The sequence below is a fragment of the Juglans microcarpa x Juglans regia genome, chromosome 3D (genome assembly GCF_004785595.1).
Source record: "Juglans microcarpa x Juglans regia isolate MS1-56 chromosome 3D, Jm3101_v1.0, whole genome shotgun sequence".
In the NCBI taxonomy this organism is placed as follows: Eukaryota; Viridiplantae; Streptophyta; class Magnoliopsida; order Fagales; family Juglandaceae; genus Juglans; species Juglans microcarpa x Juglans regia.
Window position 1 is genome coordinate 12,159,414 of NC_054598.1, and position 72,089 is coordinate 12,231,502.

The 72,089-nt window shown below is 36.1% G+C and overlaps 4 protein-coding genes and 2 long non-coding RNA genes across 9 annotated transcripts in view; 3 read left to right on the top strand and 3 right to left on the bottom strand.

Annotated features, from left to right (window-relative positions):
- Positions 1-2,491: 2,491 nt before the first annotated feature.
- On the bottom strand, positions 2,492-5,533 carry LOC121254807 (F-box/kelch-repeat protein SKIP11-like). Of its 4 annotated transcripts, none has more exons than XM_041154969.1 (3): positions 5,280-5,533; positions 4,624-4,684; positions 2,492-4,548 (listed from the first exon to the last, which is right to left on the bottom strand). In XM_041154969.1, exon 3 carries the CDS (start codon positions 4,523-4,525, stop codon positions 3,086-3,088), a length of 1,440 nt encoding a protein of 479 aa, XP_041010903.1. In that variant the 5' UTR covers positions 4,526-4,548; positions 4,624-4,684; positions 5,280-5,533; the 3' UTR covers positions 2,492-3,085. The 4 variants fall into 4 exon arrangements, with proteins under 4 accessions (XP_041010903.1, XP_041010901.1, XP_041010904.1 ...); XM_041154967.1 differs by lacking the exon at positions 5,280-5,533 and adding an exon at positions 4,902-5,232; XM_041154970.1 differs by lacking the exon at positions 5,280-5,533 and adding an exon at positions 4,913-5,231.
- An 11,115-nt stretch (positions 5,534-16,648) lies between these two features.
- On the top strand, positions 16,649-17,434 carry LOC121255037. The gene has a single exon (XM_041155333.1). It carries the CDS (start codon positions 16,649-16,651, stop codon positions 17,432-17,434), a length of 786 nt encoding a protein of 261 aa, XP_041011267.1.
- A 27-nt stretch (positions 17,435-17,461) lies between these two features.
- LOC121255038 lies at positions 17,462-20,627 on the top strand. Its single transcript, XM_041155334.1, has 4 exons — positions 17,462-19,370; positions 19,801-19,955; positions 20,172-20,442; positions 20,527-20,627. Exons 1-4 carry the CDS (start codon positions 17,462-17,464, stop codon positions 20,625-20,627), a joined length of 2,436 nt encoding a protein of 811 aa, XP_041011268.1.
- Positions 20,628-29,382: 8,755 nt separating this feature from the next.
- On the bottom strand, positions 29,383-44,325 carry LOC121255828. Its single transcript, XR_005938858.1, has 3 exons — positions 44,313-44,325; positions 40,223-40,229; positions 29,383-30,119 (listed from the first exon to the last, which is right to left on the bottom strand). It is a non-coding gene; the product is annotated as an uncharacterized LOC121255828 (long non-coding RNA).
- Positions 44,326-50,593: 6,268 nt separating this feature from the next.
- On the bottom strand, positions 50,594-63,725 carry LOC121255947. The gene is made up of 3 exons (XR_005938890.1): positions 63,713-63,725; positions 59,704-59,705; positions 50,594-50,900 (listed from the first exon to the last, which is right to left on the bottom strand). It is a non-coding gene; the product is annotated as an uncharacterized LOC121255947 (long non-coding RNA).
- A 7,267-nt stretch (positions 63,726-70,992) lies between these two features.
- Positions 70,993-72,089, top strand: part of LOC121254012 (transcription factor PRE6-like) — a 1,277-nt gene continuing 180 nt past the window's right edge. The window contains exons 1-2 of the mRNA XM_041153971.1: positions 70,993-71,587; positions 71,853-72,089. The exon at positions 71,853-72,089 is cut by the window's right edge and continues 180 nt beyond it. Coding sequence (XP_041009905.1) covers positions 71,456-71,587; positions 71,853-72,005 — 285 coding nt within the window. The 5' untranslated portion in view covers positions 70,993-71,455 and the 3' untranslated portion in view covers positions 72,006-72,089. The remainder of the gene's footprint in view (positions 71,588-71,852) is intronic.

Below are 72,089 nucleotides of genomic sequence, written 5' to 3' on the forward strand. Positions count from 1 at the left end.
AATATGAATGTATAACCATTTCCTCTGATTCAAATCCAAGTGTCTTGCTTTTATGACCATGGCGGCGGAAGTGAGACCGCTTATATATGGAGAGAGATAGACACCCATAAAATTCTTAATATCTATCAAACATTTGACATTCACACAAATTACAATAAATATTTCTAGACGACACACACTATATATATCTTTCTCTCTCCTTTTTAACTTTAAGCTTGAAAAGTTGGATAGAAACTCAAGGGACCGAGTTGTTGTCATTCTGGTTCACTAGGAAGGAGAGAAGCTTGCTTGCCCATAAATACAAGAGCCACATAGTCTAATGATACAGGCCACAAAGACTGCTTGATAGTGCTAACCAAAGCAAGGCAATTAAATGTTTCTACGACTAGGCTTTAGGTCTTAGCCTTGCAAGTACCAGCAACAAAACTGGTAGATGGGTCATTCTTGAGCAGGATAACATCTCTCAAAGTTTCAAGTTTTTCAGGACATAACAATAATTTCGAACCACCAATTTCTGCTAAAGTACTATTTCTGTTGTCAGAGCTGAATTACAAAGCCAGCATTTTAAGGAAGAAACGTTTCAAAGCTAGTAATGGGGACTCGAAACAAACAAAAACAGAATAGTTACGGAATAGGGGTGGGTGCTGCTTTATTGACCTAAACCACATAGCCGAATTCAATTATTCACGGACACAGAACACGAAAAAATTAGTGTTCCACTTTACCATCTAATGTTGGTCAAATGTAACAACTAACCGCCGTCCTAACTCAACAACCCAATTTCTCAGTCAACAGGAAATGCCACAAGAGGAAAAAAGGGACATTCTACAGTAACTTCTAACATGAGCAACACTCTCCTTTTCATCTCTATCTACACAATCGCCAAGTAAAAACACCTTGTGTTTGAAGGAAACACCCCCCCCCCCCCCCCGGCGGGGGGAAGTTGCTCAGAAGTTCCAGCATACGACTTTACATAGTAATTTTGGCTTTTATAAAGAGAATTAAGTACTGACCAGTTAATGCATTTAGTACCATGCTGGGAGAGCAGCATGTTAACAAACTCATATATAATGAAAAAAAATCATGCTTGCCCCTCCAAAAAGAACGTGGAGGAAAACATAACAAAACAAGAAAGAAAGTCAAGGCAAGAAGCCCCATTTCAAAACTAACAATAATGTAAGCAAATGGGAGAAGAATAAATAAAAGAAAACTCTGCTTCACTATTTAATTTCAATCAAGAAGGGTGGATATAGAGACCATATCACAAACGACAGGCACATACAAGTAATAAATTCCGCGAAAGTTCCCGCCGGCAAAAACTCATTGCAATCAGGCGTGCACCTATCAGGTTCAGTTCTTCCAACCTAATTCTCAAGCAACAACCCTCATAAGGTCTATGCATACCAACAAGTAAGGAAGTATATGCATACTAATACCATATAATGTGGTTTTCCACTTTCTTGAACTAAAAGTCTACATAATAGCCATCTCCATACCAAGAAAGCTAACCTTGTTGAAGTCATGGTCCACGTATGAGATCATAATGGCCCCTTCATTCTCATGCCATGTGTGATTCCAAAAATAAAACTTGAACTTTGCAGTCACCAATAACACCAAATCAACAAGAGATGCATTTCATACCGCATTTCAGCCCACAAAACCCTACGTTTATTTACTAGATATGAAACTCAACTCTTTGACTTATGATTTTTAAAGCTTTTCTTTCATATTGGCAGTGAATTTGAGGTTAGATGGTACAAACGTATTATTTTGCATGCCATCATTATAGTTAACCAAAAAGTATGCCATGTTTTTCTTATTTTCTATGTCTAGAAATATGGATTCTCTAACGTTTTGGAAAAAGATTTATATGATTCCTCTTTTATGAAATGCCATCTTCATAACTAACAAAAAAAGCACCCCATAACCATATTTCTTATTTTCTATGACTAGCAATATGGATCCTAAATTTTTTTTTTTTGTCTGTAATAAGTGGATCATCAAGAAGTTTGAAGAAAGACTCAAATAATTCCTACAACCCAAGCCTCAAGATACCCCACCTTAAAAGACACTGATAGAATCAAATTGCATCTAAAGATAAAAAGTTTCCTACAAACCCTAATTCACAAATTGGAATATTCTCCTCTTTGAACTCTACGTGCACCATGCAGTGTGGCCTTCATAACAAATAAAGAGAAAGAAAGCAATAAAAAAGACGAGAATTAGCAAATCTAACATGATAGCCCCTTGATTGCGACAATAATTGATCCCAGCCCATTTCCATGCCTTGGTAGAAAATGGAAAAGACTATAAGGTTCTAGTAAATTTTTTTTATTTGATCAAACCAGAAATAAACAGTCCATGTTGATTCTTTGTTTGTGTGGGGGTTGAGAGAGAGAGAGAGAGCATATGCTATTTCCGAACCATAAATGAAAATATAACCACTTATCAAAAATGAAAATATGACTAATCTAAAGAAGATACAAAATAATTTCAACAGAGAGCTGAAAAGATGATAGCCCCTTGATTGCAAGGATAATTGGGATTAAGTACTACATATGCCACGTACAAGATGAGAACCTTTCAGATTTTTTTTCTTTTGAGAGAAGTGACCTTTCAGAACTTACTTCCTCCCTTGAAGAAAACAAAGGATCATGAAAACCCACATACTACTTCTGTGTTCTTTAAAAAGCTTCAGCAAAAACACTGATGACAACCTACCAAAGTGTTGGTATGTTTAATTATTGAATCTATTCCTGTGCTACATGATGCCAACCTTTGAGATTTCTCATGCCACTAAAAATGGGGAAAGATATAAATTCAATGGAACAAAACATTAAAAAAGATTGAAAGAAAAAAATTGAAAACTCAAGACCTCCTTCAAAGGAAACATTCTATTGAATCTTGAGTTAAATCAAAGATTCTTCCCGTCCTCCCTCAGCCAAAAAGGTAAAAGATCTGAACAAGAAAGGAGGGAAAATTACCAATTAGCGAGATTCCAGTGTCGAAGAGCAAACCAATTGTTGCACTTCCATGCGAGCAAGGCACAATCACAGCAAACATGGCACTGCAGAAATCCAACTCTTCAGCATCCCATCACAGCACAGTTATAGACAAAGTTACCCAATTGCTTTCTCGCAAGCAAGTCCCACTGTGGAGGGCCTTCACTGGGAACCCACGAGTTGAGCTCTATATAACCTTCACCCAAAGTCCTAGGTCCGCCAATTACTACAAGCTTATCTCCACAAGCCCTGAACGCGAGACCCCAACCGTTCATCGAGACTGCTCGTTCAGGCAATCTCCCCACTGTATACCACTCTTTTCTCTCTTTGTCATACTTCCTCACTTCCATGTCCGAGTAATCGGCCGCATACAATTCATCATTCACTACTGCAACCAAAGGCGGTGCCTCAGCAGTAGCAGGCATCTCGTTCTCCCTTGCTGCACCAATCCGTCCAGGAGACATGTTAGGAATTTCTCTCCAAGTCTTCGTCTCTAAATTATATTCCTCTCCACAAGTTAGAACCTTTGAATCGCTTCCCGCTATTCCCCCAATAACATAAAACTTCCCATCCATGAACACCCCGGAGCACATCTTCCTGGGTTTATTCATGCTCGGGAGTGTTAACCACGTTTGAGTCTCGGAATTATATAGCTCCGCAGAGCTCAAGATGTTTCCACCTGAATCGCACCCACCTGCTAAAATTGCGATCTCCCCAAGACTGGCAGACCCAAATAAGCATCTCGGAGCATTCATTCTCATTCCAGAAGACCATGAGTTTGTCAAAATACTATATCTATAGATGACATGGGACGTCACCTCCTTACCAAATACAAGAAGCTCGGTGCCCACAGCCAAAGATTCCTTATCCGAACACATGAAGCATTCATTGGAGGTCATTCTAGGCAAACGCATCCACCTGCGACGAATCGGATCAAATGCTTCCCATTCGAGGAGGTGGCACGAAAAATAAATCCAGTGTTCGATCACATTGTTCTGGCGGCGCTCCTTATACAGGTCGCCGCTCCGAATCAAGGAACGGAAACTCCGGTTCAAAGAGGCAATGGAACCATAATCAGACCTGGAGCAAAGAATGAGGCATTTGATCGAAATGTCTCGGCCAATGGGATCGATAAGGGAATCCGAATCCGAAGAGTCCCCTCTTTCTTCTTCTTCTCCGTTAAGGGAATCCGAATCCGAAGAATCTCCTCCTCCTGCTCCATTAAGCGAACCCGAAACTGAAGAATCCCCTCCTCCTCCATTCCGGTCATCGGATCCTCCTCCCTCTACTCCTCGCCCTTCACTGCGATGATTGGATTGCTGTAGCTCACTCGGCGTTCCAGCTCTCATCTCGCGATAATCCAATGGGTCGCACAACTTCCTCTGTCTACATTCACGTTCATCTTCACCGTCAATTTCCCGGCGGCGCTTCTCGTTTGTGACATCGAACCGATAACTCATGTAAGACCACCGGGCTTCTGCGCTCGAAAATGCCCTCGAAAGCAGGCACCTACCCTCCAACATGTCTTCCTTCAGTTCAACCCAGGCTGGCAAATTCACAAACAGTCAATCCGATCCAAAACCTCGTTGTTTCTTCTTCAATGGAGAGAAAGAAAGTGTACCTATAATCAGAGCTCCGAAGTCCCACAAAAAAGACAAACTCGGTCCAATTGCAGAACCAACCTATCCAAAAGAATGAATGCAAATCTTATTGAAGAAAAAAAAAAATACTTTTCGAAACTAAAAGGTAAGTCTAAAAAAGAAGCCGAATTGCATAGAACCTAACGCTATTCTTCCCATCCAAAAAAAAAAAAAAATCACTGATCCGAAACCAATGAACCAAAGATGTCTCGGAACTAAGTTCTTGTCAAAAAAAAAACAAAAAGGAGAAGGAAGAGACCAAAACAGGACCAAACATATCAGTTGCAATTGAAAAGTTTTCACTGTTCACGGCCAAGAAGAAGGAAAGTTCAGATCTCTAAAATCCACCAGGAAATCGGAAACTTATATCGATTTGCCCGATTGAAAGCCAGTAACTCAAAGTTCCAGAAACGATCGAAATCAGAGCTCAAGAACACGTTCAATTTAACCAAAAAAACAAAAATACGACCAAAAATTAGATCGGTATAAGTATGGTTTAGCGCTAACGATTAAAGATAATCATCTAAATTAGATATTCTCGTTTAGGAAAGCACGAGAATATAAAGAAACGAAAAGACAGAGAAGAGAGAGAGAGGAGAGAGGGAAGAAGGGTCTGATAATGCAGAGGGGGACTTACGGATTGGATAAGAAGGAAAAAAAAGGGACTTGATTGGAATTATGAAAATAACACATGTACTCTATATCTCTGATTCTCTCTCTCTTTCCTGTCTGGTTTCTGTTCTTGGAGAGTTCTAATTCTCTCTATCCTTCTCTGCTCTCTGCTCTGCAAATCAGATTGGGAGCTTTTTTAGTTTCTGGCTTTAGGAGCTAAATCTCTCATGAGGCCCCCCACCTCCCCTTTATCCCTCTCAGCTTCTTCTTCTTCTTCTTATTCTTCTTCTTCTCCTCCTCTCTCTCTCTCTCTCTCTCTCTCTTCCTTTGTTTTTTTTTTTTTTTTTTTTAAAAAAACATTTTAGTTTTACATTTAGATGTAATGTTTTGTTTTAAATTAATTTTTAAAAAATTATTTATAGTGCACCTCAATCCTTTTTTTTATCTTACTCAATTTCTAAATATCATAGAGAAAAACATGGTTTCAAAACCTTTTTCTTTTAGCAATCCAAGCCTCTTGTTAACACTCCCACCCCCACCGAAAAACTTATCAATTATTAAGTTAAAATTTTGAAAATAATAAATCCAAGAGAATGAGAACGATGAACTTTAAATACAGCAAGATAAAATAAATTGACCAAATTTTTATCTATTTAATTGTCTATTTTTTGAGTTTTTATGAATAAAGATTGGTTAAAAAATGATGGAAAATTTGAAAAAATAATGAAAACTGAAAATAAAGTTGAATATAAAAAATTCCATATTTTGGTACTGTATAAATTATTCTGACCTGTAAATAGAAATATGAAAATACAGTTTAACGATATCTGATTGATTAAAATTAATAGGAGTTTATATGGAAATGGGGTCCACGTAAACGAGGAGGGGGAAAGCTGGCCGACGTCGCCGTCACGGATAAAACCGGTAACCGGTAAGGACCGGTAAAGACACGTGTTGACTGGGGGGAAGAGAACAGAAGGGAACAACCGAAAAAGCCCGTCCCTCACTCACTCTCTCTCTCTCTCTCTCTCTCTCAGGCTCCACAGACCGGGAGAAGAGGACTCCGCTACCCGTGCGTTACCCGGTCAATCTTTCATCTTACTGGTGGGGGAGGGATCGGGTGCGACGATTGAGCCGAGGATTATACTACGCTTGGCTCTGCACTTTTGTTTTGTGTTGTTGTTTTGGGTGCGGGGGCACGTGGCGTGGGTTAGGATTTGCGTTCTTAATTGACTGGTCAAACCGATAATTAGCATAACAAAGTTACCGTTATTATTAGGATTATTATGGTACTTTGAAAGAAACGCGTGGTCAGCATGCAGCTAAATATTACCTGGATTTTTATTTTTTCTTTTTTTTGTTGGGGCGTGCTTCGATGCATTCAATGGTTGTTGTTGTGACTTGTAACGTCAAATGAATGAATAGTGAAATTCGATTTGGTTTTTTATGAAAACAACAACAACAAAATAGGCCATATCGGACAACTAACTTATCAATGCTTACGATTGGTTAAACCCACAGCTACTCAATCTCACGTAAATGGATCAACACAGATGATTTTTCATTTATTTTTTAATGTTCGGTATCCGAAATAACATCCCGACTAATCTTAAAAATAGCTAAAATTTAGACTATAATCTCATCTTTTTTTTTTATTATTTTTAAAAAATTTGCTACAAAAATTTCTTCTTCGATAAGTGCTAATTTTATTACTGATATTGGACATGACAACCAAAAACATTAAGAAAATCCATTAACGACAGTGTCATCAAACTTTCACTGTGTCAAGATTCTACATGATTATTTCAAATTTTGAATTGATGCATGCTATTTAAAATAGGTTTAGATGGGGGGTAGTGGTAGGCTACGAAACTTTCTTGCCTATCAATAGGAAAAATTAATAATCACATTGGCCCACCTGCTCCTCTCTTTATTAATTTCTCCGCTCTTTAATTTTGTTTCAATGCAATGTACTTTAACCATATTAGCTAAACCCTATATTAAATATACGTCCTATCATTTTAGTATCAAATTCCAAGATTACCCAAACCCCCCCCCCCCCCCCCCCCCCACAATACCGCAATCATTCTACGTGCAATCATAATAAATATAAATATTTTTTTAAAAAAATAAATAAATTTAGAATTCATATTAAAAAATTATTTTGTAAAGATGAATTTCATTTTTTTTAATAGAGTGTACAGTATTATACATATAACATTACTTATATATATATATATATATCTTATTATTGTTTATAAATTAATAAATAACTGTAGATCAAAACCTTTCCGTCCAATCTAAAACAAGTACCAAATAAAGGAAAGGAAAAGAGGAGTAGGATCCGCGTGCGTGCGTGCGTGCGTGCGTGTGTGGAGATGTAGTTTTATCCACTCACTCACTCACACATGTCTGTGGTCCAAACTCTATATACCGAATTTTTATTCCATACGACTCTCTCTCCTTGTTGATATCACACGGCCAATAAAATCAGCAACCACTTTCACGAGATTTTGACCAATCCTCTTCCCCTCTAAAATTAAACAAATAATAATAATAATAATAAAGACTTTGGACTTATTTCCAACAATCTACGTCGCTTACAATTCTCTCCCTCCCAAATTCTCCCACCACAACACCGAACCAATCGTTTCATTTAAGAAGAAACGCTTTTTTTTAAAAAAAATTAAATATAAGATCAGATATAATTTTAAGATGTATAAATTTCATATTTTGTCTTAATTAATTATCTTAAATATATATATAATTTCTCAATGTTGCATATATTATATAAATAAGAATTGTTACATACATAAAAATATTATATAAAATTAAACTTACAAACTGATGTGATTTAATATGATCCGTTGCTACTTTATAATACAAATAATTTTATAATTTAACGTATTATATCAAGTTACATTAGTTTATAAGTTTATTTTTATATAATTATTTTGTGCCTAAAATATTTTCCAATATAAATTATTGAATTGAGTCAGCTTTAAATCATATCAAAAAAATTAAGTAGGATTCGAGTTCTTTAACTTAAAATGTACATTCCCTTTTTCAAAAAAGAAATGATAATATTAAGGTTAATTATGTGCAAATATCGTACGATATATTTTTGTGTGTTTTTCTTTTATTTGAGACAAAAATTTAAAGAGATATTGATTCATTTATTCCTTTAAAGATAATAATACATCTATAATTATTTTATAATAATTATATTATAAATTTAAAAATAGTTTTTGGACCAATTAGATATTTTAAAAAGTACAGTAGCGACGGATTTTCTCTTGAGAGTTGAGACAATAACTAATGATTCAAATCCAACATTTTACAGCCGAAAAAAGCTACTATAGTCAAGTAAGATTGCTGCGTGGTCGCCCCGCCTCCGCTTTTTCTTAAGTAAAAAAAAAAAAAAAAAAACAAAAGACTTGACGGCGTCGTCGAGGACCGAAAGTAAACCAACCTCCCCCTATGGGCTTTAGCTTTGTGCGGCGCATGTGATCCTTAAAGATTCGATGTTTGAAGTAATCTAATCTGATCTAATCGCGCACACACGTGTCATTTCCATATATTTTTGGGTTAACGCGAGACCATCGAGGGGGCAAAAGACATCGTTCTAGGCTTTCGAGCCACGTGTCGGCGCACGTGGGAAGCTCTTACTGGAGGACGCTATTTGCTCCAAAAGCCCCTTTACTTTTTATATTTTACTTGACTTATTTTATACGGCCGCCTGTCCAAGTTTGTCTTTTCCAAAATAATAATAAAAAAATTATTATAATCTATTATTGGATAATAAAGCCAGAAAAACACATATAGATATATGAGCAGTACACATTAGAGAATGTCCGTCTATGCCGGCTTTTGCTTCCATTTCGTGCTCTAATTTTATATTAGTGATAATGCTGATTTGTTAATTAACTTTTTAAATAACACAATTAAAATAGTAATGTTATTATATATTAATATAAGATATAAGTATACAAATCCTTAAAAAATATTAGAAATATATTGAAGAAATCGCTTAATCTTGTATTTGTCCAAGTTAATGTTACCCGTTACAGTTGCCAAGGAATATATTATATTTATTTTGCCAAGGGTGGCAACGCTCTGAATGGTTACTTTTCATTTTGCTAAAGTGCGACTTTGGTATTATCCCACTTCTTATCTTACTTGTTTTCTTTTTTTGGCTTTTGTATTGCAGGATTGATGCACCGACTTTTTACTAATTTGAGCTATGAAGTTAGACTCTTCCTATTCCTCAATACATAATTTTATTGAAAATTAGTAGAATCTAATATTTAAATGTAATTTTTTTATATGAATTTTAAATTTATTTATTTATTTTTTAAAGAGAGTGCACGAGATTTATACATATTAAGATTTTATTTAATATTTTTTTTATACATATATATGTGTTCTATTATGTACAATCACTTTTATATATTTTTTATACACTTTACTGATATGATTAGTCAAAATAATTATTTTATATTATAAAAAAGTAATACAACCGATCACATTAGTAGAGTATGTAAAAATGATAATACATAAAGTGTATATCTTCCTAATACTTAAAAGCATGTATAAGATCTACAGTAGTGAATAGTGTTTCATCCAGTTTCTCGTTGTTCTTCCTCTGTTCTTTCTCGTTGCATTCGAAAATTCCGTTGCCTTCTTCGTTCAGTTAGCATGATCTGAACAATCAAAATATCTCAAATGATAAAATATCTAATCTACACACTTCAAATTCAGATTTACATAACAATTCTCAAACTCAACTACACAATTTACAGAACAATTCTCAAACTCAACTCGAGGAAGAAAAAAAAATTTCCGTGAGATTTCTTCTCACCGTTGGTACGCAATTCTCTTCTGATTTCACCTCTAACTTCTGCATCTTGTTTCTTTTTTTTTTTCCTGTGTTTCTCGCATGTTTTTTTTCTTTCTACACCTCAAATGGGTTTCTGGGTTTCTGTGAATCTCAGATTCACAGTGTGCGATGGAGAGGCAAACGGAACCTCGTGGTGGGTGGCTCTGCTAGAGGTTGTCGTCGGTGTCAACTGGTGGAGGTGCGGTGGCTTGGGTGGCTGCCTACGGCCGCAGAATCGGTGAACAAATGGGTGAAACCCATTTCGGTTCGGTTTCCGTGGGGGAGAGAGAGGGCTGCGCGTGGGGGACTTCGACGGTGGCTGGGATGGTCGCCGCCTTGAGGGAGACTCCTCGGTGGTGGTCGTGAGGTTCGATGGCCACGTACGGCGGCGTAACATGACACAAATGGGTGAAACCCATTTTGGTTCGGTGTCCGTGGGGGAGATCGAGGGCTGCGCGTGGGGGACTTCAACGGTGGCTGGGTTGGTCGCCGCCTTGAGGGGGACTCCTCGATGGTGGTCGTCAGCTTCCGTGGCCGTGTACGGCGGCGGTAGCTCACATAAATGGGTGAAACCCATTTTGGTTCGGTGTCCGTGTGGGAGATCGACGGTTGCGCGTGGGGGACTTCGACGGTGGCTGGGTTGGTCGCCGCCTTGAGGGGGACTCCTCGATGGTGGTCGTCAGCGTCGGTGGCCGCGTACGGCGGCGCTAGCTCACACAAATGGGAGAAACCCATTTCGGTTCTCTTTCCACGGAGGAGAACCATGGCTGCCCGTGGGAAACATTGGTGGTGGCAGGGATGCTCGTCGGCATGAGGGGAACACGCCGGTGGTGGCGGTGATCATGGCCGGGGCTCGGCGGCGCCGGGCTGCGCTGGAGGAGAAGAAGCCGCGCGGATAATTGCCTAGGAGAGAGAAAATTTGGGAAGAAAAATATCTTCCTGCAAAATGAGTTAAAAACGATTTTATATGTTTTAATATTTTACAAGTTTTCATCTGAAAACATTAAATAACAGTAAATTCTTTTTTTTTCTTTACAACTTTGCTTTTGTCCTTACTAGAATATTATATTGTTGAATTTTTTATATAGGTTGAATTCCGTGAAGTTGAAAGTGGAAACAAGATATCCCAACAACTAGCTACTTATAAAAGTGTCAAAAGTATGAATCCTTTAACTTTTTAGTTTCATACTGTAAATTAATAACTAGAATAATCTATTTTTTTCTCTGATTTTAAAATCTTTTAAGTCATTTATTTAATGTTATTTATTGAATAATTTACATCAATATTTACAGTCTTACTTATATAATTACATGTAATCAATTATTAAAATATTGAAAATTTTAAAAATTGAAATTTCAATTAAAGAATTTAATAAAATAGAATACATACTCATTAAAAATAATATTCTGCATAAAATTATACTCTAAAAGATTATTGAAAAATAAAATGAAATAAAAATTTTGTGAATATTAATAAGAAATTTTGTGAATAATAGAGATGTAATTTTGGATTAAACACTTATTGAATTTTAAAAAATGAGATATGACAGTTAAATAAAAAATATTATCAAATTAAAATATTTTTAAATTATAATTCTGTAATTATACCTCTTTTACTGTTATCTTACTACTAAGCAATTTTTTTTTCGTTTTGGTATTTATATTTCAATTAAAAACTTCAGAATTTATTCTTATTACATAATATACAATAAAATTAATTGAATCAATCAATATAATTATATAATTTAATTAAAAATAAATTTAATTTTATAAAATTTAACATTTTTTTGCTCTTTGAGTTTATTTTTATCATCAAGTAATATCAATTTCTTGAAGTTATAAACTTATAAATTAACGTTCCGACATAATTACATGTTATATCTTATTAGTTATATATGCATATTTATCAAAAAAAAAATTTAACAAAATTGCTATAAAATTATTCATAAAATTTTACCAACAAATTTAGTTCTATATGTAAATACTTACATCAATACTTAGAATTTTACCCATATAATTATACATAATTAATTATTAAAATGTTGAAATCTTTAAAAATTGAAAATTCAATTAAAGAATTTGATAAAATAGAGTACATATTCAATGAAAATAATATTATGCATAAACTTGTATTTTAAAAAATGCTTCAAGATTCAAACAAAATAAAAATTTTATGAATATTGATAATAAAGTTTGTAAATAATAAAATTTATTTCTATTGTAAATATAGATTAAAGTTTGCGTGATGTATATTACCACAACACACAATCAACTAAAAAAAAAATTTTACATTTTCTGGGTCATGTTAAGGACAAAATAAGAATTGTGTTTTTATAATTTTAAAAACAATATTTATTTATAAGAGGGAGGAAAAAAGTTAGCTTTCCCAAGTTAAACAAAAAATACAAATGAGACAAGAAATATATATAAAAACTTACAAATAAAATATGACATTTTCATGGATTCTTTATAAAAGTGTCAAAAGTATGGATACTTTAACTTTTTAGTTTCATACTGTGAATTAATAACTAAATTAATCTATTTTGTTTATCTGATTTTAAAATCTTTTAAGTCATTTATTTAATATTATTTATTCAATAATTATTCTGCATAGACTTTGAACTGTTTTAAATTATAATTTCGAATTAATTTAAAAATAGTACTACATTTTAAGAAGATTTTTCCTGAAATCTTCCACTCTAGATTATCTAGAGTATTTTGCAAATATAGCAACTTCTATATAAAAGAGAATCTATTACATTTATCTTCCCAAAAAAAAAAACGATCTCATCTCACATTTGCATCCAACATATACTAAAATAAATCATATAAAAATAATACTATATTTTATTTAATGAAATAGAATTGCTTAAAACATTCACTAATAATATTTTATTTAATTAGTTCTACCTGTCTTAATTGACTTTAAACTATAAGTTTATTTCTTTTATAATTTCAAAATAAACAAAATACATTTGCCATTAGAAAAATTACATCAATATTTACAATCTTACTTATATAATTATATATATATATAATCAATTATTGAAATATTGTAAATTTTAAAAATTGAAATTTCAATTAAAGAATTTAATAAAATAAAGTACATACTCATTAAAAATAATATTCTGCATAAACTTATACTCTAAAATATGCTTGAAAAATAAAATGAAATAAAAATTTTGTGAATAATAGAGATGTAATTTTAGATTAAATACTTATTGGATTTTAAGAAATGAGATATAACAGTTAAATAAAAAATATTATCAAATTAAAATATTTTTAAATTATAATTCTATAATTATACCTCTTTTACTATTATCTTACTACTAAGCAATTTTTTTTCCTTTTGCTATATATATTTCATTTAAAAACCTTAGAATTTATTGTTATTACACAATATACAATAAATTAATTGAATCAATCAATATAATTATATAATTTAATTTTATAAAATTTGACATTCTTTTGCTCTTTAAGTTTATTTTTATCATCAAGTCATATCGATTTCTTAAAATTATAAACTTATAAACTAACGTTCTAACATAATTAAATGTTATATCTTATTAGTTATATATGCGTATTTATCAAAAAAAAAAAATTTACAGAATTGCTATAAACTTACTCATAAAATTTTACCAACAAACAGTTCTATATGTAAATACTTACATCAATACTTAGAATTTTACCCATATAATTATACATATTCAATTATTAACATGTTGAAATTTTTAAAAACAAGATTTATTTATAAGAGGAAGGGAAAAAGTTGGCTTCCCCAAATCAGACAAAAAATACAAATAATAAAAGAAATATATATAAAAACTTGCAAACAAAATATAACATTTTTATGGATTTCAAAATTTGTTGTTTCTTTTTATTCGTTTAAATAATTGATTTAATTGTGAGTTTTTAATTTCTACTTTCTTCATCTACAATTCATGCTATAACAGTCATATAATTTCTATACCTATTGGTTATTCATTTCTAATTTTCATTCTCCATTTTTTGCAGCTTCGTTGAATTTGCTGAATTGATTGATTTTTTTAGTCTTTTTCCGAGACTACCAAAGTAACCAACGATGCTACAAATATATCTCTTTCAATAGATGATTTTATTTTGTTCAAATATATACTTAGATTGAAAAGGTTTTTGACTTGCATCATTATAAGTTTTTCTTTTATCCAGTTATCGACAAGAGTTCTTTCATTCCATGTATAAATGAAAAGTGGTAAGTTTATATTAATAAATTAATACAAATTTAACATCATATAATCAATTATTTATTTCATATTATTCTTACTTTAATCCTTGTTTAAAATAATTCCCAAGGTGCTGCAAAACATCCTAAGATACACAATTTACATGAGACTCTTTCTTTAGAAGAAAAAGAACATGTACGACAAAAAAAGAAAGAAAGATATCTTCAACAAAGGAACTCTACGAATGATACTACTCAACATGAAGAACAATTTTTCTCCCAACCAATCGTTCATAATGAAACAAATGTGTTGGGAGATCATATAGAATTCATACACAATAATGAAGACGTCAGGCCATATTGTACAAAAAGACAACGCACTTTTCGTGCTGATGCTGGAACCAGTGATATATCCTCCGTTGGTAGTTCCGGAGCTCCCTATCAGAAAATAAACACAGTTGAAATTATGTCAACAGAACCTCTTTCTTTGGACGATACCACAATATCTTTAACACTTGGGGCAACAAATACATGTACAGAAAATGTACATACATCTGGTTCTCTCCAAATCGAACAGGTTTATTGTATTTCCTTTGTTCTAACCGTACTTTCCCATCAATCATTTTATTCTTTTTTATTCAACATACTTAATTCTTTATTGAATAGGCACATTCCCTTCCTCAATGCCAACCCAACTTTGACACAAGGTTGTTAACAAATTCTCAGGGTAAGAAAGATGTATAAAATTAAGTCGTACTTCTTCTCCTTTTTTTCCTCCCTTATATACAGTTTCATTCAACGATACCTTTATTAGAAATTATAGCAACTTTAAGAATTTACCTCAATTCTATGGTTCATTTTTCCTCCATAGGAAATCAGCATCAACAATCATTAAAATCATAGAAATAAACTCACTAAAAATCCAACCAATTTAAAATAAGAGAAATTATTTTAATTACATAAAAATAATTCCTTCAGTAAAAATACACTAAAATACGGGGTGTTACAAGCTGGTCATAGGAAAATATTACAAACAGTGCCATTTGAGGCAACTTTCTTACCATCAGTTCCATTCTGTAGATTTTGTGAAGCAAAGAGATTTCAACATGAAACGAAGGGTTTTTGTTGTGCCGATGGAACAATCTCTTTAACTACAAATGATGTTCCAGACCAACTTTACCATTTGTTTACTTCTAATACAGTTGAATCTGTCAACTTTCTTACGTATGTTCGCACATACAACAACAAGTTTGCTTTTACATCATTTGGAGTTAAATTTGATAAAGATTTGTGTAGAAGAAACAGAGGTATTTATACATTTCGAGCTCAAGGTCAAATTTATCATTACATTAATGACTTGGTTCCTTTGGATGGACATCCTTCATATCTACAACTATATTTTTATGATACCGAACATGAATTGGACAATCGTGTTTATGACATCGAAAGATTGGATTCATCAACTGTTGCTCAACTAATGGATATTCTTCATGTTAATCCATACTCAACATTCTTTCGAAGTCTTGGGGATTTGCCCAATTTAGAAAATCACAAAATCCATATTCAATCAGATGCGGGTTTGGATCAGCGTGTTTTTAACACACCGTCAGCTTCCCAAGTAGCAGTCATTTGGATTGAAGATGATGATTCAGAACATTTAAAAGGACGAAATATTGTGGTATTCAATCATGCAGGTGGAAGTCATATAGTCCAATACTATTTTGGCTGTTATGATCCACTGCAATATCCATTGTTATTTCCTTTTGGTGATACTGGTTGGCACCAAGGAATATTAAGAGTAAAGAAAGGGGAAAGACTACCACAACGAGTAACAAGAGCAACAATTGACCCTCAACAATCAGTATCAGCGGAACAACTGCTTATAAAGGAACAAGAAGGTTAAAATAATTAATTTTCTTTTAACTTTTAATTATTCTAATATAACAATATTATATTTCTAATTTGTTAAATTTATCATCTTACAGTGCTGAAAAAGAATAGAAAACAACAGGTCGTTTCATGCCGCGAGTAGTATTGCTACAAACTTCAAATTAGGAAAAATATAAAATCTATTTTGTTGCTCTCGGGACGTTTACTGCAGCAGTTTGTTGTTGATATGTACGTAAAAATTGAGACATCAAGATTGGATTATTTTCGTAATAAGCAACAAGAGATTCGATCTGAAGTGTATCAAGGAATAGTTGACAGTATATCAATTGGAGAAAGCAATGCTTCTAAAGTTGGTAAACGTATCATTCTGCCTTCTTCTTTTATTGGAGGTCCAAGAGATATGCGCAAAAGATATATGGAAGCAATGGCTTTAGTCCAACGCTTTGGAAAACCGGACATCTTTTTAACCATGACATGTAACCCAAGTTGGAAAGAAATCTTAGATGAGTTGGGTCCACAAGAAGAAGCACAAAATCGTCCTGATTTGATTGCACGTATTTTTAGAGCAAAATTAGAAGAACTGAAGGATGAATTATTCAAACGGGAGATATTTGGGAAAGTTTCAGCATATGTATATGTCATTGAACATCAGAAAAGAGGACTACCACATGCACATTTCTTGATCATACTACAGAGAGATTGGAAAATTTATGATCCAGAATCTTTTGATGAAATTGTATCAGCAAAAATACCTGACAAAGAAAGAAATTTACATTTGCACAAGGCAGTAATAAGACATATGATGCATGGTCCCTGTGGAGTACTAAATCCGAGCAATGTGTGTATGAAAACAAATGGCAGTTGTAAAAACCACTTTCCAAAAGGCTTTGCATCTAACACAACTGTTGGAATCGATTGTTTCCCACAGTACAGACGTTGTGATAATGGAATAACTGTCAAAGTCAGAGGTAAAAATTTGGATAACCGTTGGGTTGTTCCACATAATCCATATCTCCTCGCAAAATTTGATTGTCACTTGAATGTAGAAATTTGCTCAACAATCAAAGCAGTCAAATACCTTTATAAGTACATTTATAAAGGTCATGATCGTGTTGCTTTCAACTTGATTCCTGGACAAAACATCCAAGATATAGATGAAATCCAACAATTTCAATCAGCTAGATGGATTGCTCCACCAGAAGCCATGTGAAGAATATATGGCTTTATTCTTAATGAAATGTATCCATCAGTTTACAGTTTACATCTACATCTTGAAGATCAACAACTGGTAGCTTTTCATGCACATAACGACCTTAACAATGTTCTGAGATCTGATTTTACGGCAAAATCAATGTTGACTGAATTTTTTTCAACAAATCAAGCTAATGAAAATGCACGAAGACTACTGTACAAAGAATTTCCTGAAGCTTTTGTTTGGAATCAACAACATAAAATATGGACTCCAAGAAAAAAGAAAACTGTTATAGGCCGCATTGTTACAGCAAGTCCATTCGAAGGTGAAAGGTATTACTTACGAATATTGTTAAATCATATAAGAGGCCCTTTATCATTTGACCACATCAAAACAGTTGGCAATGTCACTGCACCAACCTTTCGTGAAGCAGCTACATTACATGGTTTGTTACAAAGAGATACCAGTTTGCAAGATTGTATGCAAGAGGCTTCCTTATACCAAATACCACACAGTTTAAGACGGTTATTTGCAACAATTTTAGTATATTGTAACCCAACAAATCCTAGAGAACTTTGGGAATACTTTGAACAAGATATGTCAAGCGATTTCCAAACAAGTGTTGCAACATCAGCAGATATTAGGACAAAAGTCTTACGAAGCATCTCTTCTACACTTGAATCGATGGGAAAAGACATAAACATGTTCCATTTAATAGAACATGATGTTTCTTTTGATCAGAATGAAACTGAATCTAGGGAAATAAATGATGAATTTGCAGTTTTGATACCAGAAGAAGATCTTATGGCTTCGATGAGTCTTAATCCTGAACAACAACATGCATATGAATCAATTTTACAGAAAATCCTTCTAAATGAATCTGCTGCATTCTTCATTGATGATCCTGGTGGAACAGGGGAAACATTCTTATATAAAGCACTTCTCGCTACAGTGAGATCAAGAAACTTGATTGCTCTTGCAACTGCATCGTCTGGTGTTGCTGCATCTATTTTACCTGGGGGTCGAACAGCACATTCACGCTTCAAAATTCCATTAGATCTTGACAAAAATAGTACTTGTTGTGTAAGCAAACAAGGTGCTCTTGCCAAATTGTTACGTCTTGCAAAGTTAATCATATGGGATGAAGCACCTATGTCTAGAAAAGAATGTATGCAAGCATTGGATAAAATGTTACGAGACATAACTGATTCAAGATTACCATTTGGTGGAAAAATTATCGTATTCGGTGGAGATTTTCGTCAAGTCTTACCAGTGATTCGTAAAGGCACAAGACAAGAAGAAGTTAATGCCAGTTTAGCATCGTCATATTTGTGGTCCACTTTAACTAAGATTAGTTTGAGTGAAAATATGCGAGCAAGATTCGATCCAAACTTCTCAAATTATTTACTTCAGGTCGGAAATGGAACAACACCAATCACAATTGAGAATAAGATCAAAATTCCCAGTGAAATGCTCATTCCTTACAAAAATGATGTGGAGTCTTTAGATGATCTGATCGATGCAGTCTTCCAGGATATTGGCAGTTATTCAGAAAATTTATCCGAAATAACAAATCGAGCTATATTGACACCAAAGAACAACTCCGTCGATGAGATAAATACAATACTTATTCAAAGATTTCCTGGTACAGTTACACAATACTATAGCTTCGATGAAACGATTGATACATCAGAACAAGGCATCATGGAGGATTTCTTAAACACATTAACACCAAATGGACTTCCACCCCATGAATTATTACTAAAAAAAAATTGTCCTATAATGTTACTCAGAAATGTCAATCCTTCAGAAGGTTTATGCAATGGAACACGTCTTATTTGTCGCAACTTTGAACGAAATATCATTGATGCTGAAATTGCAGTTGGTCACCACACCGGAAAAAGAGTTTTCATACCAAGGATTCCTTTCTTGCCAAATGCAGACGATAATAGTGGTTTTCCATTCAAAAGAACACAATTTCCTATCAGATTAAGTTTTGCGATGACAATAAATAAAGCACAAGAGCAGACATTAGATTTTGTTGGTGTATACTTGCCTCAACCTGTATTTTGTCATGGCCAACTATATGTAGCACTGTCAAGAGCCAAAACTTCTGCTTCAGTAAAAGTTCTTATAAGACCAGTATCAACTCATGATTGTGAAGAAGCTGAAACAAATAATATTGTTTATAGAGAATTACTAACACTAGCATATCCATCATAAACTTCTGTGAGTAATCGAATTTCAATATATACCTCTCAATTAAATACAATTTGTTTTTCCACTATGTAATTTTCACAACTTCTTATTATTCTTTTATTAAAATTGTTTTATTTAAATTCAATTGTTTGGACTAATATTTCTTTCTCTTAATTCATAAGTAGGCTTCAACATGCGGACTGTCTATACATCAATCAAAAACATTACTCCAAGTACAAGAAATTGGAGCATCAAGATGATTGTGTCAGACAAATCACCCAAACGTACTGCACAACATTCACCAACAAAATATCAAAATCTGACATTGATAGACCCTGAGGTAACACATTGACATCAATATCATACTTGCAAGAACATACTTAATATTTACATTGTATTCTTTCACATGATATATTCAAAATATATATGTTTTCCCCTTACAACATAGATTCATTCTAACTATATTGTGAAATTAAATCTTATATATATATTTAATAAGTACTATTTTCTAATCAATTGAATGCAAATAACTATTTATTTATACAATATTATGCAGGGCAACCGACTACAAGCAACAATTTTCGGCAAAGATATAGACCTACGTAATGACATGTTACACATATTCCGGTCTTACTACATCAGTAATGCTTATGTTAAGCCTTTAGATCCCAAGCATAGAATTGAAGCACATGGATACCAGTGGATCTTAAATTCAAGAACAATCATCGAAAACATTCCAGATGACGAAGTGGAATTACAACCACCAGAATATGATATTATCCCATTCACCAATCTGCATGACTACAAAAACACTGGAACTGAAATAGGTAAATATCACATCAATATATTTAACATACTTCTTGATACTCTTATTCAGTTTTCACAAAAAAAAATTCAACATAATTGAACAGCTATTCTGGCGATCGCAATATACATGAAACCTCCCAGAGAAATTACCTCAATACATGGGCCAACAAAAATTCAAGAAATATATGTTATCGACCAGAGGTAAAGAAGATTTCTCAACTATATATGTGATATTAATAAATTCTTTAACTACCTTGTTTTCAATATTATTTCATCATACTACACTTTTAAATACTTTATCCTAAATTTTACAGCCTGATGCCCATATGGTTAGCTATGTGGAGTCGATTTGTTGACGGTGAATGCCGAGCAATCTCTGATATTATTGAAGCTAAGCCAACTCTACTCGCAACACGTTTAAAAGTCGGTTCATACAATGGTATATTACACAACTTATAATATCAACATTTATTAAAAATAGAATGTTATTATCTACTAACAAATTTTTTTTCTTTATAATATAGGTCTTTCTCTTTCATCTCAACCGACAAGTGTATTTACCTTAAATCCTGTCATCCCTGCTGCAACTCCATTATGTCAATGGTAATTCTTCAAAATATATATTCATCAACTAGCTCTAAAATTGTTTTTTCTTTTATATCTTTTCCTCCATGATTTCTCTCATTCATTTTAAATTATTCTAAAAATATTTAGGACGATGCTTAATCATGCACTGCTTGAAGAAATCGTCGAAAAAAATCTACATCATACAACGGCATCAGCATCAGCATCGACATCAAATGTTGACATGAAAGACATAATTAAGCTTGATGATCTTGCTGGTTTTCTTAAATCACTACAACCAATGACGGTACATTTCTACAGTCTTCTTAAACTTTTTTTTCTTTATATATATTGCCTTCTAAAAATTTTACACATGCCTTTTCAAAATAAATATAACCTTATCTTAAGGCTACATACTATTTACAACCATTAAAAACATATATCTGTTCCAAAATTAATGCAGAAAGCAAAATTTTGGATTAAAGCAACTATTTGTGTGGTTGATCTCCATCAAATATTCTTCTACATGTCCTGCATTGGGTGTAAGAAGGGGACTGGATATGAGCAAAATGAAAAATTTCAATGTTATCATTGTAAATACATGAGCAATGCACAACCACGGTATATATGTTATATTCATATTTTACGTCGTAAATGTTTCTTTAATCAATTTTATGTTATATTTAAATTATTGCTTAATCATTCAGACTAAAAAATATAGTTTGTTTATATAGCTGTCGAGCTTACATCGAAGTTGACGATGGTAATGGACGACTTGGGGCTGTCATGTTCGGTCAAATTGCAGAAGAAGCTCTAGGTTGCACAGCAATCGAACTAATGGAACATACAGGAAAGGTAACCAACTTATTCATATTCCAATTTGTATTTTAAAAACATTTAATCTTAGATATTCAAATAGAAAGTTATCAAAAATATATTTTACATTATATTTATTCACCATACAGGAACATTTACCGTATATCCAAAATATTGCAAAATTATGTTCAACCAAAAAATGGATCATACAATTGGGTGCAGATTTAGATCAACTCCAAAAACAACGTCACAAAAACTTCAATGTTCTCTCCATAAATGCTGTAAATGACGAGAACACACCACTTTGAATCCATAACCAGCAAACTTTACTTTCACTAACGAAAGAAACAATTATGTAATATTTAGCAGTTTCAGACTTTACTTTCAGTAACGAAAGAAACAATTATGTAATATTAGTCGTTTTAGACTCTACTTTCAGTAACGAAAAAAACAATTATGTAATATTTAGCAGTTTCAGACTTTACTTTCAGTAACAAAAAAATAATTATGTAATATTTAGTCGTTTTAGACTCTTTTCTTCTACACTAGATGTTTATATTTTAGAATAATTTAATACAGGGCAAACGTGCATCGCACGTAAATTCACTGCTAGTATATATATATATATAGAAAAACTCAAAAGGCACGTGCAATACATAATCTTTGAAGATAATAACGGAGATATATGTAAAGGGCTTAGGGTAATGATAAAACAGACTTCAAAACCAAGCAACTCCACTATCTCCAATCTCCAACCCCAATAGGGAAAAATAATAATAATTAAAACTTAAAAAAGAAAAGAAAGGAAAAGATTCTGGCGTGCACTTTTAATTATAAAATAATAAAAATAATAATAATCCACATTCAAGGATCGAGGCAACTCTCTCTTCCCCAAAGCCTACCCCACACCACGCGTCAATCTCTCGTGTAAAGACGTGTGGGCATGTGAAGCATTATTGGACGGTGAGAAAGGTGTTAAATACCACAAATTGCGATTCCACAAAAACACACACACACTCACTCACACTCGTTACGCGCAACACCAAGCTAGCCCCCTCTCATTGACTTTAATTATTTAATTCACAACATATGTGTGTGTGTATATATATATATGATTATGATTATGTGTTTATTTGTAATTAGTTTTAACTTTGTTTGTAGTTTTCCATTGATTTAAATTTGAAAAATAACAAATTTACAACTTTATTTAAAATAAACAGTAATTACGTAAATTGAAACCATTTTTAATGAAATGATATAATTATATTATTTGTATTGTAAAATGGATTGTAAGAGTTACAGATATAATATTTAAAATTTTATGAGTTTTTTTTTTTTTTTTTAGATCTAATTATTGAGAGAGAGGTATAAATATATAGATCATATCTTATATGGGTTTAGTATAAACCGAAAAGTCACAATTTGAGGTTTGATATATATATATATATATATATATATATATATAGTTTAGAGTGGTGCTGTTCCTTGTATTGGAGTACGAGCTGGGAAGTGAAATATTTGTGCGGGGGCTACCCATGTGACATGTGTGGCTGTTTAGATAACATCGATTATGTCTTATGTCGAGGCGGGTTTCCAGCACCATAAAAGGTGGGTTTAAAAATAATGCACCCATATCAATTCAAAAGTACTGCTTCCTCTCTTCTCTTTATACTTTCCAACTTCGACTTGATCAGGATTTAGGATGTCCTATTATTAAAAAGGGGTATGAAAAATAAAGCTTTGTTATTACGAAATAAGCAAAATTCAAGATGGTGACATGTCATGAGATTAATTAGTTCCTTTCAATGCAACCAAATTTGTTGCATTTGTCGATTTGGTTACCAGCTTTAATTGTGTAGTCTCCTACAATTGTAATATCTTATGGCCGAGGATGTAGATCAAACGAAAAGATGATATATTATTGGTTGGTAACAGAGGGAAAGAAAAATAACCTATTTAGCTAAGGGTACTTGTGTACAGGTTGTCCTAGCTAGTACCCTTAGCTAGAGGAGGTCCTAGTTTCACTCATCTACCATTCACCCAATTACATCCATGTCTAAATATAACCAGATGAGTAATGCCTAGCTATTCATCATATTTTTTTACTGTTATTTTTTCATTGTCATATTTAATGATTATAGATTATTATTATATTTTACTCGTGAGTCTATTATTTAATATTATATTAAAAAATATTGAGAGGATGATAATAAAAATGATGATAAATATATTTTTTTACTAGTAAGTCTAGTTTATCTAGCTGATCATATATATCTCTCAGTACTCCATGATGATACCAGCTGGTTGTTGAGTGGTGATAAGATTCTTCATAAAGAATAGAAAAGAAAAGAAGAAAAGATGGGATGTATATGATGTTCTCTTTGCTAACCAATTAAGACAGTAAGTGCTGATGATGTTAGCTGACAATCTTAATTAAGCATTTAATTAGCGCAGATTAATTAATGGATACCTATAAACATGTCAAAACGTGCATGATCTTAAATTAAAGTTGGTTGGTTGATAAAAAGTCTTGAATGTTGATGCTGTCGGAGATAGAGATCAAGTTGCGAAGAGAGAGAAGGGGAGGGGTCTCCTTCCTCTCTCTCTCTCTCAATTGGATTAATGAAGTCAATAATAAGCCTAAAAAAGCCAGATGGAAAGGTAAAATAGAAGAGACGTATTCCTGTGCAACACCCTCTCCCCAGTTTCCACAAGAAAGAATATTATCTCCAAAAAAAAAAAACAAAAACAATGAACAATGTTAGGCAAAAGTCACCTTCATATGACAAAGTTCATTCTTTCCCTAAAGTTTCATTGATGATATATAGGCACGCACAGCCTCCCACAGTATTAGTTAGATAAAGAGGGGGAACACCAAATCCGTGAATTTCGCCTAACCAAACAACCGACTAATTCGATCAAGAAATAGAATACCCCCCCAAAAGAAATAGAAAAAACGTGAAAATGAATTTACGGCATTGCCCCATTAACCCATTGGAGAAGGAAAAAAAAATAAAATTAGAAGACAATGTTATCATAATGTACATGTGTGTATATATATAATAATAATAATAAACATCTTTAATAATTTATCTTTTTTTTTTTTTTTTTTTTCCATTTTCTGTCTCAAGCCTCCCATCAGTTGTAGAAAAGCCGATCGAAGGATTAGATGCTATTCTGTTTATAATAATGACATGATTTGGAACATATAGAGGCCTATGATTTTAACAAGGGCCAATCGAAACCCAATTACAAGAAAAGAGAATTAGTGAGCTGGAATTCCAAATCCAAACATATATACATGGGAGTCTCAAATCAACCGCCCACCACGCAGTACCTCTCTTAATCATTCATGTCTGGTCTACTACCTATATAGCTTGCTCGATCGATCCGTATAACATAAGTGGAAGGGGAGCATCTTTTCTAGGTACGTAGGTGTCACCACATTGAATACGTTTCGTGTTTACAACGTACATAGAATATGATTATTATTGGTGTTCATCATCACTTCTCTCTATAATAATACACATGCACAGTAATATTCCTCCTCCGATTAATATTATTGCTCGTGCTTTACAAAGTAGTATTAATTGCATGTTCTTCCGGAGCCATCGTCAATATATGGATCTTCATGTTCCCTATATATATATTATAGATTCTTTTTTGTTTTCAAATTAAAAGTTAAACAGTACGTACACGTGGAGCGATTGTGGACGTTGATGATCAAGATAGATCATTTGGTTACTTTGTTATGTGGTGTGGGCTCCATTTTATATTTGATATGTTGTATCACCCAAGCAAGCATGGTTAGAAAAGGATAATAGAGGAGGAACCATGATCACTAGGAAAGGAAGGCCCACCAAACTGACCCTTTTTTTTTTTTCTTGATAACTTATTCCTTCAATCGACAGCCCATGTTGGGGTCACTTTTTATTTTTATTTTTCGAGATTAATTAATTAAAAATTGGTGATTTCCAATCAGGAATTTTTAATAAATAATCACCTACTTATTATAATAATAATAATATGGGTCGTGGTAATCACAGGATTTACAAAATTAGAAGATTAAAAATTCTATGCCTCATTAATATCGAATTAATTACACTTGCCGCTCGATCAGTTAAATTTTCCGGTGGTTGGGTTGGCATTTAAAATAAGAAAAAGAAAATCATGCCAATAAAATCCTGAATTTATTGGTGATGAATTTATAAGGGTCTATCAATTAATTAAATAATTAATATTGATGTGCAATTACCTTTACGTGAGATGGCATTAACATTCTTGTTGTTATAAACGTCTACCTCATTGGTGAAGTAGGTAGTGGGGCATATGATCTTTTTAGCACTGTGTTGTCAGACATTCACATGGGATTACGAGTATTTATCCGAGACTCTGAAGTTGATGGGAAATCACTGATGAAATGGGCGGTCAAAAATCACGGTTTAATTAATTTAAATTAATCAAGATAAGGGAGAAGTACTACTGGATCGGGACCTAAAATCAAACGAGTTCATTCATCATGAGTTCGTGCGACAAACCTTTAAAAAAAAATACATGCATGCACATGCATGCAGGAGGACATTGGTAGACTTTTGGGTTAGTTACAAAAAAAAGAAAAAAAAAAGAAAAGGGTTTAATTTGGAATCGCTAGCTGGAGCCATATTTTCAATGGAAATTGGCATTATTCTTCTGAACCAAGTTTGTCCGTTTTCGCATATTGCAAATGCCCATTCTTTTGCTTTGCAGGCCCAAGTTATTCTTTTTCTAGCGCTTTTTTTTTTTTTTTTTAATTAATTTATTATTATTATTATTATGATTGGTTCTGGTCAAGTACATGGTATTGAGAGCATTACGTGCTCTAGATAAACTACTTTATTTATTTATTTCCTGGCGACTTTACATACAGAAGAACATTGCTTTGTCGTGGACGATTGCAGTTCATGATATGTAGTACTACTTGTAAATGCCAGATAGAATTTTATCATTTACGTGTTCTTTAGGCACACCTGAAATGTTATGATGTAAATGGAGATCTGTACGTACTTAATAATGGCACGCACCCTTTCAGTTTCAGACATTTTTTTTTTTTATCTTCAATATAAAAAAAATTGATAATCCTTCATCAGTTGAAAAAAAGAAAACCACATAAATAAATATAATATAATAAATATTATATGACATGATGTATGCACGTTCTCATTTCTAACTGGTCATCTATTAAATGTGAAAAACAACGCGACCAAAAATACTTAATTTATTTTTTTTTAAGGGAAGTCTAAAGAAGAAAGAATAAGACTGCGTTTGGATGTTAAACTGAATTGAATTGAGTTGAGATAATAAAATATTATTAGAATATTATTTTTTAATATTATTATTATTTTAAAATTTAAAAAAATTAAATTATTTATTATATTTTATATAAAAATTTAAAAAAATTATAATTATAAATAGAGATGTATTGAATTTGATTTAGTTTCTAAACGTATCATATTTAAAAGACAGTACTACCCAATTAAAAAACTGATTACTGAGGTCAATTAATGATGCAGGCAGTTCTAATCTCTTTCCGTAACTAAGGTCGTTTAAGGCTGCAGATCAGATGTTTGGTTGGGGTTAATTTGTGGCAGGACTGTAAAACCTTGACCATTATTTTTTGTGTGGTTTTACTGCAATACAAATATTATTTTTATTTTAAAGTAACATTATTGTATAAGCTATATATATATATATATTTAGACAATTAAGTACTACATATGTATTATTTTTCTCTTTTTTTTTTTTTTTTTTCCAAATAAAGGAATAGTTTACTCCTTCCCAGGTAACCCCTTATATATTTACGACTAATGTTAAATATAATTTTAAGGTATGCAATATTTTCGTATTATTTTTTAAAAAAAGTTGAATCTATTATAAAAAAATTAATTTTTTTATGCAGATATCTACCAAATTTTGTCTACTATTTTTTAATAGCACAATATAAATAATTTTATTATATATATGAATTATGTGTTGAGTTTTAAATTAATCAGTTGGATGGCTCAAGATATGAAACATTAATACATAGATGTTGTTGGGCTCTTCAATGTGCAGAGTCTGGTTATGTTTGTGTTGGTCTGGTTTGATGACTTAACCCGATAGTGACTTGTTGCGATTTTTTGATGAATTTTTAATGAGATTTGGGCCATAGGGTATTGGTCCAAGCCGAAGCGACCCCCTAAATAGGGTTTAATTATATATTATATTAAATTTTTGTTTGACCGACACACTTATGTATGTTTGATTATCGTATTAATAAAAGTAATCTATAGTTTCATGTATATATATATATATATATATATAAACATGTTGTTAAAGTGCGTAAATTTTATGTTCTAAATTTTTTTTTATTTTTTTGTTTTTTCCGTAAGAGATGTTAGGTAAGCGATTAATGAACGGGCCGGATTAGAATGAATCTTAGATATCTTTTTGTCTGCCCAAAAAGCAAGGGTAGCAAACAAGAAGAGAATGTTTATGAGAAATACGTACACTAATTTGATAGATTATATTCACAAATCAGTACCCATTGCTGCCCAAATTAAAGTACGATCACAAAGTCTGGCTGACCATTTCTAGGCAAATCGGACATAATTTGGCTCCAACTTTGCCTTTTTGTTAATTTCTCAAGCATATTTAGAGGACATGCATGATGTCCAGCTATTTTTGTCGTTACGTAGCTCCACTCTTGAAATTTCTCGAGAACTATTTATATATAATATCTATGTTTACAAACTCCAATTAAATAAGGGACTGTTTGGGGTCAAGTCTTGATCATGAGGTTGCACTTTGTCAGAGGGTCATTCAGCTTATGACTGAGATGGATGGGACTAATCGGCCGGCAATACTTGTGTAATTTAAAGTGATATTAATCTTCGACAGAAGAAAAAAAAAAAAAAAAGAAAAGGAAAATGATAAACTTTATTTTATTTTCTAGGTAAGAGCCGCAATCTAAGATTATTTATGCATTTTGAGGTGACTATGATTAACACGTTACACGTTTTGGTGCCACTAAAGTGCTGCGCTTTGGAAGGATGGCCCCCCTCCAGGACGACTCCTACTACATGCATGCATGTCGGTGAAAATTACTTCTGATTTGACGTTAACATGTTTAATCATTTAATCAAATTCACTTTATATTTGAAAAAGTAGACATATTAATTTAACCAAATCTTCCATAATACTGACCTCCACTATCTAGATGTAATTTTTTTTTTTTTAAAAACTCATTCATACATAACAAGCTCTATTACATAGATATCAAACAATTAGGACGATTTTCTATATCAATTATACATTCAGTTTGACATAGAGCATCTCTGTCTAACTTGTGTGCAACTACATTGCCTTCCTTACAAATGTAATTAAAACGAACACTTTTCATAACTACCCATGGCAGTTTGAATATCAGAAATGAGCATTCCAAAGTAGCTTTCATCCATTATCTGTTGTTGAACTGTATTAACCACTAATTTAGAATCCCCTTCTAATATTACATTTTTCAATCCCAAGTCAAGACCAAAATTGATTGTTTTAAGAGCTGCAGTTACCTTTGCTAGAAGTGGATCTGAAAATGCATCTTGTTGCTGCCTCAAAGTTGCCAAAAAATTCCCTTCCTCATCTCTTACAACAATTCCTATGCCTATTTTACAAAAGTTTGGTTGAACTGCCACATCTCAGTTTATTTTACAATAACCTTGAGGTGGACATTCCCAAAAAACCCTCCTATTGCTTGTAGTTGAAACCTGAGCATCCTTAACAGTATTTGTTATAGATAAGCCAGACAACATGCTCTTTACTCTGAACATCACATTCTTTGGATCACTAATAACCTCGTTGAAAACTAACTCATTTCTTCTTTTTCAGATATCCCAGAAAATCAGAGTTAATTCTGTCAATTCTTCCTTATTAAGCCTGCTACACATGTTATGCATAAGTTCTTGAAAACTCTTGCAAGAAGACTTTGATTTCTGAATTTTCCTCGAACTTAGACTCAGAATATCAGTTGCAGAAGTACACTCCCATAGAATATGTTCAATAGTTTCTTGTTCTCTGAGGCACGTTGGACAACTAGAGTCTTGAATGATATTCTTTTTGCACAAATTGACCCTAGTAGGCAAAATATTCATGCATGCTCTCCACAAAATACTCTTAGTTGCTGGAGGTATTAGCACTTTCCATAGTCTGGTCCATTCCTCTCGATGAAAATTATGTTTTGAGCTTTGACCATTTTTCCTTTCCTGCAGTTTCCTTTGTAAGTGATATGTTCTTTTAACTGTAAACTCTCTCATTGCATTGCCCCTCCATATCAGCTTGTCTTGCTAATTATGCTGACTAATAGAGATTTTAATTATAAGATCTGCTTCTATACTGTTGAAAATTGCCTGAACTAAAGACTTGTTCCATTCTTTAGTATCTGAGTATATAAGGGCCTCCACTTTAGCATTGCTTCCCAATACATCCTGACCAAACTGAGGTTTATAAGTGAGTGGTCGAGGTAACCAAGGATCTCTCCAGATTCTGACAGAATGTCCATTACCAATTCTCCAGATTGTGCCCTCTTTAAGAAGATCTCTAGCATATAATATACTTCTCCATATGTAGGATGTATTGCTTCCAAGTTTAGCATTAGAAAAAATCTAAATGAGGATAGTATTTTACCTTTAGAACTCTTGATGCTAGAGCATTTGGATTTTTAATTAACCTCCAACCTTGCTTTGCTAACAAAGCAATGTTAAAGTTTTCAAATTCTTTAAAACCAAGTTCTCCATTTTCTTTTGATTGTTCCATTTGAGACCAACTCATCCAGCTCAATTTCCTTTCCTGTTTCACCTGTCCCCACCAATAAGTTCTCATCAAGCTATTTAATTGCTTCACCAATCCTTTAGGAAGTTTAAAAATACCTATTGAGTATGTAAGAATGGATTGTATCACAGACTTAATCAATATTTCCCTCCCTGCTTGTGACAAGAACTTCATCTTCCAATTACTCAGTTTCCCACTTACTTTATCAATAAGTGATTTGAAATTCTTGTTCCTCAATATGCCTATCAAAGCTGGAAGACTAAGATATCTGTCATATGAGTTTGTAATTCTGACCCCAGCTATACCTGTGATTATGTCCCTTGTGTATAGATTTGTGTTTTTGCCAAAGTAAAGAGAGGACTTTTCTTTATTAAGTCTCTGTCCTGAAGCATTTTCATATTGACTAAGAAGGTAAAGTAACCTGCTCCATTCCAAAGATGATGCTTTGCAGAATAACATACTGTCATCTGCAAAAAACAGATGACTTATATGAACCTGACCTCTGCCCAATGGAATACTAGTGATCATCATCTTCTCTTCTGCCTTCCTAACATTTGACTTAATGCTTCTGAGCACAAAATAAATAGATAGGGTGACAGTGGGTCACCCTGTCTAATTCCTTTGATTGGAATAAAAGCTGGTTGTGGGGTTCCATTCATAAGTAAAGAATATGAGACTGTTGTATCACAATTCAGAATTAAATCAATCCATCTCCTGGTTGTGGGGTTCCATCTTGCTCATATCGAGCTTGAGAGCCATGTATCCAGTTGACCCCTTCATTTTACACTGCATGGTATGCAAGGCTTAAAGGCTACAATTATGTTGTCAGCTATCAATCTTCCGGGGACAAATGCACTTTGAGTTTGAGATATTATATCAGGTAGGATTCTCTTCATTCGGTTAGCAAGAACCTTGGCCATAACTTTGTACAATACATTACACAAACTAATTGGCCTAAATTCAGAAACAGTTGTAGGATTTTTAGTTTTTGGAATCAAAACTATGAAAGTCTTGTTGATAGAACTAACCCACTTGTTATTGTTCATATCCTTTGTTACTACTGCACATAGCTCCTTGCCTATGCTATCCCAATAACACCAGCAGGAAAACCATCAAGACTTGGAGAATTGAATGGATTCATACTAAAAGCTGCTTCTTTGATCTCTGAAATCTCAAATTCTTTTGTAAGCATAGTATTCATTTCCTCTGTGATCATCGTTGGCATATCCTTCAGACATTGTGACTGTCCTAGTGGATTAGAAGTTGCAAACAGATTAGTGAAAAATTCTTGAAATATATGATTGATACCTTGTGAAGTTGTATGAACCTGCCCCTCTCCATCAATAATACTTCTTATGGCATTATTCTTCTTTCTCTGATTAGCACACATGTGGAAAAATCTAGTGTTTCGATCCCCCTCTCTGAGCCATTTATGTTTTGATCTTTGTTTCCACTTTAAATCCTCTTACTCCAGCTACAAATTAACATTTCTTTGAATCAGTTTGATTTCATCTTGATCTGATCTTGTATTTCTTTCTTGCAACTGTTGCACTTTGTTAATCTGGCTTTGATTTGATTGTTTGGACTGCTTCTCTTGTCTTCTTGTAACACCCCGCATTTTAGTGTATTTTTACTAAAGGATTATTTTTATTTATTTAAAAATTTATTCTCTTATTTTAAAATTGGTTGGATTTTTAATGAGTTTATTTCTATGATTTTAATTTGGTGAAAATTATTTTTATGTGCTTTCTTAATATTTATTTATTGTTATGCATTTAAATTACTTTTAATATTTATTTAATTACTGTGAGATTTAATTATTTCAATTTGACTTTACCATTACGTTTAAATTATTTTATTTAACTTGAGGTTTTGAAATCATTTCCGTTAGATCATTTTTGTGACCCAAGTTATGAGGATTAGACCTCATTTCTTTCTCTGCATTTTCTCTTTCCTCTTTTCTTTTTCTTCCTTTTTCTTTTCCTCCTTTCTTTTCTTTCTTTCCTGGCTTTCTCCCGCGCGACGTCCAGCTCCCTCACTCTCTCTCCGTCCGTTCTTCCTCTCCCCCATCCCGCCGCCGTGCGCCGGCGGTGGTCGACACCGCCCGGCTCCCCAGCTCCCCAGCCACCGGCGACGCCACACCTCCATTTCCAGCTCCTCCATCGCCGCCGTTAACCACCACCAGCCCTTCAAGCCGCGGCGTCACTTTCGTTCCAGCGCCGCCGTCGCGCCACCTCCAGCCACCATTTTCCTACCACATCATCCTCGACCTCTTGGCAACCCATTGGACCCAACCCCAGCTCCGATCCGCCACCGGTGAAGCTCCACCATCTACATTTTCGATTTGGGTATTTTGGTCTTCTACCGCCCATTTCGCCGCCACCCACGGCAAACCACCACCACCACTAGCTTCACCGACCTCCCTAGGCCCTACCCTATCAATCTTGGGTCTTCGTTTGCCTCCGTTTGAAAGTTGGTATTTGTGACCCACGGCCAGTGTATTTTACACTGTGGTGTTGCTCAAACGTCGCATTTTTCAACTTCGTGATCATTCGAAAATTTTTATATAGCATTGTAAGTATTTCTCTAAAGAACTTTCGTAATTTAAATGTATTTTTGCACTAACCCATTTCACTGTATTTTTGGCATGCCGGACTGAGTCCGAGGAGTTCGGGGGTCGGATGGATTTGTGATTGGAGTTGTTTGGTTGGATTTGATTGGATTGGTAATTGTTGGTTTGGATATTGTGTTGGTACATGTGCATTTCATTATTTCATGCATGATCATGTTTGTAAAGAAAACTGGGTTTTCGTGCATTGCATTCATGCTCATGTGTGATTTGAAAGGTTGTGATTTTATGTGATATTATTTTTGGGTGCGTGTGTATCACGACCCCAAGCCGAGATGGGGCATTAACTCGGTGGAGCTCCTCTGGTTACTCGGGAGCGGAATATACTGAGTAACGTCCCCTGGATTGTCGCCGGGCGACAATGGGATCGGACGAGATGGTCTCGTGCCGACTCCGTGGTCCTTCTGCTGGCGGGGACTAGAGGATGTCTGGCCACGTACGCGCTGGGCGCGGAACTGGGCATCGCTCGTTGCGTAGTGTGGGTGCTTGGCCATGTACGCGCTGGCGCGGAACTGAGTACCGCTACGAAGCCAGGACGTGCGGATGGTCCATAGGGGAGGCCATGGTACATATGGAAATAATGCATGGTGCATTTGGAATTAATGCACTATTTTCTGGGAAAATAGTGCGAGTTGGTTTTTGGGTAAATCATTTTCTGGGAAAATGTTTTACGGATATTTTGGGCCAAAATGGGATTTTGGCGTGTGTTGGAAAATTATCATTTTCGGAAAAAATGATATTTTGAGAAAAATGCATATTTTTCATGTGCATGCACGTTAGTTGCATTTAATGCATTTTATATTACGTTGTTGTTTTGGGTTATACTTACCTGCGATACCATTTTGTGGTAACGCAGATTTTGATGCAGATGAGGAGGAGGAGGGCGAGCCTGAGGAGACGGCTCCGCCTGAGGAGTGATCTGGGATCATTCGTTTGTTTATCTGGAACTATTGTAAATTATTTATGGATGACTGTATAACTGCTATTTAAATCTTTACTGATGTTTAATTGTAAATAAATTCTGGTACTTAGTTGACTATCCGCTGCGTTATTTTATTTGTACACTGTTGCATGTACACACACTGGCACTTCGTTGGGATGTGTGACCGTGTTGTCACCATCCTGGTGTCTCAATCCTTGTGTATTTACATAAGGGGGATTGGGGGAGCCACAGGCGGTATCAGAGCAGTTCGGCTCTGGGTTAAACCACATGTCCCTTGGGATAGTACCAGAAAATTTTTTTTATTATTATTTTAAAATAATAAAATTTTTGTTTAAGTGGTGTAAGTTAAGTTATTTATTTTATATTATGAGTTTATTGCTATTTTATTTTATGTTAATTGATGTTATTTGATTTATTTTATTTTATTGCTTTAATTAGTGTTTACCTTTGATTGAGTATGGTTTTATTGGCTTTATTTATTTTATTGTATAATAATTCTGTTGTTTATTTATTTTATTGTATAATAATTTTGGTGTTTATTTATTTTATTGTATAATAATTTTGTTGTTTATTTATTTTATTGTATGTCATTTTAATTTAATTGTTTTATTTTATGTCGGATTATTTTATTGTTTTATTTATTTTATTGTGAACTACTTCATTGGTTTTATGCATTTTGTCGTATGTTATTTTATTTATGAAATTTTATTTTATTTTGTTTTGTTCGAAATTGAAAGGCGGGTTAAGGGTTATGTTATGACAGGAAGATGGTACGACTGAGAAGGCCATTGTTAGGCTTAAACATTGGTATAGTAGGCCTGAACTCTTGGTGATTGGTTGTTTTAATATCAAGGCTTGAACATCAGGGTCTGGGTGAACTCTTTGGATTAGGTACTCAAGTTGCTGCTAAGGAGGGGAATAGCTTTTAATTGCTTAGGATAATTGAGGATTTAGGTTCCGTAGAATTTAGGTAATGAGTCTTTGGGGTAGGAGGTTGTAAGTTCAACGAATTTCAAGGTTAGATTTATGAGGAGTTCATCTAAGGTTTGAGGCCCCATAATTTTTAGAAAATAAGTTATGAGATTTAAGCTGGTAGGTTCAACAAGCAATTAAGAGATTACTTAGGTTAGAAGTTTTGATCTTGCCGACCTCGATAAGCAATTTGATAATATTTGGGGTTTTAGAATTTACAAGTTTTATAAGGCGAATGTTTTAGATTTGAGTTCATCGATCTTGAGGATTTCAGGAAATGATTTATATCTGGGTTAATGTTTTAAAATTGCAGAGTTGAATGGCTGAATTAAAATAGGATTGATCTGAGTTAAGTTACTGATATGAGAATTTTTTTAGGGGAGAATTTCTTTGGAGATGGAAGATGTTGATCTAGTTCGGTTAATAATTGTTTTAGCTTGAGGTTACAGTGACAGGTTAATGATTTAATCCATATCAATTTTAAGGATAATAGATGGTGTTGATTTAAGAAATGATTCTTATTGATTTCGAGGATAAAGGTTTAGTGATGGAAATGGTAATGGTGATCACTTGCACATTTGGAGCATTTTTGGTTTTGGCTAAGGGTGCATGTGATCGATGCATAGTGGTGAGTGGTTATGGATTTCGGAGAGTATAGGTCCTAGTCTCATTTTGGTTTGAAAGAAGTGGTTTTGGTAGGTGTGGAAGAGGAGTCGACACAATAGTAGTAATTTAAGAGACATTGGCTTGGAGTTTTTGGTGAGTTGATCAAAGTGTGTAGTCGAGTGGGTTACTCAATGAAATCATGGTTGGGAATAGTTATTGTGATTATCTTCAGGAATTAATTGTGACTTGAGGTCACCTAGGAATTTAAATTTTTGAGGCTATACTTTCTTTTGGAGTTTGAGCATCCAGTTGGTTGAATTAAGGACATTGTTATTTAACTTGAAGAGAGATTGATGGGATGTCATGTATGGTGTATGAAAAGATCTTTGAAGTTGAAGCTTAGGCATCAACAATGGATAATATGATCAAGTATGTGGGTTAATAAAGTATTAGGATTCTTGGGTGTTGTGCAATGGCTTTTGATGGATTGATTATTTGAGCAGTATGGCTTGCCTTGAGGTTTAATAGTGATGTACTATTGAAGGAACTAATTGTGTTAATACTAGCTTATAGGAGTAGAAGTAGCTGGGCGAGTTACCAAGGAGGTTTTGTTAATGTTTTGGTGAAGTCAATGGTGGTTCGTTGTGAGTTTAGTCACCGTTAGATTAGATGTTGTTTAGAATGTAGATGATGAGCTTTCAGGTTTAGGTTGTTAGGTAGAAGTCTCTAGACACTCTTTTTGATTCGTTAGGTTGGAATTGAGTCTTTTAAAGTATGTTTCTTATCTTAGAGGAGATGAGTGTATTTTGGGTTGAGGTTGTTTATTTTTAATTTGGGATGCTGAGGTTGTTTGATATTGGGTTTCTGTCTTTGATCATGGTTGTATTTTATAGAATTTGATTTTGATCAAGGCAGCAGAAGTTAATTGAGGAATTTGAGTTATAACTCGTGGTTTTGGAAGAGAGAGTATTTTTCTACCAAATTGTGATAAGAGTTTTGATTAGTAGGAATGGAGCCACCTTGTACTCGATGGTGTTAGTTCTATGAGGACGTAAGTTTTATACATGTGGCGAATATCAGAGTGTGCAGCAGAAGCATGGTATTTTTGTTGTAGTCAGGAGTTCAAATTGTGCTGATTTGAAGAATTAGTGGTGACTTGAATTTTGAGAAGATACGTGTAATTAGAGATTAATCATTTGGTCGTGCAATTTGTTATTGATGGTTAACATTGGAAGTGGCTATTAGGTTTCCAATAGTAGAATTCCATGAAGGTTTAGAAGTTGGAGCATAGGAGTTGATTGAGGTTGGCACATATTATTGTATGGATCTATTGATCATTGAAATTTATTGGATGTTGTATTAAGGTTCTCGAGGAAATGAGATTTTGGATAGCATAGTCACCCTGGGATTACTGGTTGTGATGTGTCATTGGGGACTAAAATGAGTATGTTGGATAGTGCCATGTTCATTGAGGAATGTCCACGTGCCGTCAAGTTAAGGTTGAGCATCAAAAGACCTACTGGTAGACTTCAACCTCTCCCTATTCCAGAGTGGAAGTGGGATGATATTTCTATGGATTTTGTTGTGGGTTTGCCGAGGACTCCTAGTGGGAAGAACTCAATTTGGGCAATTGTTGATTGTTGATCAAGAGTGCTTATTTCTTGCTTATTATTAATACTGACTCTTTGGGTAAGTTGACTCGGTTATATATCAAGGAGATAGTGCGTTTGCATGGAGTACCCAAGAGTATCGTTTCAGATCGGGACTCGTGATTCACGTCCCATTTCTGGAAGAGTTTGCAGGCAGCATTAGGCACTAAATTGAAGTTTAGTTTGGCGTATCACCCCCCAACGGACGGCCAATCAGAGGGTACTATTCAGACTCTGGAGGATATGTTGCGGTCTTGTGTCATGGAATTCCAAGGAAGTTGGGAGAATCACTTACCGCTTATTGAGTTATCTTATAATAACAGTTTTCATTCCTCCATTCAGATGGCCCCGTATGAAGCTTTATATGGACGGAAGTGCAGATCGCCTTTATGTTGGGATGAAGTTGGCGAGAAGAAATTGTTTGGGCCCGAGATAATTCAAGAAATGAAGGATCAAGTTCAGTTTATCAGAAAGAAGATGGCTGAAGCGCAAAGTCGCCAGAAAAGTTACCCAGATACAAGAAGAAGAGACTTATCCTTTGAAGAAGGTGATTGGGTTTATCTTAAAGTCTCTCCTATGAAAGGCGTTAAGCGCTTTGGTAAGAAAGGAAAGCTTAATCCAAGATATGTCGGCCATTTTCAGATCGTAGAGAAAGTTGGGTTTGTTGCTTATAGAGTGGCCTTGCCGGACTATTTTGGTGGTATGTTCTTAGTCTGCTCTTAGTTGAATCTTATTCCTGTCTTAGTCTTAATGTTGACCTTGCCAATTTCGAGGACGAAATTTTATTTAAGGGGGGGAGGATGTAACACCCCGCATTTTAGTGTATTTTTACTAAAGGATTATTTTTATTTATTTAAAAATTTATTCTCTTATTTTAAAATTGGTTGGATTTTTAATGAGTTTATTTCTATGATTTTAATTTGGTGAAAATTATTTTTATGTGCTTTTTTAATATTTATTTATTGTTATGCATTTAAATTGCTTTTAATATTTATTTAATTACTGTGAGATTTAATTATTTCAATTTGACTTTACCATTACGTTTAAATTATTTTATTTAACTTGAGGTTTTGAAATCATTTCCGTTGGATCATTTTTGTGACCCAAGTTATGAGGATTAGACTTCATTTCTTTCTCTGCATTTTCTCTTTCCTCTTTTCTTTTTCTTCCTTTTTCTTTTCCTCCTTTCTTTTCTTTCTTTCCTGGCTTTCTCCCGCGCGACGTCCAGCTCCCTCACTCTCTCTCCGTCCGTTCTTCCTCTCCCCCAGCCACCGGCGACACCGCCCGGCTCCCCAGCTCCCCCAGCCACCGGCGACGCCACACCTCCATTTCCAGCTCCTCCATCGCCGCCGTTAACCACCACCAGCCCTTCAAGCCGCGGCGTCACTTTCCTTCCAGCGCCGCCGTCGCGCCACCTCCGGCTACCATTTTCCTACCACATCATCCTCGACCTCTTGGCAACCCATTGGACCCAACCCCAGCTCCGATCCGCCACCGGTGAAGCTCCACCATCTACATTTTCAATTTGGGTATTTTGGTCTTCTACCGCCCATTTCGCCGCCACCCACGGCAAACCACCACCACCACTAGCTTCACCGACCTCCCTAGGCCCTACCCTATCAATCTTGGGTCTTCGTTTGCCTCCGTTTGAAAGTTGGTATTTGTGACCCACGGCCAGTGTATTTTACACTGTGGTGTTGCTCAAACGTCGCCTTTTTCAACTTCGTGATCCTTCGGAAATTTTTATATAGCATTGTAAGTATTTCTCCAAAGAACTTTCGTAATTTAAATGTATTTTTGCACTAACCCATTTCACTGTATTTTTGGCATGCCGGACTGAGTCCGAGGAGTTCGGGGGTCGGATGGATTTGTGATTGGAGTTGTTTGGTTGGATTTGATTGGATTGGTAATTGTTGGTTTGGATATTGTGTTAGTACATGTGCATTTCATTATTTCATGCATGATTATGTTTGTAAAGAAAACTGAGTTTTTGTGCATTGCATTCATGCTCATGTGTGATTTGAAAGGTTGTGATTTTATGTGATATTATTTTTGGGTGCGTGTGTATCACGACCCCAAGCCGAGATGGGGCATTAACTCGGTGGAGCTCCTCTGGTTACTCGGGAGCGGAATATACTGAGTAACGTCCCCTGGATTGTCGCCGGGCGACAATGGGATCGGACGAGATGGTCTCGTTCCGACTCCGTGGTCCTTCTGCTGGTGGGGACTAGAGGATGTCTGGCCACGTACGCGCTGGGCGCGGAACTGGGCATCGCTCGTTGCGTAGTGTGGGTGCTTGGCCATGTACGCGCTGGGCGCGGAACTGAGTACCGCTACGAAGCCAGGACGTGCGGATGGTCCATAGGGGAGGCCATGGTGCATATGGAAATAATGCATGGTGCATTTGGAATTAATGCACTATTTTCTGGGAAAATAGTGCGAGTTGGTTTTTGGGTAAATCATTTTCTGGGAAAATGTTTTACGGATATTTTGGGCCAAAATGGGATTTTGGCGTGTGTTGGAAAATTATCATTTTCGAAAAAAATGATGTTTTGAGGAAAATGCATATTTTTCATTTGTATGCACGTTAGTTGCATTTAATGCATTTTATATTACATTGTTGTTTTGGGTTATACTTACCTGCGATACCATTTTGTGGTAACGCAGATTTTGATGCAGATGAGGAGGAGGAGGGCGAGCCTGAGGAGACGGCTCCGCCTGAGGAGTGATCTGGGATCATTCGTTTGTTTATTTGGAACTATTGTAAATTATTTATGGATGACTGTATAACTGCTATTTAAATCTTTACTGATGTTTAATTGTAAATAAATTCTGGTACTTAGTTGACTATCCGCTGCGTTATTTTATTTGTACACTGTTGCATGTACACACACTGGCACTTCGTTGGGATGTGTGGCCGTGTTGTCACCATCCTGGTGTCTCAATCCCTGTGTATTTACATAAGGGGGATTGGGGGCGCCACACTTCTATTTCAGTTAATTAACTGACCCTTGCATCTGTCAGGTTTGTTTAATAAATCTAACATTGATTGTCTAGTTCTGCCATTCCCTTGCCATGCTCGATTGACCATTGTCTTGCACTCACTATTAAGACCCCAACTCAGTTCATATCTGAACAGTCTAACCCTTCTTCTTGGTTGTTCATTCTGAGTTATCAAGTCTACTTGGAGAGGACTGTGATCTGAAGTGCATGCAGCTAGAGTAGTTACATTAATCACCTGAAAATTGTTGATATAGTCAGAGTTGGCAAGAACTCTATCTAACCTCTCCTTAGTAAACTCACTTCCTTCCTCGTTGTTGAACCAAGTATGCTTATTACCAATGAATCCCATATCATTTAAATCACTATCTTGTAATGCTTGTCTAAACCTCTCCATTTTAGCAAAAGGTCTAGTCATTCCCCCAAATTTTTCATGGTAATGAAGAATTTCATTAAAATCTCCCATGCATAACCATGGTCTGTGATCCATTGGTTTTAAAACCCTTAATAGTTGCCAACTTCCTTTCCTTTTAGCAGTTACTGGATTACCATAAAAGCCTGTAATTGTCCATACTTTCCCACTCTGTGAATCAGTAACTCTAACTGAAATATGATAGTTTGTGTAAGATTCTACCTCAATATCAGAACTGGAATGCCACATCATTGCCAATCCTCCACTATTTTCTTTGTTGTTCACTGTAAAACTTCTCTCAAAACCAATTTTGTTTCTTATGTTCTCAATCCTTTCCCTTATGCTTTTTGTTTCAATAAGGAAAAGGATTTGTGGGCACTGTTGCTTCACCATAAAATGAAGCTCTCTAACTGTACAAGGTTGCCCAAGTCCTCTACAGTTCCAAGTAATGCATCTCATTGTTGCAGATAGGGCTGTTGAACAACCACCACCTTTGATTCCTAATTTATACTCCTTTCAGGTTTGAGCCCCTTTTTAAACCTCTTGTTTAATTCTTGATTTTCTTCACTGTCTATCTCTTCTTTGTTCATTTTCCTGCCACTTATGTCACTTATAACTATCTCTCCACTTTCCAACTCATCTGGTCTTAACAAATTAACAAACCTAGCCATTCTTTTCCAACTCAATGGTCTTAAATGAGCTTCCATTGAGCTGGGAGAATGCTGTGTCAAAATAACCATTTGAGATCTTGGCTTTAAAAAAATTGACTGAGAAGCTTGACTATCGAAGTTAGTATTCAACTCAACCTGATTCTTTTCTGTTGTGCTTCTTTCTTCTGAGATACTTCTCATCTTATCAGTAAATTGAGCCTCTTCTCTATCACACTCCAATTGAGATTAATGGTTCCCCATTGTAACTGTAGGAGCAGTTTGGCAAGGCAACTCTCTTTGAGAGCTTAGAGAATTCCCAATCTTGCCTCCTCCTGAATAACATAGTCAACATTTGATTTGAGAAGACCCCTACTCTGATGCCCTTCTTCACTTACTTGTAACCAAGCTTGACTTTTATTTCCCTTGCTCCCTATCCTTTTATCCCCATTTCCCATCATTGTTATAACAGTAGCCCTCAACCATTGGCCATATTGGGACTTAGCAGCATCTCTAGTATTTAGTCTGCTTCTTTCCACTGAACAACTCCTGTTAACATGATGAATTACCCCATAATGAAAACAGAACACGGGTAATCTTTCATATTTAAAATCAACCTAATAATGCTTTCCTTCAATTCTAACTAGTTTCCCCCGGGGTAAAGGTTGTGTGAATATCCATTTTAACCCTGATTCTGAGATATTTGCCCCACCCAACCCCATTCTCATCCACATCCACAGTATGGATGACCCAATTCTTTTCCCACCTTCATAGGTCATAGCAACCAAGGGTAAGTCATGAAGTTGTATAAAAAAAAGCTCATGAGAAAAGCTTACCTCATTTGGAGGGTTACTGCTATCAAAGGGTTGAATACATACTAAATTTTTGTCAAAAGTCCATGGTCTTCCATTAATAACCCTTTCTATGTACACTGCTTTTTGGAATTCAACTATAAACCTGTGATGCCCTATTTCGTTGAAGCTTACAAAACCTTCAAGACTCCACACTTTTGTCATAGTATACTTGTAAGCTTCCTTATTTAAGTTCTTTTCCATCACAACAAACAGAAGAAGGCATTTTTGTGCTTTAGCTGCAGCTCTATGCGTTTCCTCTTCTGTTAAATTTATCTCTTCTTTCTCTGTTTCAGTCAAGGTAAAATATTCCCAGAGTCTTGCCAATTCATCTGCCATAACTGTATCGATAATATGCTAACCAAAACTGTATTGAAATCAAAGAACCCTAACCACCGCCTCACCATTCTAAAAAGGAAAGGACATACTCCTTACCCAAAACGAAAAGGACCCCCGCAACAGGCTGGCATTGTATTATATGATTAGGGACTAGAACTAGATGTAATTAATTCTACTGTACAAATTTGTAGACATCACACCAAAGTTTCGAGAAAAGTTCTGATCCTTTATAAATGAAAAATTCTTCTTATCAGCTACTATTCACTATCTCATACTCCACATTCTATAAAAAAACATCCTCATATTTTATGAAAAAGTTATAAGTGTGAGATGTGAGAGTGAATAGTGATGATGCATAGCATTCAGCTAAATAAATATACATTTTTTATTATAAAATTTAGGAGAGATAGGGTTGGTAATAGTAATAATTAATAATAAGAATGCGAGTAAATATAGATATTTAATGGAAGGAATAATATTTTTATTTACTTTAGTTATCATCTGGCATATTTTAAATGGTTTTCATTTAATATATGACCGATAGAAGTGACCATTTAAAAAATGTCATATTAATATGTGTGGTTGTGAATGATAAAATATATTATAAAAAGTAATATTCCTCCCAATGAAGTTTGGTAAGAAAAGATCTTAGGATATAATACGAAACGGATTCAAAAGCATTATACCAAACTTTTCACTTGAATTCCAGATCGTCCATTTCATTTAGGCAAGTTTTGGATTCCAAATGCATGGGTCGATTTAATTTAATTCCAACTGTGATTTTGATTTCAAAGACAACATAATCTTTTTTGCCCAATGTTAATCGAAAGGTTCTCCTAAACCTTGGGCTGGCGTTTGAGCCCACTCTCGGCCCATAGTATGTTTTGGTAAAAACTAATGATGCTTATTTGTTAAAGAGAGTTTTCACAAGGATCAGTTCTAACAGGGTAGAGATCAGCCACGCCATATCTTCACAAAAACAAGAGCCATGTAATTTAAGAAAATTGGTACATTCTATATTTTTGTCGCACTTTCATCCAATTATCCGTCAATCTTTATTTTTATTTTTTTTAAAAAAAATTGATATAATGATTAACTGTAGTACATGATTAATACGATACGATGAAAGTAAGACAAAAGTATAGTAAAAAATAGAACTCTTATATTGTACATGGTATTCTTCGAAAAGTAAAGGTTATTAATAAGATTGAAGGAAAAACAAATTTACAGGCCTTTATATGAAGTAATGAAGAAGAGCAAACAAACATTGCATGCATGCTTTTGTCAAATATAAAACGTGGACCAGAGACGGTGGCGAATGAAGCTGGGAACCCAGATAGCTTGGTGCGTGCTGGCCCGCTGGAACTTGGATCATATACCACGGCCACTAGATCATAACTCACCCAAATGAGTTGTGAGATGCCCGAAATTGTTCCCATTGGCAGACCAAGTCTATCATAGACTTTTGATAAAGCTCCTTGTATCGAGAGGCCCGGCCATGATCAAATTCCAATGCCTAGTTCCGACTTCACTCTCTTTCTAAACCTTTAATTTTTTCAATCCAATAAATTAATGACTAGTTTCTAGGCTTAGCTCCAAATGCAAGAAGCCCAGTGCTGGGCACTAAAAGATAATGGATTTTTTGGGACGCTAAAAACCACGATTTCGCCTCAAAAGGTTGTTAGAGATGAAAATTTTTTATCTTTAATTTGTCCCAAAAGGCCTATTTCAAAAGATTTTTTGGGATAAATTTCATTCCAGAAAATACTTTTAAGGACAAAATTGGGTGGAACCGATCAAGTGTTCGAACGAGATTTTGTTTTGGGGGCAAAGCATTTTCGTCCTAAAAAACCGTTCGAATGGAACATTTTATGTTTGAATGGCTTGGAATTTGTTCGAACACTATCGAAATTTAATTCGAACGATCGAATTTATTTGATCCAATTCGAATGGACAGTGTATTTGAACATTTTAGTTATGTTCGAACAAAATTAACATGATTGAACAATAATCATATATATTCGAATTGAAAACATATGTTCGAACAGGTGGTTCAATGTTTGTGTTCGAACGATATATGGTACATTTGAATAATGACAAATGTGTTCGAACAAAATATTATTTTTTCGAATGTTAAGACATGCAGTCTGTTCGAACAGAAAATTTATATATTCGAACAGAATTGATTCTTCTCAAGTCATTCGAATGGTTTTGGTTGCTGGTTCAAACGAAAGCTAAAATGCATTTGAAGGTTAAAAAATTGCAATTTACCATTCGAACTGGGTATTTTATGTTCGAATGGTACTCATGCTACAGAACACTTAATTCAAACTATGAAACTAATATTAAATATTAAAATTAAAACATCACTTTTGTTTAAAGTGTCGTTTGGATTCGAAGATGAGTTGAGATGAATTGAGATAGGTTGTGAATAGTAGTGAGATTTGTGAGTTAAAGTTGATGAATAGTAATGAATAGTAGTGAGATGAGTTGAAATGAGTTGAGATGAGTTGCGAATACAAACCGGGCCTTGAATGTTCAAGTCATAATAATAAAAAGACAAGTAAAGAAAATAAGTTCTAGGATTGTGGTGACATAGAGTTTTGGGACATAATTGATTGTCACTGTTCGTACATTTTTTGGGATTGAATTTCCAGCTTCTTCTGCATGTTTTGTTCTAATCTTGCCTCTAAATTTGCTGCCTGATCTAATTGAGTCTGCAACTTTCTTTGTGTGGACCTCAAATGTTTTATCTCGAGCATTGCTTCCTCTAAGTCCGAAAAAATATTATTCGATCTGACTTGAGAAGAAGATGATAATGTTGAAGAAAGCTTCACGCAACGTCTTAAACCCCTCAAATATCCCAAACGTGGTCCAAGAACTTGAGAAAAGATCTAAACATCGTCGACAGATGATTCATCAGATGGAGCTGCAACAGTTTCCTTAAGTGACACCATCTTGTCCTATAAAAAAAAAGATTAGAGATAATATAAATAACAAAAATATTATTAGAAAATACAAATAAAAAACTTAAACTTACATAATTTGCTTATGCTTCGGCACTGATCCAAACATCGTCACATTTTGTATGTGATTTAGCATACAATTGGGTCATATTATAGTCAATAGGACTTTCTTGTTCCCGCAAAAGGAAAATATGTATTATAACTTCAATAAAGAATACCTATATGTTAATATTTAACAGTGAGTAGTATAACAATATCAATTTTTTAGATAGTCCATGAAAATATTGAGAATCCGCATGTTGGTATATCGTTAAATTTGCTCTATTTTTTTTATTCACAGTTAGGGGTGTAACACTTAACCGAAAACCGACCCGGACCGGTTCCCTTAGTTCCAAAACCGGCCGGTACCGAACAGGTTTCGGTTCTATGCTTTTTAGGACCGGATCGGACCGAATCGGATCGGTTCATTTTGTTATATATTTTAAATTAATTTTTTAATATTATATAAAATATATTTTTATATTATATATACTTTTTTATATATAATAATATAAATTATAATTATTTATAAGATAATATTATTATAATTTATAACATAAAATTTAATCTTAAATATGAAAATTTATTTGATCATATGCTTTAAGCATAAAATATATATATTAATAATATTTTATGGCCTAATAAATTCTTAACATATTCATTTTGATAAATACATAATACATTAGTATATTAATTATATCTCTCTTTAATTAATTAGTATATATTAGTATACTAATGTATATTAGTATATTAATTACATTTTATGCCCTAATACTAATACTATTAAAACCTAAGAACCGGACCGGAACCAGTAAAACTGGAGGTATTGATTTAAGAGAATAATCGGTGTGTAATCGATTTTTGAAAATGCAAAACTGGTGCATACCGGTTCAGTCATAAATTTTGTCCAAAATCGGATTGAACTGGTTACACCCCTATTCACAGTAGTCCGTTACTAAAAAAAAAAAGAAAAAACATTATTACTATATTTGTTTAATGCATCTATCATATACCATAAAGAAATATAGCAGCGAAATTACCTCATATGCGAGATCTTCAAACATATCACAAAACTTCTCCCATTCGTTTAGTGACATTTCTTGGAATGGATTTTGACGTGCCTCTGTTACACTACTGAACTTCTGATAGTGTGCATAACATCTACTTTTGTACATCCGGAATGCTTTGGACATCAGCTCCTTAACCCTTAGTTGATCCTCTCACCAACCAAAATTAAGTTCAAACTCATCGTTGAAAAAATTATAAATGATTAGTCTAAATACAAACTAATTATAAATTAACATGTTATAATTAATTGTTTTCTAAGTAACTTATTATCAAACAACGATTTTTGATATGGTCTTTCACATATTGGGGAGTTTTAACTCAGGAGGATGTAGCTATCGAACGGGTTCTAAGGTTTATGTTCCCGCCAAGACTATTATTCGAATAGTTAAATCAACATTCGAACGTGATTTAAAATACAATTCGAACTTGTAATGGACCGTTTGAACAACATAGTAACATCTCCGCCAAATTTATTTATAACTTAATTCCTGCCAAAACTTCAGTTTAAATGATTAAATATCACCCTCGAACGGGTTCGAACTTTTTCCAACACAATTGTATATACTTTTTTGTTACAACTATTATTTGAATAGTATTTAAAATTGTGTTTGAACGGTTTTCTTTTTTTGAGACGATATATTTTGTCATAGAAAGTCTAGTTCGAACATATACTTATCTATTCGAACGCATAAAAAACCGCATCCATGTTTTGATATAAAATTTAAATTTCATCCAAAATAAGTATTTTTAGGGATGAAATTTAACTCATCCCTAAAAGATTTCATCTCTAAAGATCAAATCTCTTGTTGTGGAGTTGTTTTGATCTATAAGGAGATTTTATAAAAATAAATTTATAAATTGAGATAACTTATTATAGTATATATGTAAAACTCTATTTTAATGTATAATAGATCTGACATATAACATCTACTTATACTAATTTGTAAGATTATTTTTGTGAAACTTTTTATTATGGAGATATCACTTAACCAGAAACAAAAGAGAACAATAATAAATAAAATAAAAAAAACAAAGAAGGAAAAAAGTAACTTTTGAGAATTTGACCAAAACCCAATGAACTTGATGTCATCATAAAAATGACTGGTACCAGAACTTTTGGTGAAAATTGTAGTGTAGCAAGTGATGAGAGCCACAGAAGATGAATGATGGCAAAACGAAAAACCTTGAATAGATATATAACTAAAGTAGATGGCGTAGCTGGAGCAACAAGGTGGAAATCAGTCACATGTATGCTCAACTCCAATTTAGGAGTCAGAAATGCATGATTTTGATATTGAGAGGGAGAGTAGTACTGTGACCACCACCTCCTTAACCGTTCCAACACATGCATTATAGTTTGAAACAAACAATGTCAATGAATGCGGTCTGACAAAGTGTTTCAAATTTTCGATTCAGAAAAACATAACCACGTGCTCCCTCCCTTCAATGAAACCAAACCAAGTTTCATATAATAAAGATCAATTCCTCAAGTACTACTCCTCCTCCTCCTGTGCATAAAAAAGAAAAAAGTCATCCATATGCAGTACTAAAATGTCGTTTCACAATCAAGCAATAGCCACATGTAAGTACCACATCATGAACAACGAACATGATCAATCTGCAATCTTTGCTCGCATCTCTAATATCCCCGCCCTCCCCCATGCAATATTGATCAGTGGTGAGTCCCATCAGTACTTGGGTGCAGTTTAATTAGGCTAACTTTTGGGGGGTGATTGAGACACCATATATGGCTGCAGTTTAATTGTCTTCAACCAAGCCGAAGGGAGCATACCCACATGTCTAAAAAGCTAACACCGCGCGCTGCAGCAGCCTGCAGTGGGAATGGGTCTTCCCAACCACAAAGTGGTGTTTGTTTTTCTTCTACATGGGTTGTTGCCCCTGTTTGGAGGCAATGTGCAAGACAACAATCTGGTAATCACATGAAAGAGATCTACTGTGGCCCCAACTTTGTCATCCTATATACTTATGCAACCGAAAATGAATTTATATATATATATATATATATTGGAAAAGTTAAAAAATTCCAATTAAATTTAAAAAAATAATAATATTTTATTGAAGAGTACTTGTGTGGAATTAGTTGTACGCGGTACACTATTTGTGCGTACATAAGTTTTGATGCAATTAATTAATATAGAGCAAAAAATGAAAGTACATAATTTGGAAAAGATTATATTGATATTATTATATTGATGTCGAGAAAAGATTATCGATCCTAAATTGGTATGGTAGGCTATGTACGTAAAATATTATTGAACTTGTTACTAATTATAAGATTGTTGATGTTGAATTACTCTGTCCCCACGTTAATGTAGGTAGGGACGATCTATCTCCGATGGTGAATAACAGTGCATGGCTTGTGGAAGGCCGGCCACGTGACGCCCGTGCATTAATAGGTGGTCGCGTGCAAGGCAAGAAAATTGACCTATAATTAGATCACTAGATCTATCGTTCTATATATGCCTAGCTAGAGAGAAAATAAGAAACGATGCTAGAGGAAGAGGGAGAGGGGAAAGAAGAGATGGACGAGAGGTTTTTTGAGAATTAAGGGATAGAGTAAGGAAGAAACATTAATGATAGTGAAGTGTTAGATTGCGTTTGGTTTTCAAATTCAGTTGTGCTCAGTTAAATTCAGTTTAATTTTAAACTAAGTCTAACAACTAAACATACAACTCTCAAATTATTAAACTCATCTCAACTCAAAATTTTCTTATACGTGAGACCTACAACTTTTTTCAACTTAAAATATCTTTATATTTAGAATTCATAATTTTTTTCAATTTCTCATAAAAAGTACTAAACTCATTTTAAGATTTAAACACATTTTAAACTCTGTTTAGATAGGCCTCACATAATTCTTTTCACTACTCAATTTATTACTATTTATAAAAAATTCAATTCAATTGAATTTAGCTTGATATCGAAACGCAGCCTTAACGTACCTTCCTGCACCTCCTAGCTATAGAATTAGAAGGGATCGGATCAGGAGGAGGTGATCAATTAATGATGATATAGATAATTATTTAATTTTCGTAATTGTGTGAGTTTTTTTTTTTTTTTTTTTTGCTCCAATGTTACAAATGTATTAAATATTGTTTAATTCGTACGTGCAACCTAGCATGCATAAGAAATTTAAGCAATCCATTAACTAGCATAAGAAATTCAGATAGAATTCGTCCCAAGTCGTCGCTATATATATATTCTCAACCCCCACAAGGGATTAAAAAAAGAAAAACTTAATTTGCTTATGCAGTAGTACTGTGTAAGTGCATCACCGTGCATGTGAATTCTTTTTGTATGGGATCAGGCTGATTGTTGAAGTCCATGCCCTGAGCAGTCATTGTTGACTGCTCAGCACTCATCTCCCCAACGCTCAACGCCCCAACGTCCAGCAAATGAATGCAAAATTAAATGCATTCATACACAATCGTCGCCTATAAATTGAAGCTCCATGCGAGAGCTTCAATTAACACCCAAGAAGAGAAAAGAGAGAGAGCCTGGAGAGCTCTGAGAGAAAAGAAGAGAGTTGAGTTGAGTGGAGTGTGATCCTCCTCCTCTGTAATATTTTCTTGTGTACCACTATTTAATAGTGAAGCTCTTTTCTGTGGATGTAGGCAGTTGCCGAACCACGTTAAATTCTTGGTGTCACTGAGTGCGTAGATTGTACTCTTTTATTACCGTTTTTATCCCTTCCGCTGTGTTGATTTCCCCAACAAGTGGTATCAGAGCTATTGCTGGGAAGAGTTTTTTTTTTCAAAAAACTCGTTTTTAGTGTGTAGCTCAGTTTTTAAATTTGAGCATACTACTGTGTTCGTCTCATCGAGACAAGAAAAACGGTGAAAACCAGAGGCCAGAAGGACGCCGCACGCTCCCCCACGCGCCGTCTGAAGATCGGAGAGTGAGTCCACTCTCGACACGCGCTACACGCGCCCAGGAGAGGCACGAGCGCGTGAGACCCACTCTCGGCACGCGCCGCACGCGCTCCAGAGAGGCCCTTGCGCGTGAAGTTCACGCGCCTGACGTTCCATTGACCCAGAGATAGCGCGTGAAATACACGCGCCTACGCGTTCCACGCGCTCCAGTGAGGTTCTGGCGCGTTAATAACACGCGCCTACGCGCTGTTAGTCGCGCCACGTGCTGCACGCGCGACAGTGTTCCTGTTTTGGTTCTTTTGCTCATTCCTTGTGCTATCTGAGTCCGATTTTGACAAAACAAGACTCGTTTCCAACAAAATCAAGCGTTCCGGACACAACGGTGCTGTCCGTTTTACGATATTCCATTTCAAAGATCCTATACTTGCATTTTGTATTTAGAATCAGTCTAAATCCATGGAGGATTCAGCATCAGGCGCCATGATAAAGCTGACTGCCTCAAACTACAGTCTTTGGAGGCCTCGGATGGAGGATCTATTGAACTGTAAAGATCTGTCTGACCCTTTGGAAGATGAAGGGAAGAAGCCAGATGAAGTTACGGATCAAGTGTGGAGAAAGATGCACAAGAAGACTATCGGTCAGATCAGACAATGGATTGACCATAGTGTTTTTCACCACGTGGCCCAGGAGACAGATGCATATAGCCTCTGGAAAAAGTTGGAGGATATGTATCAAGCTAAGACTGCTCGAAACAAGGCCCTCTTGATGAGACGGCTTGTTAACTTGAAGTTGAAGAGCGACACCTCTGTTGCCGAGCACACTAGCGAGTTTCAAAACCTAGTTAACCAGCTCGGATCCGTCAACCTGAATCTTGGCGATGAAGAACAAGCCCTGCTACTTCTTAGTTCATTACCAGATAGTTGGGAGACGCTGGTGGTCTCCCTCAGTAACTCTACTCCAGATGGCAAACTTACCATGACGATGGTTAAGGATGCCCTATTTAATGAGGAGGCCAGACGAAAAGAGACAAGCATGAATCAAACTCATGTCCTTGTCACCGAGAGTAGAGAAAGGCCTCGAGGTGATGATAGAGGGAGAAGTGGAGGCAGAAACAGAGGGAAGTCTCAACCACGTGGAAGGTCCAGCAATAGCAGGAACCAGCAGACGGGTAACATGAAATGTTACCATTGTGGCAAAGAAGGCCACATAAGGAAAAACTGCCGCAAGTTTTTAAGGGAGCAAGGTCAAAGCAGTAAGCTGAAGAAAGAAGATGGTGAAACCCTTGTCACTCTTTCGGGAGATGTGGCAATACTCTCCACCAGTGACGAGACGTGTCTGCACGTTGCAAGCCATGATGTTGAATGGGTGGTAGACACAGCAGCATCATACCATGCCACTTCCCATAGTGAATTTTTCACTACGTACAAAGCAGGAGACTTTGGTACGGTAAGGATGGGAAACGCTAGTTCCTCAAAGATCGTGGGAGTTGGCGAAGTGCAGATAAAAACCAACGTTGGTTGTACCATGGTGTTGAAAGATGTTCGACACATTCCTGACCTTCGGCTCAACCTGATTTCGGGAACAGCCCTTGATCGACAGGGCTATGACAGCTACTTCAGCAATGGCACTTGGAAGCTGTCACAAGGTGCCATGGTTGTCGCCCGAGGACATATTTGCGGTACGTTATACAAGACCCATGTGAAGATTGATACTGATAGCCTCAATGCAGCTGAAGACGAGGCATCACCGAATCTGTGGCACAAGAGACTCGGACACATGGGTGAGAAAGGGTTGGATACGCTTGTGAAGAAGGCACTCATCAAGGTTGCCAAAGGAATAGCGTTAAACCCTTGTGAGTACTGTTTGTTTGGCAAACAACGCAGAGTCTCGTTCAATTCCTCTACGAAGAGAAGATCAGAGTTGTTGAGTCTGGTACACTCTGATGTATGTGGTCCCATGGAAGAAGAGTCATTGGGAGGTAACAGATATTTCGTGACATTCATTGATGATGCTTCACGAAAGGTCTGGGTATATGTTTTGAAGTCAAAGGATCAGGTCTTCGAGTACTTTAAGAATTTCCACACCCTAGTGGAAAGAGAGACGGGAAAGAAGTTGAAGTGCCTGCGAACGGACAATGGAGGAGAATATGTTTCCAAAAGGTTCGCTGCATACTGCGCTGATCGCGGTATTCGACATGAGAAGACGGTCCCATATACCCCTCAGCACAATGGTGTAGCCGAAAGAATGAATCGGACCATCATTGAAAGAACAAGATGCATGCTCAGTATGGCTAAGTTACCAAAGCCATTCTGGGGTGAAGCTGTTCGTGCTGCCTGTTACCTGATCAACAGATCACCTTCCGCACCACTGGAATTTGAAGTTCCTGAAAAGGTTTGGTCTGGAAAAGATGTCTCTTACTCTCACCTGAGAGTGTTTGGGTGCAAAGCCTTTGCACACGTATCCAAGGAGCTGAGACAAAAGCTCGATGTCAAGTCAACTCCATGTATCTTTGTTGGATATGGAGATGAAGAATTCGGATACAAATTATGGGATCCAGTGACAAAGAGAATTGTCAGAAGTAGGGACGTTGTGTTCCATGAAAACCAGCATATAGGAACTGAAGCTTCCTCGATGTCAGTAGAGCTTAGTTCCTATACACATCCTGCACCATTACAGTTCGCCACAGATAATGAGGATATGCAGGATCGAGATCCAGAAGCAGAAGAAGAAGCTCAGGGTGTTGAGCAGGGGGAGCAAGAACCCCCTCCACCAGCAGCTAGTGTACCACCGCAAGGGTTAGATGGTGATGAACCTCCTTTGGTTGATGAAACTCAACCAAGAAGATCGGCAAGAGGCCGCCTACTGATTCCGTCGATGAGATATCCGGAATCAGACTATATTCTGCTTACTGATGAGGGGGAGCCGGAGAGCTTCCAGGAAGTTCAAACTCATGCTGATAGAAGCCTATGGGTGCAGGCAATGCAAGAAGAGATGAGTTCTTTGCAGAAAAATCAGACCTATGAGTTGGTGAAACTTCCTGAAGGAAAGAAAGCCCTAAAGAGCAAATGGGTGTTCAAGCTGAAGAAAAATGGCCAAGGAAAGCTGATAAAGCACAAGGCCAGATTGGTTGTCAAAGGATTCCAACAGAAGAAGGGAATCGACTTTGACGAGATATTTTCCCCGGTGGTGAAAATGATGTCAATCCGAGTCATACTCGGATTGGTAGCCAGCTTGAATTTGGAACTCGAACAGATGGATGTGAAGACAGCCTTTCTCCATGGAGATTTGGAGGAGGAAATCTATATGGAGCAACCAGAAGGGTTTGAAGCTCCAGGGAAAGATCACTTAGTCTGCAAGCTAAAGAAGAGTCTCTATGGCCTCAAGCAAGCGCCGAGGCAATGGTACAAGAAGTTCGACTCATTCATGATGAGTCATGGTTACAAGAGACTTGTTGCAGATCAGTGTGTCTATGTTCGAAGGTTCCAGGATGCCAAGTTTGTCATACTCCTTCTTTATGTTGATGATATGTTAATCGTTGGTGAGGATAGGTCCAAGATTAACAAACTAAAGAAGGAACTATCCAAGTCCTTTGACATGAAGGACTTAGGCCCAGCACAGCAACTTTTGGGCATGAAGATTGTTCGTGATAGGAATGTCAAAAGGGTGTGGCTATCACAACAAAAATATGTTGAACGGGTCATCAGACGTTTCAACATGGGAGATGCTAAGCCAGTCAATACTCCACTTGCTAACCACTTCAAGTTGAGCAAGAACTCGTTTCTTCAAAGAAAGAGATTGAAGAAATGGAAGTAATCCCCTACTCTTCAGCAGTAGGAAGCCTGATGTATGCAATGGTTTGTACCAGACCAGATATTGCTCATGCTGTAGGCATGGTGAGCAGATTCCTTTCAAATCCAGGAAAGGATCATTGGGAAGCAGTCAAGTGGATTCTCAGGTACCTAAAAGGTACATCTAAGATGTGCTTGTGTTTTGGGGGAGCTAAACCAGTTTTGGAAGGCTATACAGATTCAGATATGGCAGGAGATCTGGATAGCAGGAAATCTACTTCGGGATTTCTCTTCACTTTTGCAGGAGGAGCTGTCTCTTGGCAGTCCAAATTGCAAAAGTGTGTTGCTTTATCTACAACTGAGGCAGAGTACATTGCTGCAGCAGAAGCTGGAAAAGAAATGTTGTGGATGAAGCGTTTTCTCCAAGAACTAGGGGTTAGTCAAGAAGACTACACGGTACATTGTGATAGTCAAAGTGCTCTAGATTTGAGCAAGAATTCAATGTACCACTCCCGCACCAAGCATATTGATATCCGCTATCATTGGATACGCGAAGCGATGGAACAACAGCTATTGAAGCTTGTGAAGATCCATACGAAAGAGAATCCAGCGGACATGCTGACGAAGGTGGTTACAAGTGATAAGCTTGAGCTATGCAGAGACATAGCTGGGATGGATAGCATCTAAGTAAGTGGGCATGGAGGGGGAGAATTGTTGAAGTCCATGCCCTGAGCAGTCATTGTTGACTGCTCAGCACTCATCTCCCCCAACGCTCAACGCCCCAACGTCCAGCAAATGAATGCAAAATTAAATGCATTCATACACAATCGTCGCCTATAAATTGAAGCTCCATGCGAGAGCTTCAATTAACACCCAAGAAGAGAAAAGAGAGAGAGCCTGGAGAGCTCTGAGAGAAAAGAAGAGAGTTGAGTTGAGTGGAGTGTGATCCTCCTCCTCTGTAATATTTTCTTGTGTACCACTATTTAATAGTGAAGCTCTTTTCTGTGGATGTAGGCAGTTGCCGAACCACGTTAAATTCTTGGTGTCACTGAGTGCGTAGATTGTACTCTTTTATTACCGTTTTTATCCCTTCCGCTGTGTTGATTTCCCCAACACTGATCAGTATATATAAATATATTTTATATATATATATATATATTGAGCCACATGATCATATATATTAGCTATTGATTAGCTAAAATACATTATTTGAGTTGTAGTGTCTCTTTGAATTGTTAAGAATTTTAGTCATTACATAATTGCATGTATTTGCCGTTTTTGGTTTTGTTACGGAATAATTAATCTATTATTTGAACTTTTATTTGTACGTGTTGCATTTTCTTGATGATATTTAAAGAGCATTTTTATTTTTTTATGAAGTTCTTGGACAAAAGGGTCGACTAACTTAAGTACCGACATTTTTATACAAAGACCTTTTCTAAACATGAATAGACTATGGAGTACGTTGAATAGCTAAATCATTTTTTTTGTTTCATTATAATATATTTTCTAAAGATGCAAGTAAAATTTATTATAAAAAATTATATAAAATAAATATTTAAATAGAATAGAGAGAAGAATAATTAATCCAATAAATAAAGTGCATTTCAAATGACTCGGCAAAAATAAAATAAAAATAAATATCCTCCTTAACTAAAATTTAACTTATTCAATCATGTCAATGCTCCAAAAAATATATATAGATGCGGCTTGTCATGTGGTGTGAAGTGAAAGACACAAAATTGGTCAGCAATTGGGCGCGCGACCCCAATGCTAATCTTGTAGATTGTTCAGCTGTTTGACGACATATATAACTTGATCGAAGAGGTTTACAAAGGGAGCGGCTAGGATTTTAATCTTGAAGATCATCAAGCCAGTTGCACGTATAAGGAGGTTTTCCCTCCTATTAGCCTGTATAGCAAGCTTACGAGAGAACACTGGAGAAGTAAGTCAGAGGGCCTGGTTAAGCTCAGCCACGCCCAACGACCCTCCTCTAAATGGAGCCAGTGGGCCTCTGTAGAATACTCGGCCCATAAGTAAAATCCATCCATAAAGCAACCCACGCATGGAGAAAGCGGACAGTAGGAGCAGATGAGACTCGCCGCCCTAACACCTCCTCAATGACACCCTACCCTCGAGAACCTGCGCAGACAGTTGGGTACGAAATATGGGGAACCTTTGATCTCCTTACAGTAGGCATGGAGGGACTTAACAGAGAACGTCTGTAGGGCAAAGTGAGTTAGGGAGCCATGCCGCATTAATGGCACCACTCCTTGGACTCTACGCCGCGTTAATGACACCGCTCTATAAGTCATGCCATATTAAAGGATTTTGACTAAGCGAACAGTTGAACAAACATGGGCTCCCCAAAGTCAGGTTTGAGCTATCCCCACCCAGAAACCTAGTATAAACAGTGGCGCCGTCTGTGGGATTTCTATAGACTTCACGTGTCCTTCATATGCCTGCAACAACCTGTTCTCAGACAACTCGGGGATAAGAAGAAGCAACGTCAACGAACATGGAAACAATGCTCACCATGATAGAATAACTGGTAGAGAAGATAACTATCGAAGTGGAGACCCTCCTAAGAGAGAATGAGACACTCAGAGTATAGCCACCAATGGATCAGAGAATGAGGCAGGACCAAGCAACAGCGAGCACGTAGAGTTCAGAAACGCAAGAGGGGAGGTGACACTCGGAAGAAGAAAGAAAAAACATGCAGGACGAGTTGCGTAACCTCAAAGGGAAATACGAAGAAATGGCCATGCACGACTTCCTAGGAGAAGTGGCTTGCAGAGCTTTCCTGCTGACCTTGAAGGGGTCAACGAGAGTATGGTTTGGGTCTTTGGTACCCAGGTCTATAGACAACTTTGGGGAGTTGGCCCGCCTATTCCTCACACAGTTTATGGCGAGCAGGAGAAGAAGACGCCCTGCAGTGTACCTCCTCACAATCAAGCAGGGAAAAGACAAAAGTTTGAAGACATACTTATCTAGGTTCAACAAAGAACGCATGACTATAGAAGACCAAGACGAGAAGATAACTTTGGCAACACTTTTAGGAAGAGTGTGGCCCCAATCCCAGTTCATGGAAGAATTGGTAAGGAGAACTCTCGCCACGCTGCGAGAGTTCATGGATTAAGCCGACAACTTTATTAACGCTGAGGACATACTTGAGCTTTGATCGAGCCGATGAGGAAAGAACTAGAACATACAGAAAAAAAGGGGAAGGCATCGACCAAAGGCAAGCCTCGCGAGAAGACAGAGAAATGACTGTGCGAAAACAGGAAAGAAAAAGCCCCTGCGAGAGGCGTAGGGTTTCGATTTGACAGGCTGGCGCTCACAATCCAAAAAGATGACCGTCAACCCACCCAAGAAGATGAAGAACAATAGTCGCCGCTATTACACCTACCATCAACCCAACACTCATAATACTGAAAATTGTCTTTCCTTGAAAGAGGAAAGATAGCAGGTTAGGCAGTTGAGGCAGCGATACCCTCCCGCCCGAGGCAAAGGTTAGATGCAAAGAGAGTCGGAAGGCGAATGAGGGAAGTGAGCCTGAGGCAAAAGTTAGATGCGTATGGACCCCAGCACGATCACCCCCGTGCACCACATTAGGAAGTGAGCCCGAGGCAAAGGTTAGATGCGTAGGGGCCCCAGTACGATCGCCCCCGCGCATCACATTAGGAAGGGCCGCCGATGGGAGAAATTTGAACCATCGCTGGAGAATTCGCTGACGGGGGCACAACCTCATCCAGTCGGAAGGCGCATGCCAAGCAAGCAAGATATTGAGAAGTGTATTTGGCAGAGTGCCACCACACCAAGTGCAAGGGAAATGAATCGGCCCTCGTTGTCTCTTTTGGAGAAGACGTAGAGGATAGAGTCTTTTATCCACACGATGATGCCTTAGTAGTGATTATGCTAGTTGCCCACCCTCAATAGTCTCAGGGTGGTGACGTCGACCTACCATTTAAAAATGAAGTTCCCAACCTTTTAGGGCGTGAGAGAAATTTGAGGAGAACAGATCTTGACACAGGAGTACTATGTGCAGGAATTGAAGCCAAGGGATGGCGGGGTGCATATGGTCCACACCCCAAGAACACCGAGCACCTGCGGAAGTTTCATTGCTAGAAAAATTTGTGATATGTAATTTATATTTCCATATCAACAATGTATACTCTATTAACAAAGGTATGGCTTTTCAGGGATAAAATACGTCTCACATACCTCGTATCTTTACTCCAACAACGTATTCTCCATCAAAGGGATGAGTTACGCCTAAGACTGCTTTATCCCTCTTGTGGTGGAGAGCAGGCCAGCCCTCGGTTATCTGACATTTACCTTCCTTGTGAGCGTCAACATGTGGGAGTGGGTCCAATCTCAAACTGCCTAACAACTTACCTCAACGGTGAGCGAGTCCAGCCCCTTTGCTGCCCGGCAACTTACCCCGACCTTCGCCATGATGAAGTGTGGGATCAACACCAGTCTAATCCAACACTTACCTTCCATATGGTGTCAACAGGTGGGAGCGGGTCCATTCTCAAACTGTCCAGTAACTTACCTCCCCGTGAGGGCTAGTAGGTGGGCAGACGGCTCAATCACCCTTGCATGGGAAAGTGGGTCCAACCTCTCGGCTGCCCGACAACTTACCCCGACCCCCATCATGGTGAAGAGTGGACCAACTGCTTAACTGTCCGACACTTACCTCCCCACAAGGTACCAAAGAATTGAGTTACGTCTAAGATTGTTTTATTCCTCTTGCGGATGAGAGTGGGCCGGCCTTCGGCTTCCTGACATTTAACTTCCTCATGAGCGTCAATAGGCATGAGGGAGTCCAGTCCTAAACTGCCTGTAACTTACCTCCCCGTGGGGCCCTAAAGGGCAAGATACGCCTTAAGGCCATCTCATTCCTCCTGTGATGGAGAGCGAGTCCAGCCCCTCAGCTGCCCGACATCTTAATCCGACTTCCTCCATGATAAAGAGTGAGATCAGCACCAGCCTGACCCAACATTTACATTTCTTGTGATGTCAACGGACGAGAACGGATCCAATCCCAAACTGCCCGGCAACTTACCTCCCCATGAGGGTAAATAGGTGGGCAGGTGGCTCAACCTCCCTCGCGTGGGAGAGCGGGTCCAACCTCTTGGTTGCTTGATAACTTATCCCGCCCCTGTCATGGAGAAGAGTGGACCAGCTTCTCAGTCATCCAGCAAACTATCTCCCAGGAGGACCAAAGGGGTGGGCTTAGCCTAAGACATCATGACTTCTCCCCTAGTGGAGAGCGGGTTTAGTCATTCGATTGCCCTACATTACACCATCTCCAACAACAGAATGACAAACAAGTAGTGCTTCAGAATCCTTGCCGAACTCCTCCTCCACCAAATGACAAACCGTGTCAGCAAACTTCACACTCATAGTTGCAGATAAGTTATATTAACTTGTTTAGTTTTTTTAGCACTATTAAACATCTCTTACCTAGCTTATTGCAAAGAGCGAGGCAAGTCCTCAACTACGTGGCGACCCACGCCCCCTGTGGAGACCAAAGGCTTAGCCTAAGGATCCCGATCTCTCTCTCTATGAAATATGGGCTCGTTCTCTCCAGTACACAGCGTAGGCTCCCAAGGAGCCCCGCCCCCCAAACCGACAACAACATATCAAGACAACCCTAGTTTATGATTGTAATAACAGATAAATTTTACTTGCGGTTGTTCATCACGCTAGTGGCATCACCCCTACACTCCTCGCCCGATGAACTCCCTGAAGCATGCAAATGAAAAGCTAAGAGCAAAAAAGAAAAAGAACCCAAGAAGAAAGAAAAGCATGAACAAGGAACTTTATTAATATTACTGCGAAGTACATTACAAATCGAAGAAGAAAAAGAACCCAAGAATAGGAGAGAAATATGTACGAGGAATTCTATTAACGTTATTACAAAATACAAGCAAGGAAAACAAAAATACATCAATACATGGGGAAAATATTCAGTTGGCTAGTTGACACTGGCGGGGTTGTCTGAGAGTGTGCTCGGGATCAACTATTTTCCTATTGAGGCACCTCGCTTCAATGTCGTCAAGTCTAGAGGGAGGTCTTGCACTTTTAGTGCCCTCAAATTACTCTTGAGATTCAGGAGCACATGATCCCTCATTCTCTCCAAACCCTCCAAGTAGCCGTAATTTCAAGCATTGTTGCGGACCAAATGGACGTGCGACAACTCCTCACACAGTCAGGGAAGGACATTTTCAGCACTATTAAGGCAAGAGTACAAGTCCAGGATGGTGGCCTCATGGGCGGCTATCTCACGATCAACCTCAACTTTCTAGAACTTCAAGTTCTCCACTCTCTTATTTTTGACCCTGAGAGAGTCCCTATTTTCTTGCAAAGACTTGGAGGCCTCCTCGAACCTCCCTTCTGACCACTTGTATGACCAGGAGTCAGAGTGGTGGTGCTATTTAAGCAGCTTCGAGTTGTCAGCTTGCAGCCGCTCCAACTCCTTATGCTGGCGATCGAGCGACTCCTGAAGGTTGTGTCTCGCCTCCTCGGTAAGCACCGCTTCAAGACGGTGTGAGCCGGCCTTCTCCTAGGATTTGGGCGCTTTGTGCTTTTGAGATAAAGATGAATTTTTTGGAGTTGTGAACTCGTGCGAAACGAATAGCACGCAGGAGAGGGAATTTTTTATGCCAAAATAATATTTATCCAATAACTTGGACTCAATAGATTTAGCTAGTGAAAATTATCAAAATTAAAAGTATTGTAGTTTAGTTGAGTCCACTACAGTGATTTTTTATGCAATTTTGTTAATCTTTGGTCAAAATATAACTTTTTTGAGTCCACTGCTAATGCTCCAAGTGCTAATCTGCTGGCCAAATTTCCATATGCTGAAGGTCTAATATTGACTAGGAATTAGATGATTAATTATAGCTAGCTGGTGTATTGATGCACCTGAATTACGCCGACAAACCATGTTATTAGTACCCCAATAGACATAAATTAACACAACTTGCCATAAATTATAACCAATTAATTAATTATGACAAAATGAAATAACTATATGTAATAAGTTTGCAGGATGGACTCCATTTTTTAAATTCTCAAATCTCGTACTCTGTTTTTTGTGGCACGCTAAATCATCAATCAAATTAGAGAAATAATAGTTGTAATTGTGAATATGCAAACGTCGCGTAATTACTTTGAAAAAATGAATAAATGCAGGATCTACATGAAAAGAAAATTAATTTTTTAATAATAGACCCCACTGTTTTTCAAAGCGACTACACGTTACTTGCGCACTCCATGACTGTATGTAGCATTACTCATCAAATTAATGTGGTCTAGTCTTCCAATTAGATCTAGCCCGGTATACTGATATACAATATATGGTAACTAAGGAGGTTTTCGTTTTCACTCGCTCCAAACTATATTAAAAAATAAAAAAAATAAAAAATGCACTATCAAACTATTAAAATTAAGGCTTGAAAAATTGAAATTGGGTAAAGAGTGATTGATGATAATTTCGAATTGGTTATTTCAATGTTGATAAAAGTATTAAAAATCAAATATAATGACGTTTAAGCATTATATATCACCACCAAGCACCAAGGTGGTAGCCCAGTTGGCAAAAGTTAGGGGATCTTTTTCCCTCCCTTGCCCGAGGTCACAAGTTCGAAACAGTTTGCCTTAATAAAACTTATGAACTAAAGTCTTGGAGGCCTTTGCATGCTGACACCTTGGTGGGGTTGCGATGATGGGCTGCTCCACCTGGGGCCAATAGTTATGACACAAACCAAACATATTGCAGTGAGTGTGGGCCCTTATGGTCACGCCCAGAGGGGAAAGCTACAGTCTGTTGAGAGAAAAAAGCATTTTATCATATATAAAAGATTATAAAATACAATCTTATTGAATATTTTCAATAAAAATGCAATTCATATTTAATCTCAATTGTCGACATTTTTTTGCCTCGAATAGTAAAAAAAAAGACCATTAAGTTATAAACACGTGGCAATAAAGTCAGTATTTTATGCACAACTACAAATATACTACAAAATACTCATTCACCTCTTAATTTTTTTGTTCAACAAAAGAAGATAAAAAAAATAAAGAAAATAAAAAACTTTATACATGTTTATCTTTATATTTTCTACGATTTTACTTAGTATGATGATAAAAAGTTATTATATGTTTAGTTCTATTATGTTTTTGTACAAGAATTTGTATTTTTAAAATACCTTAGTTATCATACAACTTAAAAAATAAATACAGTTTGAATCAATTGGAATCAGCTCAAATCGGTTTGAAGTCGGTTAGAATCAGCCAATTGAAGCAGTTTGGTGAATTATTCAAAACATTCACTAAAATCAGTTTGATTTCTTATCGAGATTCAATTTGAATCGACCAAATTGACTTGAATAGGACCCTTGTAACGATCCGACCCAATATTATTAGGGATGAAATAGGGAAAAAAAAATCTAATGATCCTAAAATAAGTTTAATGGGCCGTATTGGAATAGCCCACGATCTATTAAGATTCTTAAAATTATTGCATTTTATGGGCCATATTGGATAAGCTACGAGTTATTATTTATTATGATTTAGTTAAGCCCAAAGACCCAAAATTGTATTTTAATGTCGTTAAGGTTAGTTGAAAATTTTAGAGAAAATTAATGAGTGGATTTCTTATGAACCCAATTAAAGTTTTTGAATTTTTGGCCCATGAAATGAACCCAAACCCATTAAGCCCAGTGTCGATTCTCTATAATTTTAAGTCATGTATGTCTCCACCTTCCACTAGGATTCCCGTTCCAATGGAATTCTCTCCCAACAGGGATACTCTACAAGTAATCTTCCTATTAAAACTCTTTAACCGACTGTCTTCTCAAACTCTAATTCATGAATGTTTCCACTTTCCACTAGGATACATGCCAATGGAATTATCTCCTAACGGGAATACAACTCTACAAGTCATCTTCACGTTAAAACTCTTTAACCAATTGCATTCTCAAACTCTAAGCCATGCATGTCTCTACCTTCCATTAGAATTCATGCCCCCAATAAAACTCTCTTACAATTCTACAAATCATCTTCATATTAAAATTCTTAAACCTACTCCTTATATATATGCTCAACTCCCATGCTCTTTATGTGTATCCCATTCTTATTCAAGCCCCAATGTAGTTTCTGTTTACCTGAAACCACGTAGATCACCTCCAGTCCACCAACAACCCTGCAACCCTCGCCTTAGCTACCTACCTCACGGTAAGACCACCACAGTCAAACCCACGCACACCAGCCCTTCCCTCTCACGAAACCACCTTCCCACCAATGTCACAGCCACGATAGCTACGCCAATCAGCAACAAACTACAAGAAAGCCACCTAAGCCCTTCCACACAATAACCCCACACGACAAACGCAACACCCTCAAGGCCCTCACTAAGTCACTGTATGCCCAACCACCTCTAGCAAGCAAATCGTAAGACACCACAATTGTAATGCTTAGCCACCGTGAAACCCACTGCACGAACAACCCTGTTTCACACCACTAACCGTGCACTAGCACCCCAAAGCCAAACCAACCACTATCACACATCCTCTCCTTCCACGTCAACAACCTCCACACATCCAACCCCACATGACAAGCTCTGTTTTTTCTCCTCAAAATTGAGCACTTGCTCCTCTACCGGGACACACAAAAATTCTAAGCCTCCACATCTTAGTCGATGGTGGAAGTTGCCACTGTTTGGTCGCTGCTGTAGAGTGAGTCTTCATCGCCCGAGCAACCCCGTGCATAGCACTCAACTCTCTCGGTAATCAAATTTGTCCCAAAAATATTGTATTAGCGCTATGAGGTAAGTAACATGATCATACCCTTACATGTATGTATGGTAAACGACATATCTTTTATAAAAAATTTATGCATGTACGCTCTCCATTGGAAGCCCATTTTTATGTACCCGAGTCATAAAATCATGACTCTATGCATAAGTTTCGTGTTAGTTGCAAGACATGCATTAAATATTTTATGAAAATCTATGATTTATGTGAAAATTTATGCATTAAATTATTTATGAAAATTTATAGTTTTATATAAGGAGTTGTGTATCAAAGTATGTACATGAAAAACATGATTTTATGTAAGGAAATATATATCACAATATTTTATGAAAGAATGCAATTTCATTTTAAATCTATGATCTAACAAGTATGCAAGTATGATTATGATAAAGTATGAATAATAAGATACGCAACGGTCTATATTATGATATGAAGATGGTACCATATGTTATGGGCATATTGCATTACTAGGTTGTAAATGCTGGTAGTGCACACAATATGTCTTCCTTATGTATAGATTCCACAACTCGAGACTACAGGTGGAATCAGAATCTATTTAGATTTGCTAACCCTAACTCACAGGGGCAATAGTGGGTACCAGTCTATGAAAAGTGAAAGATAAGTTCGCATTCATGTTATTTACGTATGTATTTATAAGTATGCATATTTTTCAAGAAACCTTATGTTTATTATGTTTACTTATGATGTGTTGTTATTGAGTATTCGACTAATTTTTTGTATATTTTTATTTTTTAACCACACCAAGTGATGATATTTATGAGGATGAGACTACAGGACATGACTTGGCCTAGGGAGGCAAGGCAGAATCCTAGATGTTTATGTCATGCTTAGTTTTATGATTTAAAATTTAATAAGTTATTTTGATAAGCACACGAGACTTTATTAAATTTAAATAAGTGTTTCTGCAGACTTTTTTTTAGATTTTAAGTATTTAATAAAGATGGTATTATAATGAATCATTGAACCTGATGCTTCCTTTAGAATAAATGAAAATATTTTTAAGTCAAGTTTATTAATAGCACTCAAACTTTTCCAATAATTTGTAAAAGTAATTTTATTCTTAAAACTGTGTTACAATCCTTTTTTGGAGCCTCGATTAAAACCAAAAATCTATATCCCAAATTATCAATTTCTTTCAATTTGTACTTCATATCTCATGGAGCCTTAAAGTCTCTGTTTAATTGGTTTTTTTTTATATATATATTCACAGAGCAAATTTAATAAAAAATAAGAATTTTGAAAAAAATATTAAATAATGAAAAGATTTGGCCACCTGGCCACTCTAAGGGGTGAACCCGCGCGATGCCGGCCGGGCCACCTCATGGTAGGCGCATCCATTGTGTTTGGATTTTGCTTGTTCTTTGTTAAATATTATTCATTATTCTTTATGTTTCTATCCTTTTTATACTAAAATTAAGGACAGGAATTGAGTAATAATTCACTTGGTAATGTTAGGCCGGTTCCGCCAAATTTAAGACGGGTAGGTACCTACTTACTACTGCAAATTGAGATAAAAATAAGATCATTGAAAAAAGAAAGAAAGAAAAGTAAGATATATATATATATATATATATATTTATATGAATGAATGATGTTTGTGCATCATGATGCATGAATCTCCTGGTTATAAGTAATTACGATATATATTTTCTGGTACGGTTGAACGGCATGGAGCTAAAGTGTGGTCCATGCATTGAAATCTGATTTAGACAGTAAATTAAGATGAAATGAATTGAGATAAAAGTTGAAAATTAAATAAAATATTATTAAAATATTATTTTTTAATATTATTATTATTTTAAAATTTTAAAAAATTTAAATTATTTATTATATTTTATATAAAAATTTAAAAAAATTATAATAATTCAAAAAAAATTAAAATAAGATAAAATATTTTTTTGTATTCCAACGGGACGTAATTGGCATGCTGCATGCAGATCACGAGTGTGGAGCTCCCTGCATGCATCTGCATTTTTTCTATCAAATCACTTCCACAGCTACATATATGGCTTTGGTACGTAAGTATGATCTGATCTGATTATCTTCCTTTATTTACGCAAATTCCGATTTATCAAGCACCGCCCAATCAATATCTCTGATTTGTCGGTGCCTTTCCCTCCACTAATCCGCTCCACTCATCCCTTCCCTAATTAAAGTGCAGCACTGTGCAAGCTACAATATAACAGTACTTTTGACTGTACGGATATGACAATCGGTTTTTTTATACAAGGAATTGGGACTTGGGGGTTTGATTTGAAGATCGACCTTATGATTCAATAGATTTTAGCATGTATATATCGCGCATGAATGTGAAATCTATAACCCCTTAATTCAATTTGATATCTCTCTTACTTTTTAATTGTTTAAGGCCTTGGCAGTTTCATTATGTTGCAGAAAAAGCAAGCTTCGATCTTCAGTACCAGAGCTTGCAATATTGGGAGATGGCATGTGAGACATATATATGGTGTTGGTGTGCACATGCAGACGGCCGGCCTCAAACAGTACATTGACTGAAGTTTTCAAGTAAGAGTACCACTACTCTCATCAGACTGAATTGATTACTGCCCGCTTTCAGCAAAACTTGAGCAGTAGGGCCGGGTTGATCGGCATTTACTCGGTCGGTCTTATATGAATTTTATTATACATTAGCGGCTATTTATTTTCACATGTCATAACTAACAATTTTTTTTTTTTTTTTATAGAGTGTAAGGTATTTTTCATAGAGTATAGAGTATGAGATAGTGAATATTAGCTAATGAAAAAAATTATTCTAATATACATGTTTAGAATTTACTTTTTCATCATTAATTAATTAATTTATTATTTTATATTTTTGGGAGGAAGCTGTTGATTTGGATTACTTAATTTACATATAATCAAAACAATTAATGATGATCGCCTTGTTTGGAAAAACATAGGAAATACTAATTCGGCTCCTTTATAATTTAATTATTACTAGTACTTAGCACGTGCTTCTGCACATGCACGAAGCTTTTCAGCAATAGTTTTATAAATTGTTTGTACTAAGTTTTACAAATAAAATAATACTTCAATATAACTATTATTTTTTTAGTACTACTGTACGTACATATATGCTAGCAGGTTTTAAACAAATAAATTAACTGATATATATCCTGAATTGTTTCTGAAGTAGTACTTTTATATATATAATTATGTCATAATATTAAAAAAATTCTTACTTTTTAATTAATTCTTTGGGCCTTTTATTTTTTATGTTTAAATCCTGAGTGCTATATATATAAATATGTATATATATAATTGTTAAATATTGAACATTTATTGCACATCAATGGTCACTAATCGATACCTAAAAATTAGGCACATGGCTCAGAAATAAAATAAAAAATAAAAAAATTAGGCACATGCAATGGTACGTTCACATGATTTTACCTAGTTTTATTACAGTTTTGGCTTATCCCCTTATCCTCCGATCCTCTCGAATTAATAATGCCATTGTATATAATTAGTTGATTAACCCGTCCAGTGAAATTAATGCTGCGGTAAATTCCTAATATATACATAAATCCAAGATTAATGCTGATGCATTCATGATGCCACTCCATGCGTCGACAAAGTGAGCACTTGATATACCAGGAATCTCGCCGGGAAAAATTGAAACATAGCCTAATTGTCACGTGCGGACTTGTAACGTTACAAATTAATTTTGGATAATGTTACATGTCCTGTTTTATTTTCCCGTTTTACTTTTCCGCTTGACGTAGATACCCAACTTGGCACACTAACCTCAATTGTTTTTCTTATTCTTTGAAAGTTTGAAAAAAAGCCAGTCCCATTTTACTGTTTTACCCATTCCCTCCCTCGACTTTGCAGTAAAAAAGAATTTCCTCTAGTTCGCATCGCGCAGGTCTCCATCTCCCTTACCCCGACAACGTCTTTTAAGCTAGTTCGCATTTTCATGTCCATTTCATTGTTCAACATCTTAACGACCATTGACATTCATGGCCGGTGCTTTACGGTTTCTTGAGCACAAAGTAGGTCAACCTTAAGAATTGGACAACTTCTTCCTCCGGGAAATTCATCTTAAGGGTCGGATCCACCAAGTTTACAAGCTCTTTAGCCTTGTAGGATCCCCATACCTGCAAATTCTCACACACAAAATATATGAAGTTAGCTCATTCTTTTCTTGGATGTATTCATTATGTTGTATTGACTGAGTTAGCTCATCATTAATATATGAAGTTCTTTATTCTCATAAAATAATCATATTTGCTTCGTAAATTAGTCTTATATTATCGCCTATGCAAGGTCATATCATCCATGCAAATACATGGTCTTAACCCAAAAAAATTGACACATTAAGTCCACTCTAAACATAAATTCATGACCAACTTTACGACATGTGAGTACAACTCTCAAGTCAAGTAATTTGCCATCACCCATAATATACTTGTAATGTATGAGAGAGATTGTGAGAGAGAGAGCTTGACCAGTAGAGGAGTATGGGTCAACGGAAACATGGAGTTGGCAGTTTGTGGAGGCACGACAAGTTAGGGCTTGATATTTATATCGAAATGTTGTCGAGCGTGTATGGAGCTGTGCGATGGAGTTGGTTTTGTTGCGGACGGAGGACTCGTGTTGTCTGGGCTAGTGATCGCAGAGGGAGGAGATGTCGTGGTTTACAGTTGGGTTTGTTTGTGGTTTGTAGCGAGGCAAGGGCTGTGATGTTGCTCTGTTTTGTGGTGTGAAAACAGAGTGTGCGTTTGAGTATAGCTTGCGGTGTTGTGGTGGAGAGTTGCGGTGGTGTAGGCAACAGTATAGGGTTGCAAGCAGGCTGTGCGTCCCTGACCATGAGGGAAAGGGCCCTGGCGATTTCCATTTCGGTCCTGCAAGAGTAAGCTTGGCAGCATGCGGTGGTTTGGCTTCTGCTTGCTGCATAGGGCAGGTCTCCATTGGTTCTTTTTGCTGCCTTAGTTTACGTAAGATGGTGGAGGAGCTGCTTGTGGATGAGGGGGTGTTGCTTAAGTGAGCTATGGTTGCTGGACTTCACCATTCATAGCAGTGGGAGTCGTGTGGGACTGCTCTGTTTTGAGGAGTATGAACAGGGGCTTAACCGAGTGGTTTTCGGTGGTCTATAGGCGGTGCTTGCAAAGGAGGGAGGTGCAGCGGAGTGTGGCTTCACATCCTTGGGGACCAGTTGGCATGACGATTAAGCAAGGATTCTTTTTGCTAGCGAAGTCGAGGGAGAGATTGGGTAAAATGGTAAAATGGGGCTGGCTTTGTTTCAAATTTTAAAAATTGAGAAAAACAAATGAGGTTAGTGTGCCAAGTGGTGTATATCCATATCAAGCGAGAAAGTAAAACGGAAAAATAAAGCAGGACATGTAGCATTATCCATTAATTTTAGATAGCATATATTAATCGCAGTTTAACTGAAAATATAAATATTGTTTTTAAAAATCTGACGTGTCAATAAACTTAGGAAATTTTACATCGAATGTGGTTGTGTATAGAGTATGATGTCGTACCATATTTCACTCCTAAAGAAACGTTGATGATGAGAAAAGTAGGAACCGAATAAGACATGCGCTGCGCCAGAGAATTGGGGGTTGGTTGGATGTTAACACGGCAGAGTTTACGAGATCATGACACATGCAATGTCGTTTCTGAGAGACTGGAGTAGTACTGCTACGATTTGAGTATTGGCCTTTGGCCCGCCCGGCTATATCATATCTGACTGGTCAACAATGTCATCCTTTTCTTCTGTTTTTGCAACTTCCAAACAACCCCACACTACTTCTCTAATAAAAAATAATATTTACAGTTATAAATATATAAGTTTTATATAATTATTTTAAAAAATTAAATAAATATAAAATTTATATAAAAATAATTAATTTTTTAATAATAAACTGTACGACGTTTATACTTTTTATGATTATATATAATATTACTTCTCTAATAAAATGTGTCTGGTGAAAAAGAAAGAGATAAATATTTGTTTTAAATATTAAAATGAAATTTATCTTTGTCCCGTAGTGTGTAGTATTGTTGGAACATAATTTAAATAATTAATTTTATTTATTAGTTTAATTTTTTAAGATAAGTAGTAATTTATGATGGTAAATAGTAAGGGTCATGCCTTCCAACCTTAACTCCACATTTACTTTATTTAATTACATTCCACGTATGAGTTCGGCAGTATTAGAATATAACTAAATTAACTAAATTTACTTTAATATTTTAGGCAAGTGATGATCTCTACACCTTCCCTATTTTAGGTAATAAGACATCTATAATTCTTTTTAAAGTTGGTTAATAAAAGACTTTATTAAAAATTATTCTTTTAATAAAATTGATTTCATATAAGTACTCTTTATTTGAAATAAAGTTTATAAGATAATTTATAAAAGAATTGTAAGCTTATTTTAGTTAGATAAATGATATTTATGGTCTTAAGGTTTGTAAGTAAAGGTAAAAATATTTATAATTAATATGAAAAAATTATTTTTTTAATAATAAATCTTATTTATTTTAAAAGAAAAATACGAGACTTGTCTACCGACTATATCTGTCATTACTGAGTTAACAATGTAAAAAATTAAATAATTCAAATGACAGGAAATGGTAAGATAACATGGGCTTGTGTGCTGATGCTGACACAAAGAGGACCCGCGTCGTTGGCCGATAAACAAGCACATCTTCCTTAACCCACTTGAACTCTTAACCCCAGTTTGGGGACACGCTCAGAATCGAGGGTATGGGGGGTGGGTATCTGACTCTCTCTCTCTCTCTACACCGTCAGACAGGTCCTTCTCTCTCCCGGGCGCGCGCGCACACACTACACACACGACCCTATTTAACAAGCACCGTAGCCCACCGCTTTTTCCCATGCACTTGTCTTCTTCACCCCCAACACCACTTCTCTAGTTCTTTTTTTGTTCATGGCTCCCATATCTCTCTGTCTATAGCTTAACCTGATCAAATACTTGCTCTATTCCCTCCTCTTTTTAAGTTCCCTCCCTCGTGTATGATCTCTCCCTACTGATCCCTTCATTATACGCATCTCTTCCTTCAAGATAACGTAGTTTTCTAACTTTCTCTGACGAAGCCCCTCACCGTTTGTCTTTCTAAGCCAATTCCCTCTCCTTATCTTTAATCTATTTCTGACACCCCAACCCTAACAATGTCTAGCAGAAGATCCAGTTCCAGGCAGCAGTCAGGTGTTTCCAGGAATATCACTGATGACCAGATCACCGATCTTGTTTCTAAGTTACAACAACTCATCCCTGAGATCCGCAATAGGCGCTCCGACAAGGTATATATCGTTTCTCTCTCTCCCTGATCTCTCTCTCTTTCACGTGTGGACTTCATTTGCTTTGGTAGATAAGTCACCTCACAGCCTCCACTTATTCTCTGTCCACAACTTGAGGTGTGGACCGGCACAACAATTGTTATCTAGAGGCCAGAACTCATGATCTCTTGCTTATATAGAAGAAATATATGTATATATAATAATATTAATTGTCTGTGAAAATCGATCCCTGTTTGCTAACCAGAAAGCTTAAATATTCGGCGGGCAGGTCTCGGCTTCCAAGGTCTTGCAGGAGACTTGCAACTATATTCGAAGCTTACACAGAGAGGTGGACGGCCTTAGCGACCGCTTGTCCGACCTTTTGGCAACAACAGACACTGATAGCGCTCAAGCGGCCATTATCAGGAGTTTACTTATGTAATATATAGCTAGCTAGAGATCGTTATCACTTTCTGCATGTGCTTTGTGCGTACGTTCTTAAGCTATCTAAATTTCTTCTTCCATA

Excerpts from the sequence above, each read along its gene's own strand:
- LOC121254807 (XM_041154967.1), bottom strand. Across the intron at positions 4,549-4,623 it reads CTTCGGAGCTCTGATTATAG|CCTGGGTTGAACTGAAGGAA; the intron begins GTACACTTTCTT and ends TGAATTTGCCAG.
- LOC121255037 (XM_041155333.1), top strand. The coding sequence starts at position 16,649 with ATGGCTTTAGTCCAACGCTTTGGAAAACCGGACATCTTTTTAACCATG.
- LOC121255038 (XM_041155334.1), top strand. The coding sequence starts at position 17,462 with ATGTATCCATCAGTTTACAGTTTACATCTACATCTTGAAGATCAACAA. Across the intron at positions 19,956-20,171 it reads TGACATTGATAGACCCTGAG|GGCAACCGACTACAAGCAAC; the intron begins GTAACACATTGA and ends AATATTATGCAG. Across the intron at positions 20,443-20,526 it reads AAACACTGGAACTGAAATAG|CTATTCTGGCGATCGCAATA; the intron begins GTAAATATCACA and ends ATAATTGAACAG.